The sequence below is a fragment of the Gossypium hirsutum genome, chromosome A01, assembly GCF_007990345.1.
Source record: "Gossypium hirsutum isolate 1008001.06 chromosome A01, Gossypium_hirsutum_v2.1, whole genome shotgun sequence".
In the NCBI taxonomy this organism is placed as follows: domain Eukaryota; kingdom Viridiplantae; phylum Streptophyta; class Magnoliopsida; order Malvales; family Malvaceae; genus Gossypium; species Gossypium hirsutum.
The window spans coordinates 16,896,499-16,957,446 of NC_053424.1; the positions used below are offsets into that span (position 1 = coordinate 16,896,499).

General features: G+C 32.9%; 4 protein-coding genes, 2 non-coding genes and 1 pseudogene across 8 annotated transcripts; 1 reads left to right on the forward strand and 6 right to left on the reverse strand.

The window, feature by feature from the left end:
• Positions 1-180: 180 nt before the first annotated feature.
• LOC107917154 (phosphate transporter PHO1 homolog 7) lies at positions 181-3,501 on the reverse strand. Its single transcript, XM_041082177.1, has 12 exons — positions 3,231-3,501; positions 2,828-3,128; positions 2,542-2,590; positions 2,358-2,429; positions 2,050-2,179; positions 1,848-1,968; positions 1,262-1,520; positions 1,059-1,163; positions 913-957; positions 655-804; positions 484-570; positions 181-252 (listed from the first exon to the last, which is right to left on the reverse strand). The coding sequence occupies exons 2-12, from the start codon at positions 3,019-3,021 to the stop codon at positions 181-183; spliced, it is 1,284 nt and encodes a 427-aa protein (XP_040938111.1). The 5' UTR covers positions 3,022-3,128; positions 3,231-3,501.
• Positions 3,502-8,199: 4,698 nt separating this feature from the next.
• On the reverse strand, positions 8,200-18,928 carry LOC107917865 (uncharacterized). Its single transcript, XR_005926411.1, has 12 exons — positions 18,771-18,928; positions 17,095-18,550; positions 16,461-16,468; positions 15,532-15,707; positions 15,224-15,284; positions 15,011-15,109; positions 13,103-13,197; positions 12,853-12,966; positions 12,064-12,131; positions 10,378-10,488; positions 8,876-9,107; positions 8,200-8,519 (listed from the first exon to the last, which is right to left on the reverse strand). It is a non-coding gene; the product is annotated as an uncharacterized protein (transcript).
• Positions 18,929-29,138: 10,210 nt separating this feature from the next.
• LOC107917328 (transcription factor bHLH53) lies at positions 29,139-30,355 on the reverse strand. The gene is made up of 2 exons (XM_041111910.1): positions 30,193-30,355; positions 29,139-30,087 (listed from the first exon to the last, which is right to left on the reverse strand). Exon 2 carries the CDS (start codon positions 30,064-30,066, stop codon positions 29,440-29,442), a length of 627 nt encoding a protein of 208 aa, XP_040967844.1. The 5' UTR covers positions 30,067-30,087; positions 30,193-30,355; the 3' UTR covers positions 29,139-29,439.
• An 820-nt stretch (positions 30,356-31,175) lies between these two features.
• Positions 31,176-31,248, forward strand: TRNAR-CCG (transfer RNA arginine (anticodon CCG)). Its single transcript has one exon. It is a non-coding gene; the product is annotated as a tRNA-Arg (tRNA).
• Positions 31,249-31,981: 733 nt separating this feature from the next.
• Positions 31,982-34,457, reverse strand: LOC107917682 (putative receptor protein kinase ZmPK1; annotated as a pseudogene).
• Positions 34,458-46,961: 12,504 nt separating this feature from the next.
• Positions 46,962-49,754, reverse strand: LOC107917864 (phosphoglycerate kinase, cytosolic-like). Of its 3 annotated transcripts, none has more exons than XM_016847230.2 (6): positions 49,608-49,754; positions 49,291-49,528; positions 48,336-48,674; positions 47,850-48,167; positions 47,508-47,666; positions 46,962-47,393 (listed from the first exon to the last, which is right to left on the reverse strand). In XM_016847230.2, the coding sequence occupies exons 2-6, from the start codon at positions 49,483-49,485 to the stop codon at positions 47,199-47,201; spliced, it is 1,206 nt and encodes a 401-aa protein (XP_016702719.1). In that variant the 5' UTR covers positions 49,486-49,528; positions 49,608-49,754; the 3' UTR covers positions 46,962-47,198. The 3 variants fall into 3 exon arrangements, with proteins under 3 accessions (XP_016702719.1, NP_001386768.1, NP_001314067.1); NM_001399839.1 differs by having other exon boundaries at positions 49,604-49,624; NM_001327138.2 differs by lacking the exon at positions 49,608-49,754 and having other exon boundaries at positions 49,291-49,601.
• Positions 49,755-56,518: 6,764 nt separating this feature from the next.
• LOC107917863 (phosphoglycerate kinase, chloroplastic) lies at positions 56,519-60,143 on the reverse strand. The gene is made up of 7 exons (XM_016847228.1): positions 59,341-60,143; positions 58,910-58,987; positions 58,570-58,830; positions 58,035-58,352; positions 57,712-57,870; positions 57,160-57,365; positions 56,519-56,721 (listed from the first exon to the last, which is right to left on the reverse strand). Exons 1-7 carry the CDS (start codon positions 59,779-59,781, stop codon positions 56,709-56,711), a joined length of 1,476 nt encoding a protein of 491 aa, XP_016702717.1. The 5' UTR covers positions 59,782-60,143; the 3' UTR covers positions 56,519-56,708.
• Positions 60,144-60,948: the final 805 nt, after the last annotated feature.

Consider the following 60,948-nt stretch of genomic DNA (forward strand, 5'->3'; position numbering starts at 1 on the left):
TTTAAAGGGTGAAATATCTAAGAAGGAAAAGTCTAAGCTAAAGACTATCCTTTCAGATTTTGTTGTCTAAACATTGATTGAACAAAATGACGAGCTGTCGTGTTAATTACAAAGCTTAAATGAACAAGCAAGCAATGATCATCAGGCAATAGGAAGAGGTTACCTCGGAGAAGAGAGCCTTCACTTGCAGATGTCCTTACAAAACCAATCACGCCTAAGCAATTTTCTTCCTTCAGACGTGCTCTTCGAGTGCTGCCATCGAAAGATATTTGTAATACAAAAACAAATAAGCAAGGGGAATGTTAGAGTAGTTATCAAAGTAGTTAAGACTGTTAGTGTGGTTATCAGTTGCAGTTAGTCTGTTCTAGCAATTTCTTTATTGTACGTATGCCTATAAATGCATGAGACTTCTACATGCATTAGATAAGCAATAATAAAAAGTAAGAAAGTCTTCTTTTCTGAATATTTTTGTATAAGTCTAACAGTGCAAACAGCAATAATTGTCAAAAAGTACTTCAATCCGTTGTATGCTTGCATTGGATCTTTCTCTTCATGTAGGCGTCTGAGGCACTGATATTACATTAGGAAGTTAAGTTTTTAAGTCTCCAAGGCTGATAAGAAGCTTAATAATTTTATCCAAGTTGGAAGAAATACCAGAAGTAAACGGGACCAATATGGAACTACTGCAACAACGAAGTAGAAAGTGTTGAAAGCATCGTTCATTTTGCAAGTGTTCTGTCTATGTTTATAGTCTCCCCAACCATAATAGCAAATATAGAATTGCAGGCTTCTCAAGGCTTGCACCTACAATAAAACAGTCATCGATACATTTCCTATAACTCTTTTTCCATCTAAAGATGGTAAGTTGTAATTGTAGAAGATTCATGCTTAGATCAGACCACACTCCTTTACCTGACTAGTTAACTGATCTGCCAAGAAGAAATCTTGGAATTTGACCTGCAACAAAGAGATATGCACCCATGAATATGTATATTTGTTTGGTTCTTAAATTCCAGCCATTTCTTTGAGCTTTAGTGATTTGTCCTTCAGTAATTTACCTTGTAAAGAGGAGCACAAATACAGTGGAACAGAGTTGTGAGAAAAAATAAGCGACTTGAACGGTATAGGATGTTGAATGGGAAGATTAATATAACAAGTGCAAGCTGCAGAGACAAAAAAAAAGGGAGCATGCTGAGTTTCAAGAAAGGTTTAAAATAAGAAGATTGATATTCGTACATCAGTTTAGTTCAGTAAGTCTTACTGTGACCAAGATTAGGGGAAGCAGTTCAGTTAGTGCTTTGTAATCTCCTGTTTTAGGGTCCATTTCCATATCAAGTTTCGAGATGACACTGGCCAGTGCTAATGCTGCAAGACCGAAACTCAGGAGCAAAACTTCTCGATAACCAAGCTCGGTCCCTTGTTTGAAGCCAAATATGAAGGTGTAGTTAATTCGATACTGCCGCCAAAAGAATATGTTGGCAGCATACAAAATCATGTGCAAAACAATGAATGCAAACAAGCTGCAAGAAAAATGAAGTATCTTTTGTCAGATACATAGTAGTCCAATACATTGAATGAACAGCTATGATTATTTTGTCACAAAATAGTAACAACTTCAGAGCAATATGAATTCAGATCATCCAAAAACATGGAAAGAATGTTAAATCGAAGAAGGTTATGTACCAACTGTGAATTCAAGATATAAGGCATTACTAAGTAGGTAGATGGTTTAAAATTTAAATCATTAGGTACCAAGGCTGACAGAATATGCATAAGACTTTGAAGTATACTAATGAAACATTTTCATGGTCTGATATAATTGTTGACGTTAATTCAGTTATTATTACCTATAAAGGGGAAACATGTTTTCCATGTACTGAGCCTTTCCTTGCTTATCGAGGATATTCCGCGCATGTATGATCAATATAAGAGCAAGTATCAGAGCTGCTGTGCAACCAACAAAGAGGCCTGCAAATTCATGTTTGCTCGTTCAATACAACCAACCTCAATGAATTCTCTACTTGTAAGATCTCAAGTGAGCTTCTTTACCTGTACAAAACGATATTCTATGCCTTTCTTTCTTAGTTTTCAGCCTTAGCTTATTCATTCCTTTACCATGGTTTGAATTCGAGAAATGCTTGATGAATGTAGCTTCAACCCTCTCCATTAGCTTGGTTACCTTCAATTCAAAACAAGTAATACAGATGAGGACTCAAAAAAGTTACCTGAACCATTTTAAGTGAAAAGATTGTGTAGAAAAATGCATATTCGATTTTAGATTACTAAAAGTTCACAATTTTGTACTGTATATGAGGTTGCCATTCTTGTACATTATATTTCATCAGTGAGGCACTTACTTCATCAGAACTGCCAAGATAAGAATTATCCACTATTCTCATATAATTTCTTGATGCCCTTCTAGAACTGATCTGTAGCAATCATAAAAATGAAAATTGAGTTGGATATCTTGCTTTCATGTAGTATTTGATCAATTATCATGGTCAACAAAATGAAGCAAATGGCAAAAATGTATCTTTGTACCTTATCATATTTCTTCATGATTTTAGAGAACGCCAAAATATTCATGAAGCTGTTTTCAAAGACAAAGAAACCAAAAACAAGAATAACTTTTATGTCAGATTCAACAGTAAATTTCATATACGAACCTATATCTATAATGTTCAATTTAATCCAAGTTTTTTCATATATTTGGAAGATGATACTAACAGTTATGTTTGTCAGATATAAACGTGGATTACTTTAGAAAAAAAAATGAAAAGTTTGAATAAGATAGACCAAAACTGTGGGGGTAATTGCCAATGTTCACCTGTATTTCTTGAGAAGCCTAAGCTTGTGGTAAAATTCAATAAACGCCTGCTTAAGTTGTTTTTCGATTCTCTTCAAGTTTTCTTTACTAAAGTTGAGCTCTGTTTGTTTAATAGTTGGAAAATGAGTCTGAATAGCTTCATTCAACTTCACGTGGTTCAGTATGTTTAATGCAGCAATGTCACTACTCATCATATGCTTGGAATTTTCTTCTTCAATCTCTAGGCTAATGTGCTTCTCATTATCTTCGATCGAATCATTCGATTAGGCTTCGCCATTAAATACATTCATACCAACCATTCCTGCACATAGTTTAAAGATTTCTTTCAGTTATCTGAAGAACAAAAAACAAATATATATATATCCAAACAGATTGTGAAAAATTTTACAACAAATTTGCTTACTAGGAGATGGATGAATATGATCAAATTTTGCAGCTACTTTGTCAACTTTTATTCTAAAAGCAATGAGAGCTTTCATTTGTTTGCTCAATGTTTGAGCTTCCTCCATCACTTCTTTCACTTTAGACTTATAAAACTTGTCAACTTTATTCAACTCATTATCAAGCCTTCTAAAGAATTGCTGCTCACATTCCCTTCCTTCTTCTGCAGCCATTAGAAAGGTTGTCTCATACTTGCCAGACCCTTTTCTTCCAGTGCAAAAATTCCCAAGAATGGGTTGTGTAGAAGCCCAAATTTGCCGGGCCCATACCAACAAAATAACCCAAACAATAAACCCGAAGCCCAACTACCCCAGCCCATTAACCTAAGCTCAGCATTCAGAAACCCTAATCCCACTAACCCTAGCCACCTACCCCCCACTTGCCCACTTGCCCACTTGCGCCGAACACCACCATGCCACTGTCGGCCATGGCCACCTGCAAGAAGCCAAGTAGAAATAAACAAATAGAAAATAAACATTTGTAATCGGTTATAAAAACCGAAAATCTCATCAAAGAGGAGGGATTTTTTATTTTTTGCTATGAAAACAAAAGATTTTCTTTCAATATTAACAGATTCAATACAAGAACCATTCGAAAATATATATACTATCAGGGGCTCTAACACCAAATCGGAGAATCAAATCTAAAACCTAAGGTGACTCTTTCTTTTTTTTCTTTACTGTTTTGAGTTTATTTTCTACATAAAAATACTAAAAATATTAAAACATAAAAATATATGCATTATTAAGCAAAAAAAAAAGAAAAAAAGAAAAAAAATATTTTTTTACCTTTTCCGGCGACCGCGTGCGGTGGCCGCCGCCGGCGCCGGCGAGCCTCCGGTGGCCGTCCGGTGACCGGCCCCCCTGGCCGGATTCCCCTTTCCCCCTCCCTTCTCTCTCCCTTCTCTCTTCCCTCTCTCTCTTCTTTTTTTCTTTCCCTCTCCCCAAATGATTTTTTTTTGGCTATTTTAGGCCTTTATATAGCCCTCCAAAACGACGTCGTTTTGGGGCTACACTTAAGCCTCAAAACGACGTCGTTTTGACCATTGCCCGACCCATCCGACCCGACCCGCTAGAGGATCCGCGTGTTTTCGTTTGAATGGGATATTTATGCGCGCAGTCCTTCCGCTTTTTCAAGGTTTTGCAATTAAGTCATTTTTCTTGTTTCCAATTTGGCCCCATAATTTCTCGCGCTTTTCGATTTAGTCCCCGCTAATGTGCTGTGTTTTAATGAAATGGAATAATTGTTGTTTCGGTCCCCCTATGTTTTGTGCGCGCTCAAATAAGCCCATTTCTCTTTATTTCCTTTCACATTTGCCCCACAACTTTGTTTTTAATTCAATTTTAGTCCTTTTTTCGTTTATTTTTATATCTTTATTAAATATCCTCGTTATTTTTATATTATTAGTATTATTAGTATTACTATTATTATTATTATGTATTAGTATATATTTTTATTATGTACGTGTATACATATATATATATTTTTTCATATTTAATATTTTTATTTCATTTTTATTCTAATATTTTATTATAATTTATATATATACATGTGCATATTCTTTATTTATTTTAAGTATATATTTTTTATATTTCATATTTTCTACAGGCATATATATACTTATATATTTACATATTTTAATTCATATACTTATAAATGTATGTACATACTTACGTTATTTTATTTTTATAATATACATATTTATATTTTTTTGTCTTTATGTAATATATATACATACATGCGCATGATATTTATATATATGTAATTATGTTTTCATATTTTATAATTCTTGTACATACACATATATATATGTATAGACATACATATTTTCATTATATATATATACCTACATAGTTTTTTTTTTGTATTTTAAATCTTTTAAAATTCATACATGCATTTTTAAAACTTTTATAATTTTATTCATTTCTTTATTATTATTATTGTTTTACTTTATGTTTATCTATTTATTTATGTGTCCATTATTTTTTTTTTTAAAAATGTTTTAGTTTTTTTTATTTTGTTTATTTACTTGTTATTGTATATAATTGATTTTTTATATATTTATTTTTGTTATCTTCGCTCGTATTATTTTTACTCGCATTATCGTAATTGATATTCCGTCACATCAATTTTTACCCGAATTCGTAAAAAAGGAAAATTTTGGAAACAAAAGCAATACTCGATACTTGGGATCTTCGAGAGAATTGGGCCCTAACGTGCTGGGTTCTAATTTTCTGTTGAATCTAAATGCTCGAGAATGCTCTTTAATAAAAAAACATAAATAAAAACTCATTATCGGGATTTCAATATGTTGTGTCCTAACGCATTGGATATGACACGTGGTTTTCTCGATATGAGGATTTTTCGAAAGTAAAGGCAATATTCCGTATTTAGAAAATTCGAGAAAATCGTGCCCTAACTTACTGAGATTCGATTTTTCTCGTTGATTTTAAGTAATCGAATATCCCTTTAAAATTAAAATAGATGAGGTTTAAATAAAAAATAAAAGGAAAGCTTACTCTCAAAAAATACAAGGTGTCGTGTCCTAACTTACTGGATGTGACATCTTGTTAATTCGAGATAAGAAGGCATTTTTCATTTTGACTTATCCAAGTAATTTTTTTAAAAAAAAATAACGCAATATAAAGAAGGACCTTATTTTTAAATTCTTTTCGAGTTTTTAATTTTCGACATAAAGACATTAAATAATCAACTAAGGTACCAATTTTGGGCGTGTCGAGGGTGCTAATCCTTCCTCGTGCGTAACCGACTCCCGAACCTTTTTTTTTCTGAATTTCGTAGACCAAAATCGTTGTTTTCATAAAATTAAATCATTTATTAAAAACAACCACTTTTTGAGGTGACCCGATCACACCTCATCAAAAAAGGATTGGTGGCGACTCCCGTTTTCATTCTTTTTTCAAAATCCAAGTCGACCCCGTTTTCATCCAAAAAATGGTGTCAACAGGTTGGTTTTCTGTGTCTTCACCATTGAAAGAGCTCAAACGTTGATTTTGTCTCTGTATTAAACCGCTAAATGCTCTATAAAGAGTTAAGGCTCGTGGAAGACGAGGTGGAGTATCAGGTTGGGTGGTCTTTTGCTTCCAATGTTGGATTTGCTTCAAAAGGATCTTCAAGCAAGCGTAATCCATGTAAGCTGCCTGCCATTCAGGCACCATTTGAGAAGCAAATTCCTTGCCAAACTTCATCTCCAGACAATGGCCGCTAAAGCAGATATGGATGAGAAAGATGGAACAAATAGTAATTTGGGGTGAAGCAAAGGAAAGGCAAGGGCTCAAGTATAAAAAGGAATGAGGATTACTCCTTTGGACATTCCAAGTTGATGTCTAAGTGAGGAATCAAATATAAAACAGACCTTCCTGCCTGTTTCTTTGTGATATTAGTATATGTTGATTAAGTGTCTTAATCCCCTTCTTTTCATAATATAATAATTATATTGCCTACTGAATTTTGAATTCTAAATTGGCCCGGGGGGGGGGGAATAAAGCAAACGCACTACCCCACCTTTATATTTGAAATATAGTAGTAGGATAGCCATCTTTAGTTGAATTCTAGCATCTGTGTGGTAGTTTAAACTAATGGCATCTGACTCAAGGATGGGTCCGTCCGTACATCCTTTTCAACCTCCCGTTGACTGACCCCCACAAGAAGTTATAGTTGCATTTGCTGACCCCCAACATCATAAGAAACCCAAACCGGCATGTCAAAAGGAAAGCAAATCAATAGCTGCACCTGCACGCATCATTTATCCTATTAACAAAGTGAACCAGGCTCTAAGGGCTACATTAGCCCAGTTCAAATCAATGTTTTTTAAATCAAATCGGTAGTTAAATCGGTTAGACTATCAATTTTTCATTCAATTGGTCCAGATAATTTAAAACAAATAAATTATTTAAAAAAATTATAAAAATTGGTTCAACCACTCGTTCAACTAATTTTTAACCCCAATTAATTGATTTTTACCGGATCACGAATCAATCGATTTTTTACCTTTGATTGGACCAATCTGATTGACTAGTTCAAACAATCCTAGTTCAAATATGAGAGACTTCGGCCCAAAAAAATTGAAATTAGACAAAAACTATGGATATATTACATGAAAATATATAATAAGAAATTTATGTTTGAAATTTTAATGGAAGGAAAAATTAAGGGTAGTAAAATATGTCTATACTTATCTGAATAATATATATAATTACTCAATATATAATAAAAATATATATAGATGAGCCTAAATAAGTGTCATTTACAAACATTGATTGGTTTAAGCAAAAAATGATCAAATTTGGGCAAATATGTATGGTACCCATATCATGAGTCCAAAAAAATTCTTACTCAACACATCAATACCTAATTTTAATTTTTAAAATATTTTCTTCCTAAATAAATTGTTGAAATGGCAAATGATTTGAGCGAAAATTTAGAGAAAATAAAGTTTTAAATTAACGCCAAGTTAGTTTATAGCGAAAATCAAGTATTAAAGTTCAGTACAAAATTTGTTTATAGCGGGGAGGGGGCTAAATATTTGAGAAACGACGACGACCATAGTACATTAATTTCAACATTATTTGGCTTAATAAAGATGCAATGAATTCAAATGCATTTAATTATTGATTTCAATTTTTCTTTTTAGATAATTTATATCTGACCCATCTTAATTTCACTTTTTTTTACAATCGGCTTTGACCAAGTTTCTGGTCAAACTTACGTTTCGGTATGGACCCAATTCTTTTGGAATAAAATTGATCTTTATGCAAAAAATAAAAAAAATTTAAAAAAAAAATTGGTGGCAAAATAAACGAAATAACTCTTTTTTCAAAAACACATGAAGCAATGGGATATAGATTCTGTCGTGCGTGCATTAGACAATCTGACATTATTTATATGCATTAATTTAGACTACTAATGGATGACAACAAATTAATATCTATTGATGGGTATAGGGTTACACTAAATGAGTAACTTGGGTTGACTAAATTGTAATAAACACTAAAACACTAGAATGTAGAATTCAACACTTCAAAATATATTATTTCATAACACTGACTTTTTACTCCTCCATAAGAACATGACAAAGGGTCTCTGTGCATGTGAAGATACCAAACTCGAAAAATAACAGCTAATTTGGAGATAGAAAATGCACTCGAGCAAGTGTGTACTCTTTTCCAGCTATCCAAACCCCTGTTTGCGACCACTGCACATCTTCCCAGTCAACATTCTCCACCAATACCTGTTTCATCACAACAATCTCCGTCACTAAATTTTCATGCCATTACTTACATTAGATGGACCAATCTGGCAGACTGAAAAGGAGAATAAACAGATTATTTATGCCTTAACAGCATCTAATGTAGGAGAACTAAGAATATGTGCTCTGGGAGTTGCCTAAGCTTTCAATATCCGTCATCTAAAACGTACCGATGGTCTTCCGAGCTTATTCTATCATATTATCATGTGCTTCTACTGCAAATTCGAGCATTTTATTCCTATTGGCTTTATGGTAATATCTCAAAGGATAATTTACAATGGGAAATGCTGCAAAGAAACATGAGTTGCCAAGGAAGTAAATTCTGAAACGGGAAGTACCTCTACATGCTCGAGTGGCAAGGGAATTCCAATTGAACGCATGACTTTCTGGGGAAGGGGCTTCTTACACCGAGACCATCTGAAAACATCTATCAGGGTGTTCTCAGAGTCGTTCTTTTCACCATTTGAGGAATGTGCGTGGTGATTTTGAGACTTCTCTGTATCTGCTTCATGTGCTTGAGACGCTGCTGTAGCTTTCACCATTTTCTCTCCAGTAAAACATAGCTCATACCTTCACATTAATTTAAAATATTTAAGGGGAAAAAAAAAAGGAAAAGAAAATGCCAATAGTTAGCACATCAACTATTATGAGTTTGTGGGCACTCAGCTCTTCTAAATAGGTTAGAACACTCTTAAACCAGAACAATTTAACTATAATGATCAAATCACTGAGAAAACCAATTAATATTATAATCCATCAGTCCATTAACTCAGTTTGTTCCACGGGATTTTCATAATAATGTGAGACAATTCCTGAAAGAATTGAACTGTTTTCAGAATCAATCAAATGAATAACTGATTAAGCATTTAAATTGTTTGGTTAATTTGGTTTAAAGCTTCCCATACTGATCTTCTGAAACTTAAGGCTTCCAGAGATGTTTTTTCATGGACGTAATTGAACTTAAATAATTTGCAAACAATCCAAGTAATAGTGTATAGTAATTGAGGTACAAAAATAAAAAATATTAGCAGATACGCAACATCAAAAATGGTATTTGGCAAATCGCTGAAAATTTTAATGCAGAATATCAAGCACTGGTAGAAATAAGGAAAGGGGAAGAGAAGAGAAGCAACTAATCCAACTTGGCAAAACCACTAGTCAGCCTTTTTCATCAAAAATCAGTCATTGAATAGTATTAGTAGTAGAAAGAACTTAAGAAACTTGTGCAAAGGTAAAGGCAGGGCCAAGAGAAAAGAGTGAGTGGAGGTAGAACATCTTGCTCTCAACTTTGTTACCCTTCCATTCAACAGTCAGATAGCATCCAAAGCTTGTAACCTATCTGATATTTTAAGACTACTTTTTAATTGGAATGTTCTTAGGTGATATTCAATTACATTTGTAATATTTCAATATTTGAATTATCAGTTTGAATGCATAAACATCCCATCAAATATTTACAAGCCAATAGAGTGAGTGTTTATTCAATAACTGCTCAGAGAGCTTTGCTCACGAATATAAATGAGCAAAGAAAATAATGAGCCAAGCAGCACCAAGCTCAAGCTCAACTAATTGTTAGAATCCGAGTAGCTCATAACAAGCCCACAAGTGGATAAATTAACTTTCATCACTAACCACGAGAGAGACTTGATATGATATTAGGTTCTTTCCATGCTTCTTGTCAATGTTATATACTAGTTAAATCAAATTAGATTTAAGAAATTAAGCTAGCAGCAATTAGAAAATGTAATTAATAAATTAAAAAGGGAAGAAGAAAAGCCAAAATAAGTAATGCAACCATCAATCTTGTTGCATAAACGACAGTTTATACAAATAATAATACCTGCACGAATGTGTCTCCAAGTACAGAACTTCACCCTTCTTCAAACGAGCAGATGTATAAAGGGGTTTCTTCAGACCCTTGTCAGCAACTATACTGATACTATACTTAATCCTGTGGAATTGGCAACAACATTCATGGAAGAACGAAAGTTAAGGAACAGCATAACAAGCAATTAAACAAAAGACAATTATGACATTCCATACTCAATGTCCTTAAAACTTCAGGTTCTGTAACAGAGAGAGATACAGAAAACCGGACACTGAAATCCAACAAATCAGAATGGATATACTTTTTTGCACCATTAAGAATTTCTTTTATTAATACTTCAACTGCTGAACTAGTACTAGACTTAAATATTGAAAAAACAAAAAAAGAACTAGGATTATAGTTCTGATCACCCCCATTGCACCATCGTTTCTTTAATTCTTGATTTACTCTCATCTTCATCTTTTCTTCTTTTTTTTCATCTCTATTCAATGTAACTTCACTCCCATTTACTCAGATTTGTGTGAGAGTGCCGGATAATGGTATGTCTTGGACATAGTTATGTCCAAGTTTTTCCATGCATTGGAAGAGTCTTGGAGGGTCATATCTCCATACTTATGTCCGCATATGCATTGGACGAGAATACTTAAAGAAAAATAAAGAGAGAAAGCAACATTGTTTCACTCTCTATTCTCAACTCTTTCCTTCTTGTATCATATCATATGATCTTAAAATGATTATATGATACTAATGTGACAAGAACATTTTCTAGTTTGGCCCAGCTTCTAGAGTCTGTACATCAAAAAGCTCAACTAACAAAAAGATAGGGTTGATTCTACGGGAGAGAAAGAAAAAGAAGAGCCATTGAGCTTCAGTAAAAGTTAAAAATTGGCTTTCCAAGCATAAAAGCAGAAACTTGAAATCAAAATGTCCGAAAAATGCTGAGCACTTTTTTTAAACTCTATTTCAAAGTACTATTGATCCATCCTTTTCAAATAGTTCTATAAATGAGTAATTAATTAAGTATATCATCAAAGCGCCTACTCTTTTTACTACAATAAATTGAGCTCCTTAAAAGTTATTTATATCCAATTAAAGCCCTTAGCTGGATGAAAAATGCCATGTGGTTTAACACGTCGCATCTCTTTGCCAACTATAGTAAGATGGTACATAGAACTGATGGAGTGGGATAACATAGCATTAGTAGATGTGCAAAATATTTAAAACATATATTTTATTCCTTATTTTTCTTTTTCATTAACACCATATGCCAAAAATTAAGTGTATGAAATTATTTTGTAATGTTCCCCAAAACAAAATAAAATCTAGGTGGTGTAGAACTCAACCTAGCTAACCTAACTCCCTAAATAAAAAGGCATTGTAGAATAAATTCAGAGGCTTCTAGAAGATCATAGCTGAATCTGCAGATTAACTTAAAAGTAATTAGTCAACTCATTACCAAACATACTGAAATATAGTGTTCAAATCCGACACAAGGTTTCTGGAAGAATCAGTAACTTGTACAACTACAGAAAATTAAGAATCTTAAATTTAAATCTAAAATTTCGATTCTAAAATATGATTGTAAAGTAACCTGTACAACTACAGTAATTTGTGCATTAAAAATCTCCATATATCTATAATCAAAATGCAAATTTGAAAAACTCCAAACAGGAAATCTTAAATAAGTCTTGAAGGTACCAAGGCTCATTGCATAGGTTGTACTGTATCGTAACTTCCCGTACAAATCTTTGCTGTCGTAAGGCATTCTGAGAATTGAAAAGCATCACAAGAGCTTATTTCTATTAAATAAACAGAAATATAACATATTAGATGATACTAATAGCAATAAAAGAAAGATTTCAAGAACACAAAGTATGAAGCTTTGCATTTCTTGACTATATATGAATCATTACTCTTAACGAACTGCTGCCAGAATAATACGCAGATACCATGTAAACCAATACCAAACTTAAGAAGAAAAAGGCAACATATCTAACTTATGGGGCAAATGGTTCCGCCTTTGCCTCATACTTGTAGCATGCAGGTTTTTGCAACACCCTGCATTGTGCACAATAATTTATTCCTGACTAAAAAAGGCTCGCACGAATACACATGCATGTGGTTCGAACTGTCGACATAGTAAATGGTCATGTTTCCAAACAGTTGTAAACCTATTTCCCAATTCTAACATAATTTATTCCTGACTAAAAAAGGCTCACACGAATACACATGCATGTGGTTTGAACTGTATGACATAGTAAATGGTCATGTTTCCAAACAGTTGTAAACCTATTTCCCAATTCTAACCAGGGTTACAAGCTATTGATGCCAAAAGATATGAGATATAATAGTCTACCAAGGCAAAAGCATTGCATGTCACATAAAGCAATACAAACAACAATTTAAAACAACAGCTCCTTTAGAAAACACAAGATAAACTAAAAGTAGAACTTCAAAAATTAGATGAACAAAGGAGGAAGGAAATACAGAAGCTGCTGCCCTAGTAGTAATTGTCCGTTCTACAGCAACTGGAGCAAGGGTGGGCTCCACTGTTGATGAATGTGTAAGGCATGGCTCCAAATCAATGGTTCCGCCTCCTTTCTGAAATATAATATAGCAAGAAAACACAATATTTAAGAAACAAAAGATATTATAATCATTTATCTTAAATATCAGCTTTCCACAACCTTATTAAAAACTAATGGAATAAAGGGAAAAAAGACCAGAAACTTGTAACCTTAACAATGCAGCATCGTTCAACACGATAACTACAACTGATTCCAGCTCCCCAAGCACGGGAACGAACATTGTTCCTAAGTTTAGAGGTGTAGCCTAGCAAATATTGGTCCTATAATGTCAGAATGTTGCATAAAAACATAATTCCAACAAATAATAGAAATAAATAGAGTACCTGAGATAAAGAATATCTAAGAGCTAATCAAACAAAACCACCAAAGAAACCAAAAAATAAAATCAAACCATGACAATGGTTCAGCTCAAGTCAACTTTGGTCCATCTCATTATTTTGGGTTGAGCTAATAGAAAACGTAATTATTACGTAATAAACTTTACTAATTTTTAATCAATTTTAAATGCTTATCTTTAAATGTTTCCTTATTAAAGCAACAAGCAGGATTTTAAAATGCGGTTGCGGTTGCATTTTCGGTAGCATCGCATTTATCGTGATTGTGGATGTAACGGGGGTCATTGCAGACTTTGCAGTCATCACGGTCGTGAAATTTTTTTTGTTTCGCACAATTTATTTTTATAATATGGCTATTATAAGTCTAATCATATAATCTTATTTTAAATCATTTTTAAAGCATTTTATTGCAATTTATAATTTTATGTACAAAAATAAAGTAAAATTTGTACTTTATAAAGTATTATAGCAAACTATTCAATATTCATGGGAAATTCTAGCATGAGCTCCACTAAAAATGGCTTAGAAAAAGCTTTTACTAATATTTCTAACGATTTACCAATATTGGCTTTTCCAATATTTCTAAGGATTTACCAATATCGTTAGATATTTTGGTAAAAGCTTTTCATAAGCTTTTTTCAGTGAAGCTCATGTTAGAAGTGCCCCATATTCATAACATCAAAATAAATTTATAATTTATAATACTTCTTTAGTTATTAAAAGTTTAAATCTAATTAAAGTTTTTAGTTTTTAATTTTAAGAATGGTTCTAAGTTTAAGATTTTTAATTTTAAGAATAGTAAATTATGAAATATTTAACTTTCTTTTAACTTTTACTATCATAAATTAATATTAGTTTATAATAAACTAGATGTCATTTTAATTATTATTTAAATAAATAATAAAACAAAACAACTTTAGATGCTTCTCGAACAAGCTTCGTTCATTTGGACCGTTATAATTAAATTAAAGTTTAGTATATAACATTTACTATTCTCTCGTGTGAAATAATATTAATAACTTTCCTCTTTCCAAAATAAGAACAGAACAATTCAAATATAAACTATCAAACTAATTTAATTTATGAAACCCGCTTCTTTCTCTACTCTTTGGCCTCTGCTTTAGTTTTCGTCCCTTCTCATCTCTCTCTATCTACTATCTTAGAGTTTAGTAAAAAATCTGAACTTTCTGCTCTCAACTCTCTTCTCAAGAACTAACTCTTATAAAACACAATCCTCAACTATTTTTGTCTTCACCCCATTCTCACCCATACCCGACATGTTACAAAATAAGAAAAAAACCCTGTGCTGTGTGAATTGATGAGTGAATGTTCGTTTATTACTCTTAAAAACTATTTCCAGTGGTTTTCACTCTCTCTTTCTCTGTAGTTTTCATTTTTCTCCTAAGGTATGGCAAGTTAGCGCAAATAGCACCCTGTTTTTCCTTGCTATCCTGCTTTTTTGCAGCCACTATTGGTCAATAATAGTGTGAAATATTTTCACACCGCTATTGAAGAGATTAGTGGTGGTGGCTGGCAGCGCTACCACGAAGGCCACTATACCGCTATTGCGCCGCTTTTTGAAACCCAGGCATTGATGCACAAAGTAGAGCTCATACGTGCTTTATTTTTAGTGACTATGTTTAATGTTAATGGAGTTAAGCTGCTGAGGCATATGTTACTGGAATTATTGGAAAAATAAAATACAGCTGAATTTGGACTTACAATCTTGTGGTGGCAGCACACGGATAGTAGCACGTAGCTCTTGGATAGCTGGTGGAGGTGGAGAAGCAGTTGGACGGCAGTAACCAGTATGCATAAGAACTATAAAGAAACATCACAACATCAATGCAGAAAATGTGTTAAAGGATAACAGTTCTATGATTCACATGGCCAACGAAAGGTTAGTACTGATTTCATGTTGCCATTACAACATACCAGCAACAAGGTCAGAGTCATCTGTGTATATATCAGTCCCCCATAGCTGACCACCCCTGACCTGCACAGAATGCACTTATTTATTTTTTATTTTTTCAAAAAAAAAAACAGATAATGTCTTTGACAACTTTCATCCAATTTCAAGACCATCAAGTTCGCATTATAAGGATCCCTCAAGGTAGAAAAAAAAAAGGCAATCAAAACAATGAGAAAATATCGCGATTAATAAAAGTTTTCAGCTTTTGCAAATTGCACAAGAAAAAGAACAAAATCCTCAAAAGAAGGAAAAAATATCTCTTGGGTCTTACCTGACGATTTGTGGCAGTAACATGCTCAGCAGGGATTTGAATTTCAAGAGTAGGGCCATTTTGAGAGCTTTCACCATTTTTATCAGCTTGAGAGGCTTCATATTCTTTCCACAACTTAATCAGCTCTTGCATGCATTCACCAACTTTATAAACAACAGTAGACACTTCAGGTTTACCTGAAACACAAAAAACATCAGTAGATTACAAAGAGAATGTAACCCCCAGAAAAATGCCTAAAACCTTTCTGTTCAATCAATGACCACAAACCCACTTCACAGTTGCATTTAACAAGCAACATATAATAGGTAGGAAAAAGAAGAAGCAACAATAATTATTCATCGCTCACAAGACCTACTTAGGTAACCAGGTTATAAACAAGACAACGCTTATAACAACTGTAACACAGTTCCTCCACTCATGAGGCTCTAATACATTGGAGCTTCTGTCATCTCTAACTCACCCAACTTCCTTCTAAGCATCCATGAATCCTAAAAGTAATTATAACCTTTAGTATTTAGAAACTTGACTATAGAAATTATCATCTATCTTGATGTCACTGATTTAACTATTCCCTAGCCTTGTCCCTTCTAAGTTAAAGACTTGAGTGAATTAATGTAGAACAACCTAATATACATCCTAATACAGCCTGCAAATCAAAAATAGAGAAAATTTCATCGGTTCCAGTCTTCATCTACCAAATCAACGTGCAAGGTCAAGCCTAAACTACCACCATAAATGACACTTCAAACATACAAAACGTAAATGTCCACATGTTAAGCACAGGCCAAGACAAGCTTTGCAACTAGGATAGGTTCTTTCAGATCAGTCTAACTTCACTTCACCAGATCATAATGTCCCCTTCAATCAAATATGAAAACAAAATTGCAGCTAAAATGTTGAAATCCAGAATGCACTAAACCACATCTCACCCTGAGATCTGCAATGTAAAATAAACACTATGGTTAGAGAGCAAAAATAACAAGGGCAAAATACCAAAGTAAAACTTGTTGAAAATGAAAATGTAGCTACCAAAGCTTCAACCAATAGAACTTTTAAACTCACTTAAAAAGAACTTGTATAATAGCTAATTAATATGAATTTCACTTTGTGTAATGACTGAAAGACAGGAAATACCCTCAGAACAAAAAAAAATTGTAATTAGTTAAGCATCAATTACATTGCATACAAACTGAGAAAGTACGATGCCATAGAACAAATATCAGCAACATTATTTTTTCACAATAAGACCAATAGCATCACGAATACTTCTAAAGACTTTCAAAACATCACTGAAAATAGCCAATACAAATAGGCAACTCAATTAATTTGCAAACAATGGTAAAACCAATGCCAATCAGAAGGCTGGAACAAGGATTATATAGAAAGTGGCTGCATATTGAAGGAGGTGGAGACAAAAGGAAAGTACTAGAGAGAGGGAATGCTTATTACAAAGGCTAGAATGCATGGAGATTTTAAAGAGAATAATTTCATATAACATGTAAGCCGCAGTAAGGAAAATATGCTTGAAATTAAAACAAACACTACAAAAATAGGAAGACACACCCTTCGTTGTCTTGAGGTCGGGGTCTAAAAGAAGGCTCACGGCTAGCCACTTGAGGGCTGCCTCTTGGACGAAGCATCCTTTTACGCTGCTGGACTCCAGAATTAAAACCTTCCTTTTCCCTTTCCGTAGCCCCTTCACCATCTGCACACCCATCATCAGATTCTTTATCAGAGCACTTGCTGCGCTTCTCAGGTCTGTCTCCTTCTGTGTCACCGTCTCTTTCTCTTCTCCTATCTCTAGCTTCTCTATCAACATTTTTCCAGCTATCCAACTCTTTTTGTTTTTTCTGCTCAGATGCCTGATTTTCCTGCTCTTGAATTCTAACAGATCCATCTCCTAATTCCTTCTCATTGTTTAATCCTTCTTTCTCTGCTCCATTCAGTGGCTCTCTCTTGATATGATCCTTCTCCCTCTCTTTTGGCCTTTCTTTTTCCTTCAAATCCTTCCTTTCTCTTTCCCATCTCTCTGCTTCTCTCTCCTCTCTTGCAGATTCTTTTACCTCTCCGCAACTATTACCAACATGTGTGTTGTTCCTACGATCACTTCTTTCCTTATCTCTATCTCCCCAATCCCGGTGTTTCCCATCTTTTCTTTTCTATCCTTGTCTTTAAACCTATCATCACCTTTTGAATCAAACTTGTTCTCACCAACAGCCTCGTGACCTTCAGCATAATCTCTTTCTTCAGTAGCAGGACCTTCCTTTACAACTTCAACTGTTCCTTGTGAATTAGCACGTTGGATATGCCATGGATCTATGTTTCCACCTGGGGGCTCTGAATACCTTTTTCCTCTAAGGTAATCCCTTGGATCCTTCCAACTCGAATGAATACTAGCCCCACCATAGAGATCCTTTTCCACCTTCAAATCACTCTTCGGACCACTATAATTGTCTCTATCATGTTTCAATTCTTTACTCTCATCCCCCCTACTCTCAAACCTACCATCCTTTTCACCTTTCCCACTTTGATACTCCCTCTTTGCAGCCTCAGCATAGAACTCCCTTGGTTCCACTCTCTGTTCTCGACTCTCAACCCTAACCTCTCGGTTGTCCTTGGCCTCCCGCAACTCCATCCTACTCTCAGAACAACCCTGATGAGAATCCATATGCGAATCATTCGAAGCAATAGTCGAAGGCATTCTATACATGGAGTGCTGTAGAGGTGACCTTCTACCTGAATCACGAAGCTCGGTTCTAGGAATCCTAGGCATTCTAGCATCTTGCCCCATGTCATAAGGAGCAGGATGATGGTACTCAGTGGGTACTGAAGACGAAGGCATTTTAGGATAATTAGCAGTATCCTCATGAGGGTATTTGGAGGCAGAAGAAGATTGAGCACCACCTTCTTCATGAGATCTCTTTGGAGCACCACTCATATTTTCAAATCCCCTTCAAAACAATCACTTAATACCTAGATGAATTAAAGCAAAGCAAAAAAAAAAAAGTATCTTGTTTTCCTGCAAAAGGAAAAGAAAGAAACCCAAATGTTATATTCAAAATAAAAAACCGAAATCAGAAGAAGGTGTGAAAAGAATGTTGTAAGAGAAAAGGCATAACGCAAAAACCTAGTAACATGTGTTTGAGTAGCAGAAGAAAATATATCAAGAAAAAGATATAGGAGTGAATAAGAAGAAGAGAAAGAAAATCGAGAAAATGTGAGGAGAAAGGAGAGCTCACCTTGGATTTTGGGAGTGAATTGATGAAAAAGTAGGGATCGAAGACGAAGCTGATGTGTTGTGGTTCGGGAGGTTTTTCTATTTCAGTTTTAATAGAAAGACAAATTGCTGAATGTTAGAATTGGATGCACCAAACCCAAACCCAAACCCTGTCTTACAATGGGTAGGGCACATCAAATATCCAATCCACCATGTGAATAAATAAATATATTAAAATTATCTTTTTCTTTCCGTTTAAAATAAATAATATTATTTCACATTATCTTAGTTTTCTATTGTTTGAAGTATAATTAATTTTATTTTTATTTTTTTAAAACTAAAACATCAGTACCAAACGAAACAAGGAATCAATTTATAATCCAAGCCAACACGTTTATCTTGTACACCTTAATTTAAGATTCTTAGAATCTAACGAGTTCATATAGTGGTTACAAGATGAAAATAAGAAATTAGAACTATATGCAATAGATAAAATTACCCAGCAAGGTGGTGAGCTGCCTTATTTACAGTTCGACGCGTCCACTAGAAAGACAAATGTTGGAATAGAAGCCCCAACAAAAAATAACAGAATAAAATCAGGCCGAAAGAGCCAAACTGTCACGAAGTTCAAGCATTGATGACTTCTAAATAGTCTAACTCCAACATAATATTGTCGGAACCCGAAGCTTTTAACCAAGACAAAACCTCGCGAATGGACATAGCCTCCGCAACTTGTGGCTCTAACAGCAGAGAAATATGTGTAAAAGTTCGCATGAAGCAGCCATTAGCATCTCGAATAAGTGCAACTAAACTAGTCAGGGGCAAAGCTAAAAAATATATATATTAAGGGGTTGAAATTAAATTATAATTTTTATGATAATAAAAATGTAATTTCATCATTTTAATAATCAATATATTTATAATTTTTAAATAATTGAATTAAGTTTTTATCATTTTTAAGAATGTAAAATATAATTTTACTTTTATTAATAAAAATTTTAAATGATCTAAATAAAAAACTTTCTATTTAAAGGTGATTTGACCCCTACCAGCAGCCCTAGCTACGCACCTAAAACTAGCCAAGTTTGAAGGCAAAAAAACAAGCGGCGTCGACATTAAATTTCAACATACCATGCGATGGCTTGGCCTACAAATGCACACTCAACATTTCAGCCGTATCTCGAACGTGCATAGCCTCAAACAAACATTTGGCATAATCCCAAACATACAATAAAATATCAACAGAGGCTACAACCTACGCTATTGTTAACAATTTCAACTGCCAGCAACAGAGATTGTGGGCAAACCAGAGACACTAAAAAATGACCAACATTCTTTCGATGTAACTAGGATTGTGTGTGTATATATATTCATTATATATTTTCAAGAGCATTGAATTGTTTCATATATTAAGAAAAATAAAATTATGAGTAATACTGTATTAGAATTAGAGTTGCATATGGGTCGGACCCTAAAAAAATTCTAGGCTCAATTGATAGGCCCGACCTAACTCAGCCTGAAAAATGGATTTAAATTTTTGCCCAAATTCGACCTGAATAAAAAAATGCTAAAATTGGGGTCTGATTCGACAGTATTAATTTTTAAAAATTTATTTTTTATATAAAAATTAAAATATATAATACATCAAAAACACTAAAAATGTTAAAATAAATGTTTCCCAACAAATTGAAAATAAATTTAAAAAACTCTTTATATATAAATCAGACTAAGATAAGTGCAGCTTAACAAGCAAATGCATCTAAAATAATAGCAAAATTAACAATAAAATAAAAATTATACAATATCTAAAAAATAACAATAAAATAATAGCAATATAATAATGAAATGATAGCAAAACAGTGGGAAAACAGTAGCAAAACTAGATTACTTTTTTTTGCAAATTCGAGTCAAGCTAGTGCAAAAAAAATGTTACTTGAGGCCTGGCTCATTTAAAAAATGGTTTTTTTTACCCAAGCCCATTTTTCAACCTATATTTTTACTCAAATCCTTCTACTTTTCAAACGACCGGATAGTCTGTCTCATGGACAAGTCTAGTTAGAATAATATTTATAAAGAGATTAAAACTGTAAAACTTTTAAATAATGTAGAATAAATTAAAAATAGTTGAGAAAACCCAATTATAATAATAATTTGTAGATATTTAACTTCCATAAACGGAATAATTAAAAGAAAAATTGATTACACAAAAAGTTATTAGCAATAATTTTTAAAATTACAAAAAAGTAAAATTAAAAGCGAACATATAAAATTACAAAGTGATTTTAATTAGCATAGAGAGAAAACCTTTAAAAACTGAAATGAAAGAAAAATTAAAAGATTATAAACTATTCCCTTACAATTCTTTGGTGCAAAACTTTGTTTAGTAAACTGATATTTTGTGTTTCAAGAAGCCGACGATATTTATATGAGAATAAAAGTTGGTCAAAGCTTAGAATATTTTATTTAATGTAATCAATTTAATGGTATCTAATTTTACACATTCTCAAATTAAGGCAATAATTTTATTTTCAATTTTTTATTAAATTCCTATTGTAGTATATGTTGTTTGTAACTATATTAATTATTGCAATTACAATACTTTTTTATTAGTATTCGTTGGTATATGTTGTAATTTATTTGTTTAACTGTTTTGAATTCAACTTTAAATGTTTTGTTTTGCTTTGACAACAAATAAAGGTTAGAGGTGTTGCAACAAATAACACTTCACATCCTCGAACGAGAGTTTATCTATGTTATAAATTAAGGTCTCCTTAAAAGACTTGTATGATGAGGGTAAAGAGCACAATAATAGTATAGCCTGATCTTAATCATCAATCTTAACCTCAACATTCTTTAAATCATTTAAAAGAGTAATAAATTGACTAATGTGATCTCTAAGAAGCTCACCTTCGTTCATGCGAAACATAAATAGACAATATTTTAACACTAAATGGTTAACTAGTGACTTAGTCGCATAAAGAGTTTCTAACTTTTTACACAAGGTAGATGAGGTTTTTTCCATCAATATCTTCTGCAATACCATATTCATGAGGTACAACTTGGATTGCAGACAGGGCATTTTCATCATGCTCTTCCCATTCTATTTGATCTAAATTCTCATGTTTTTTTTTCTGGTAACGACCTTTTTCAGGCCGGTCTGAACTAAAATTGTCATAATTTGAACTTGCCACAGATTGAAATTTATGATACCATTGAACTTCTCAATGTCAAACCTTGTTGTTGATATCTCTGAACAGGCTGATTTACAAAAATTAGACTAACACTGATACCACTTGTTGAAATCGACCCGATTAAGCAACGAACAAGTAAAAATAGCAGAAGAAATTGAGAAATTGAACACACAAATTTAACGTAGAAAAACCCTCCAAAGAGAATAAAAAACCGCAGACAAAGATAATTTTACTATAATGATAAATCTATGTATTCAATTTCTCAATTTCTTCCACTATTTTTTACTTGTTTGTTGCTTTATCGAGTTGATCCCCAACATTTATTATATATTTCATATTTTTATGATTAAATATTTGATGCTAATACTTTATGTATATAAAATTTCTAACTAATAATAAAACAAAATAATACAACATATTAAGAATTAATAAAGTAAGACCATACAAACTTACCTAACCAAACTAGCAACAAATAGAGGGGAGCAAAATTCGATTCGATTCGAAAAAATTAAAAAAAAAACTCGAATTTCGAGTTATTCGAGTCAACTCAAATTTTTTTTCGAATTACGAGTTTAAATCGAGTTGAATTTTCGAATTCGAATAACTCGAATAATTCGAATAACAAACTATAATATTTTACATTTTTATCCCAAACTCTCAAACCTTTTTACTTTTCTCTCAAAACTTTTACTTCTTTCCACTTTCCCCCAAAAACTTTTACTCCCCTCTCATCCCAACCACCAATCTACCAAAATCCATTTTCCACCAAAATTTTACTCTCCCATTTACTTTTTCTTAAAATTTTACTCCAAAAAACCCTCAAAACTTTTTATTTTTTCCCAAAACTTTTACTCCTTCCCACTTTTCCCCTAAAACTTTTACTCCCTTCCCATCCCACCTCCCATCTACCCCAAACCCATCCCCCCCCAATTTTTTTAAATATTTTTCCTCCAAAATTTTACTCCCCCATTTACTTTCCCTCAAACTTTTATCTCTCAAAACTTTTTATTTTCCTCCTAAACTTTTACTTCTCATCCTTTACTCTCAAATAAAAAATCAATATCCAAAAAAATATCATAAATATAAATAGTAATAATTTTATTTATATAAACTATTTATATTATTAAATTAAATTTCACATTTTATATTATTTATATTATTAAATTGTTTAGTCATATTTAATATTTATATTAAAATTGAATTATTAATTATGCCGTAAAATATTCGTGCTAAAACTTTATATTGGTATCAATTTCACATTTTATATTTAAAATAACTTTTATTAAAAAAATCACATTTTTAAATTTAATATATTTTTTAATTCCAAAATATATAGTGACAAGAATCTGAAAATAATTGAAACAACTAAGCAATCAAATAAGCTAACCCGTATATAAAAGATTAATAAATAAATTATGAGGTGATGGAAGTTAATAAATAATTTGATTAAGGTGGACGAATTTTATTATGATAGGTGACAGTGGTTATAAGGACCCAAAATTATTTTTTAAAATTTAACTCGAACAAATATATTCGATTCGATTCGATTTGAATTCTATCTCACTCGACTCGATTCGAGAAAATTTCAAATCAAATTAGGATAATAAAGTATGATTCGTCAACTCGATTAACTCGAAATTTTTTCATTCGATTCGATCGAACGCTCACCCCTAGCAACAAATACGTCACCGAAGACTATTTCACAATTTTTCCTTTTTTCTGCAATTATGCTCCTATTGGTTCAATCCTTGATCTATATGATAATTAAGTATAATTTATGAATTCAAATATTTTACAATACTCAAATACATGCATACGATTTATTAATTTCATTTTACAATTTTTTTCTAAACTTTTATATTTTATTCAATTTAGTTCATAAAATCGAAATAACTATATCTTTAAAATTTAAGCTTCATTTTTCAATACAATTTCAATTTCATCCCTATACAGCCCTCTAAATTCAAAAATTACAAAAATTTCATGTTAATTTTAAAATATTTTCATTTTAGTTCCTAAGTTCAAAATTAACAAAATTCACTTTACAATTTAGTCCATAATCAAATCTAAGCTTATAACCAAGCTATTTAATAGCAAAAACATCAAAAACCATAAATGACAACATTTCAAAATTTTAACAGTTTTACGATTTAGTACTCAGACTAGCTAGATCTAGCTACAAAGATACCAAAAACATAAAAATTACGAAAAACAGACTAAAATATCATACCCATGCAAAGCTTGAAAGCTTGACCGAATGGTTGAAGGTTAACCATGGCTTCCTAATTCTCTTTGGCATCCACAGTTGAAGAAGAAAGAAATAATAATGGTGTCCACTTTTGTTTGTTTAAATTGTAACATATAATATAAAATTTTAATTATAATATTAACATATTTTAACTTTAAACATAGCACTAACCATCCAACTCACTTAATTTTTGGCTAAATTGCCACTTAAATCCCTTTAGATTTATTAATCGGTAAAATTGTTAATCCAAAATTCAATTCGAGTATACAATAACTTTGTAAATATTTAATAAAAATATTTACGGACTCAATTTACTGAAATGAGGTCCTGATACTTCAATTTCCAAAACCGCTGACTTTTGAACTGATACACTTGTACCTTAATTAACTGTAATGCCCCAAGTTTTTATTTATTGAGTGCTAAAATATGTCAAGAAAATTGATTTGGTTCAGTGGTTAAGTGTCTGGTTATGTGCTTAAAATCTTGTGTTCAATTCCTTTTCTTTAAAATTTTTTATTAATATTCTGATCCTATATTTGATTTGGCACGTTTGGGTTATCTCTTATTTTGTATGTTTATCAACAAGAATGAATCTATTGGTTTAATGGTTAAGCATTCTCTTTCCCTTTGCAACTCAAGTTCAAATTTCGTTGTGCTCAAAGTGGAAATTGTTTTTGCTCTTAAATTTAAATTCTCTTTCCCTTTATCTTCTATTTTGTTGTTATTTTGACTAGTGTTGTCACCTTTTCTGGATTCATTGCTGGCCGTACGTGATAGGGGAATTTTGGTGAAGACTGTATAACACGTATTCCTCCTACGAGTTAAGTTCAACAATTTTCTTTTTAAGGAACTCGAGTTGCTGCTGTAGTGTCGACATCCCAAAAACAATCAGGTGTGTGTCTCTAACTCAAAAACCTGTGGATTTGTGAAAAACCGAAAGTGATAGTCAATGGCACATGGGCATGTGCCTTACCATGTGAGCTACACGAGTTGGCCAGGTAAGGTGTGTGGGCCATACAAGCGTGTATGCCCATTTCGAACAGTTTTGTAGGGTCGTATTTTGGGTCTACTGCATGAAGTTAGCAATATTGTAGTATCTACTATGTGATTACATCAATGTTCGATAAACACTATCTGTTATATAAGTTGTATGTAATTTTCTGAAAGCATGTTGAATCACTCAAAATTGTATATTCGATTGTATGTTGTTGTGTACGAGCATGACTATATTCAATAACTTTGAGTAAGTTTTTATGCATGCTGCTGATCTGGTAATTTGTATGTTCTGTTGGCATGTTTCTGATCTGTTATGTTCATAAATGAGCATGATTAGTTTAGGTACATCTAAACATGCGTTAAATTGTTTGCATGTGCATTGGGGTGGGTTATGAATAATATGGAGGAAGTTTTGACAGACTATGTTCTGTGATTCTAGCGGTTTACTTGCAAAATATGTTTTTGGTAGTTTAACTGCAATATTCGTTTCTGGCGATTTTTTGCATTATATCTGGCAGCTTGACTGCATGATTTTCAGTGGTACATGACCACTAATTTAGTGTGTTGGTTGGATGGGTACTTAAAAACCCTAATTGGTGTGTTGGATAGACGAAGATGGTGTGTAGCGGTTAGGGGTAAAAATTATTCTGTATGACATTGCAAGGCTAAGTATGCCTTGTATTCGATTTTCTACTTTGATATGTATGGTCTGTGCATCATTTGACTGTCTGTTATGTTTTGGGCCATGACACACACTGGACTTTTAGCTCACTTAATTATTTTATCTTCACATGTAACCCTCAAGACTAGGATTGGGCGTCATTCGAAAACTTTGATACAGATTCTCATAAAGAAATTGGGTTTCAAAGGTTTATTTTGATTTTAAAACATGAACTTTTTTTCTAACTGTTGATAATATTTGGGACTTCACTTTTGGTTTTGAGCTTTTGTAGGGCTTTGGTAAGGTAGTTCAATTAAACTGCAAGTTTTCTCCAGTAACTAAACTGGTTGCACCTTTGTTTTCAAAATTGAGTAATTATGAATTTTTACTGTTGCAAACCAAGATAAGTTAACGATTTTTCTGTTGGATGACTAAGTTAATAAGGTAATAATTGTTAAATAACAAATGTGTTGAGAAAGGTTCGCATAACAACAGTAAAGATTTCTAAAAGTAAATAAATTGGATTTTTAAAAAATTATTTCTACAAGATTCGACCGAAACATATAGACCGAGTTTAGGGTGTTACACTAACTTTTCAAATAACCAAAATTATTAGACCAGAATTCAATATAATAATGTAATGACCTCGTAATTATTAATAAATAATATTTACTGACTCGATCAACAAAAAATGAAGTTCCAAAACTACCATTATTAATCTTGCTAAAAATCGAATTGTTACAACTAGTAAAATTAAGAAAAATATATATTGATATTAGTGAATAGCTACTCTCTTCAAATTACCCTAATAAGTTTATTTAATGATTTCTAACTTGTTAAAGATATCAAGGCTATGTACTCATAATGGAATATAATATTAAAAAAAAAGTGAAACAGTCAATTGTTGAAATTGTTAATTACATGAGTTTAGTCTATTAGAATCCATTCTCAGCTCAAGTTTTATTAGATATATATATATTAATGTTTTAACACATAGCTTAATACAAACCATACCAAAATTACCTTTTTTACTCAATTTTCTTTCCAACCAGAAAACCAAGTATCCAATCAACTTTTATGCCAAAAAATTTAAAAATAAAATAAAAGAGCTTTACATTATTTGTGGTTTAATATGACAAATTTGAGTGGCTTGATTAAGATGAACAAAAGCAAGTTTAATGAATGTACCTTAGAAAAAAAATCAAATAATTGCAAAATTAAATAATAAGATAAACAATGTAATAAAATAAATGAATGAGAGAAAGAAGAAGAAGAAAAAAAACAGCTTCTTTTTAGAATAAAAATTTATAAATAAAAATATTTAAAAGAAAAGAAAAGAAAGAGATGATATGCTTAAGGTCTAGAAAAAGTAGAGGTGACTCTACAAACCTATTTTTTCTTTTTGTACTACTAATAGAGGCATTTATGTAAAATTTAAAGTTGCAACTGTAAGACATTCAAACGTATAATTATCAATACGTTTTATGTAAAAAAAAATAGTTGAATATATATATTTATATAGATAATATTTTTGATCGAAGTGATAGAAATATCGGATTAATATAAAAATTTATATGCATGACAAGTATAAATATATTAATAAATTTAACAATTAAATTATTAATATTAATCGTATAAATAAAACATGGTAAAACATTACAAATGTTTAAAAAAAAATTAATTGGATATAAAGGATAAAATAGAAAAACAAAAAAGATAATTTTAACCTAATAAATTTATTAAAACCTAATATAAAATTAATATTGTAAACACTGAAATATTTAATTGAATAAAAAATAACAAAGTAAAAAAAGACATTTTTAATCTTATTTACCATATCCAATAAAAACAATAAAACGAAAAGACAATTTTGATCCTATGTACTTATAGTTAATTTTAAGCTATTTACTTATATATGACTCGCTTAATAACTGGTTTTATATAATAAATAAACCTGTGTAAGACTATTGACAAATATATACTGTATTTCTTTAATACCAATTTACATCCGCATAATTCCTTTTTGAAATTTAAGAATAAAATTTAAATCTTTTTATTTCCAGCATTAAATATTGGCTGTACATTGAAGGGTTAAAATTAGATTTGGTCATGGGTCGAGTCACTTAGCTTGATTTAAAAGTCTATTTGAAAAGAGAGAGGGTTTAAACAAAAGTATGGGTTCGAAAAATGGATTTGGGCAAAAAAACGAAAACTGTTTTTTAAACGAAACGAGCCTCAGGTAACCTTTTTTTGTCTTGGCCTCAGCTTAGCTTGGCTCAAATTTGCAAAAAAAAATTGTTGTTGTTTTCACTGTTTTATTGTCATTTCGTTATTATATTCTTTCTAGTTTGTTATTATTGTTTGGATATTGTATAATTATTGTTTTACTGTTAATTTTACTATTATTTTAGAGGCATTTACTTACTAAGTAACACCCATCTTAGTGTTATGTAAGCATAAATATTAAATACTATTTTAAAATTATTTTCAATTTTTTGAAAATAAATATTTTAATGTATTTAATGTATTATATTTTTTAAATTTATTTTTATATAAAAATAATAATATAAAAAAATTTAATACAAACAGACAGAGTTTAAATTTAATATTTTTATCCAAGTCGAGATTGAACAAAATTTTAAGCCCAATTTTTTAGCTCAAACTTAAAAAACCAAACCTAAAATATTCATGGTAAAATATTCAAATTTAAATTGGGGGTTAAAATTTTTTTAATAAAAGATTATTCTACCAGTTTCGCGTGGGGTGTCTACTCATTCAGTACCACTGGTTTGTTCATTGCGATGGGGTTCATGATCTTGGTATTTGGATGGTTTTAGTCACTAAGACTAAATAGCTAGAAAATTTGATCTCTCGAGTTTAAGTTCATGAGTGTTTTTGTTTATATATTATTTTAGTTTAAATCTAAGTTTTTTCATTATTAATCCAATAAATGATTTTTTAAAGTTTATTAATTATAATTATAATTGTATTTGTTTGAAAAATAGAGTAAATGTTAATTTGTAAAGGTAAAAGATCTCAAGTGTGGTACACCTTAATAACACTTGAAAGCATATTCTGTTGCGGATGCGCTTCTTTTACCTTAACAAATTAACCTCTACCGTCATGTACTTGTCTCTTGTCTTTTGCTTAATTTGCTGGTTGAGGAAAAGGTAATTTTCAGAACTGAAGAAGAGAGATTGCTGAATAGAATAATGGCATTTTGAAAATGAAATGAATTACAAAATGCAATACAAACACACCCATCAAAGCATGAATATTTGATACAATATACATGTTAAAACAAAATAAACAAAACTCAACTACAGACACTACAGATAAAAAAATAAAAGAGTTATTTCAGTCATTGGAAGGTAAAGATCATAAAAGGCGAGTGAGTTCATGAGAGAGTGGAGGTTTAAAAAGGGTTGTCAAAGAGATAACCACATCCTTCCGTACCAAGCACTTATCTTCCATGTAAAGCTTCTCCTGTACCTTGGGACTTGTTACCATTTCCATTTTCCCATCCCAACTCCTCTTCTCATTTTCCTGCATTTGTTTTCAACTTTAAATTTAACTCCTCTGCTTACCAACATTTTCATTTACTTATCAAAAGAAGAAGAATTACCGGAAAGGAGTCCATAACTTGAAGGATCCCAGCTTGGGCTTGCAAATACTTGATATATTTGAATGCAGATTGAAGCATTTCAGCAGTGTTCATCTTACTCCCCCCAGGCACAAGCTTCCCTAGCTCTCGAGTCTTTTTAGTAATCTTCCTTCTCCTCTCTCTTGCTGCAATGCTTTGCACTGACACACACTTTTCCTCGCTAATCTTGTTGCAGTTTCCCACTGTTTTCATTCCTTCCAAGTTAATCTGATGATCTTCAAGCACTGGACATGGACTTACAGCAACCCCATCAAAGACACCAGGCATCAAGTCTGAGTAGTAATGATCTTCAATGAGTTTGTGACGTTTGGGCCATGGGTAGGAGCTCAAAGTTTCATATGGGGTGACTTCAGGTGGAATGGAATATAATGTAAGTAATGAAGTGTAGTGATGAGGGTCAAGGTAAGAAGCAGGAAAAGTATAAGGCAGCTCAAATGCATTCCAGTAGCATTCAAGACCATCTGCAGCGGCAAGCTGAGTCTCACTCTCAGCTTCAACTGTTTTTCTTTCATACATTGGCACATCAGTTTGCCAGTCGAAATATGAACTCAAAACCATGGTACGTAGCTGTTGAAAATGCTGCAAAAAAAGAAAAAGAAAAGAAAGAAATTTATATTACAGGAGACCCAAAGTAGCAACAGATTACAGAAAATAAAAAAAGGGTAAAAGAGAAGCTTAACATACCTGAAATAGAAGAAGAAAACTGTCAAAAATCAGTTTTGGTGCTTATTGACTACCTGTTGAGTTTGAGACAGGAAAGATTTTTAGAAGACCAACCTTTATACAAAAAAGAAACTAAAAAAAGGAAAAACTGAATCCGAGAAGAGAGTGGTGGGTTGCGATAAAATAGGGAAGACTTGATAAGAAACGGTTAGAGGTAGTTACATGCGGCAACTCAATTCCCGCTATCACCTCTATTGCAGGTGTCCAATATATTGCTGTATGCCTTACAACTGATATCTGTTTGGATCTTAGGACGTATATTACAACTGATGCCTTACCGTCTGATCAACTGCCAATGTTGGATGGCAGTCGAGGATCGATCCTTTTTCGCTAACTTATGCCACACTTTTGGTGAAAACATTTTCCTGTAAAAATTATATAAAAAGCTAATAAAATTTTAGCTAAAATTAAAACTTCAATATTTTAATATTTTAGATTCAAGTATATAGTTTCTTTTTCTAAACTTATTTAGGTTGTGTTTTTTAAAATTTTAAATTTAAAGGTAACATAAAAATATGAAAATAAAAATAAAAATATCAATTATCATTTAAAATAAGAGGTATATTAATTTTTTGTGCTACCAATTAACACAAAATGGGTCAAGAATTTTATAAGCAGTATAGATATTACTAAATTTGAAGGTAAAATTGATGCCTACATCTAAATAAATATTTACTTCTAAATTCAAAAGCCGAAAAAAAAACATAAAATAAAATATGAGTAAAGACTATAAACAGATATTTGGGGACAAAAAAGATGAAAGAGTCGAATGGATAGTGAGGAATAGGAGGATACGTTAGGTAGCTGCCCAACATATGTTTAAAGATTTAGTTAATTAATTATTATGCAGCTATATCAGGATACGAATTGCCAATCAATCAGAAGAGTTCATAAAGGAATAACACAATGTTTAAATATATTTTATTTAACTGACAAAACTAAAGGATCGCGTGGCCTAATGGATAAGGCGCTCGCCTCCGGAGCGGGAGATTGTGGGTTCGAGTCCCATCGCGGTCGTTTTTGCATTTATTTTACAAATTTGAAATTTAGCTATTCTATTTTCAATTCTTGAAATTTAGTCCCTCAGTTCTTTTTTTTTGTGAATATACCTCTTAAAAAAAAACTCAAGAAAAATATATCTTAAATCTCAACTCTCCTTTCAAACCAGTAAAGAACCCCAAAAACCATTTGTCTAACTAAATATGTGAATTTAAACTATTTTTTTGTATGAGATTAATGTTAAGGGTATATAATTTTTGTTTGAAGTTGATAAGGGTATGTAATTGATAAAAGGAGTCAGATAAAATTTCATCACTAATTTTTGAATTGGTAACTTGATATTTTCTTTATTCAATTAAAAAAAAAATCTATGATTATTGTAATTTCTAGAAGTAATCACAAATTGTCACACAATTGAAGTCTTTTTTCTTTCTATTTTTTAAAATATTTATTGATTGACTTGCAAGTAATCAAGAAAATTACAAACTTCAATTCATACATATTTTGAGTTATTCACAAATTAGCATGAAGAAGAGTTGAGACTTTGGGATTTTTTCCTTAATAAAAATTTTACATAATCTAATTTAATGGAAATCCTTTTGATGATGTTATGCATTATATCTTGATTTTTAAATAAAAAAAATAGAAAGCTAAATTCTTGAAATTAAAAGTTGAAGGATTAAATTTTAATTATGCTAAAAGTAGAAGAACTGAGAACAAAATTAGACCTAATATTTACTATGCATAAAGTTTTGCGAGTATCACATTTATACAACTAACTGATACAACGATTTGTCGCAAAGAAAAGAAAAATAGTAAAAACATAGTGGTTACAAAGCATGAGTCAAACTTCTAGCAATTGAAAGTGCCTTAGCAGCAAAATTATTTTCACAGCATGCAAGCATTTCAACTACTTGTCCCATGGTGGGTCTATCATCTTTGTCTTCTTGCACACATTTTAGGGTTATGGTTACCAAAATTAACATCTCATCAATGTCACATTTGCCGTCCAATGTAGGGTCTAACATGTCTTTGCACCCTGTCCATGTTTCAGCCTCCGTTGATCTTTTCATCTGCTCTTTCACCCATTTCACCAATGATGTCTGGTCTTCTCCCCCTTCACCATCTTCACTTGAGTGAGCTCCCATTCCAGGGTTTCTTCCTGTCACCAACACCAACACAACAATTCTGTACCTGTAAACATCCACCTTGGAGGTGATGGGATAATTTGAAACCCACTCCGGTGCCATGTAACCTCTGGTTCCTCGTATCCTTGAGAATCCTGAGTACTTAACATCACCCCTGTTTAGAAGCCATGAAAGGCCAAAATCTGTCACTCTGGAGTCTAAGAGGATGTTTTCAAGCTTTATATCGTAATGGAGAACCCACTCTAGACATTCTTCATGTAAATAAGCTAGTCCTTTCGCTGTTCCTATAGCAATTTCGAATCTGTTTCTCCAATCAATTGATTGAAATGATAAGCTTTTTGCTAACGATCCGTGTTCCATGTACTCGTAAATCAAAAGCCGGTGCTTTCCTTCCATACAGTAACTCCACATCTCTATCACATTCATGTGATGAAGCCTTCCTATGTTGTCTACTTCAACTAAAAACTCAGCTTCCTCTTGGTGATTGGCATCGATAAGTCACTTGATTGCGGCAATTCGTCCATCGGACAACTTACCTTTGTATACAACTCCTATACCTCTCCCTATCTCTTCTGTGAAACTTTTTGTAGCCTTTTTCAGCTCTGCATAAGTGAACCTTCTGATGCTTGATGTAGCTAAAAAGTAGCCCTGCACCGGACCCGAATGCTGGCGAGTTCTTATCAAGAGCCACAGCACAAAGAAAATGCTTAATATCTCGACGATTCCGATAGCTCCTGCAGACCAAAGAGCAAGCTTCAAAGACTCACTTTCATGGCTTTTTGGATATTCTCGACCCAGTTCCTCAAATTTCGTGGAGCAGTCTAGCTTGTAATCTTGATCACCGGCCTTGTTGAAGGAGGAGAGGCTAACCTTTGGCAGTTTCAAGTACATATCGCCTTCTAAATTGTCGGACCCACGTCCATTCAGTAACTGTGCTTTGGGATAACAGTATATGCCATCCGAACGGTGCACTTCAAAGTGTTTGAATTGAAACCCTTTGCAGTCACACATGCTCAAGCATAAGTCCTCACACATCTTTATGGTATAATTACGGTACAAACCAAAATCATAGCCATAAAATTCAACATGACTGAGTTTCAAGAAAGCAAATTCATCAGCTTGGTTACATGGAAGATCAAATTTTGGTTCACAACCAAAGGTCCAATCTGTAGGATTCATCATCTTATATCCTGGAATGCAAGAACATTGTCTACCAAGATTAGGAACATAACTACATGCACTCTTTGGTCCACAACTTCCATGAATCCGGCATGGTCGCGAGAAGGCTTGCCATGATACAACCCAATTTTCTCTTCCTTTTCGACTATACAATCGAAGATTTCCATCAAAATCGAGCTTCAACATTCTTTGAATTATCGAGCCAAAATCGGAAGGGAAGAAATTAACACCGTCGGTCGAACTAAAATCGCCAAACGAACATAGAACCGCGATTCCACTAGTGTTGTACATGGATCTTCCAGCTTCTCAACTCAATAGCGAGGGGTCTGGCTAATAAACACTTGAAACCTCTGGACTTTGGTATACAAGGTTAAGGACGTTATTAGGATCAAAATAAAGAGTAAAGAAACCTAAAGAAAAGTTGTTTCTGCTTCTAGACGAGACAAGCTTTGTGTTTTTGTTGAGAGGCTGAAGAGGAAGAAGGGTATCAGTAGGTCAATCAAAGCTTTGCCAAATCTTACTACCATCCGAATAATGCAACACGAGTAGTTCTATATACAAAGACGATGTCAGATTCGAAACAGTATCAGCCTTCCATACAATTACATGTCCGGCATCTTTTAGAACAAGATTACCAGATCTCAAAAGGGTGAGCTTTGAGTGTTTGCCATTGACAGGGAAGTCACGGTTCGCCATCCATACAATGGTGCAATTGTGAGTGGTGCAAGGAGGTTTGTTGAACCATATTGCAAAGCAATAAGCATTGTTTCCAACAGGGTGAAAACCGGCACTGAAAGTGCCATCGGCTGAAGTGAAAACATCATTTGCTTGCTCTACTGAGATCGATGATCCCTCTTTTAAACCACGAGAAAGTGAAGATACTGCAGATGAACAGCTTAAAAGCAAAGAAAAGATCAAGATATGTGGTGAGGCCATGAATGAAATTTTTGTAAGATGTGAGTTTTCAAATTGAGCAGAAATTAGGGTAAAATGTGAATAAAACTGTATATAGCGGAGAGTAAGTAAGGACTAAGTTCAACCATTGCTTCCATCAATGCACGTTGCTTTCTTAAACCTAAACCCGACTTTTTTTTGACATTTCGTGGTATTTAAGATTTAGGGTTAATCAACATTTGATTTTAAAATAATTTTTTTCTCACTGTACTACAAACTCATTGATTATATTATATAAATTTTTTTTTATTAATTTGTTAATATTTACAGCGGAGTTGATTCACTTTCATCAATGTAAAGCTTGGTGATTTTAATAATCCCATAGTTGAATTTATCAAGAATTTGTAAGGGTCATGCATGAAAATTTTTAAATCTATCCGTTATCTCTATATATTAATTTAAAATATTATCTATATTAATATAAATTTAATGGTTAAAAGTTAATTTTCTTTTACATAGATGAATAGATAGAAATTTTAAATTTATACCAAATTTAAAATGCATGATTTATATAAACAAAGTATCAAATAGGACAATTAGATTATTAAACTATTGGTATAAAAAGTTCTGGAAAGGTATAAACCACTTAAGTTTTATATAGGCGTAAATGAATCATCATCGGTGTATGTGAATCCTCTCATATTGATGAAGTTTAAGTACAATCATCCCTTTTCTATAATAACCACCTGCACTATAACAGTCAAGTTTCTAAAAGAAGCGATTTTTAATATTTTATTTTAACCCTGTATAACAACACCATACATATTATGAAGTATTCTCTTTATTAAAATAATTTCCTATAACAAAATTAAATGTAATTAATCATAATTACATAAAAGGTGTAATACAAAGTATAAAATAATGTTTAAGTTACAAAGACATTTCGAATAAATATTATTTTAATTGTTCAAGGATTTTAATATTAAAAATATAAAACACTTCATATATAAATAATTGATAAATATTAAAGATAGTAATTGCTTTAAAATAACATAAAAATTAAAAATCTAATCCATTTAATAAGAAAATTAAAAATACTTAATATGTTTTAAGTAACTTAATTGTATTGTTCTCCATGCCTTGCTCTTTCCATCTATTTGTTGATCAGTGGCTTAATTAGATGGGATTCACAATTAAAATTATTATTATTATTATTTTTAATTTTCTACTTCATCCTGTTATTGATTTTATGCATTTATATGCATTGTAAATTTCTTTTTCGAGCTCCACTCGATGTGAAAGAAATTTCAATTTATTCAGAGTATAATTCCCAGCATTGACTTTTTACTTTTATTGTTGCCTAAAAGTACTCTACATTTTGGTAGAATAGAAGCAGCATCCAACGAAAAAACTTAAGTTTATTAAAAATAATAATGTTAGTTAGTATAAAAAACAGTTCACGTAGTAGTAATAATATTGATGGACTATTAATAGGATATAAGTTGCGGGTTGATAGAATTCATGAGAATATGCTTAGTTTGATTAGTATAGATATTGTTATCAATGCAGGAGAACGTGAGTTCGAGTGTGTTAAAACACATTATCCTTCTATTTATGGGTTGGTGAGAGATTATGAATAATTCTAAATATTGTGTAAAAAAAACAGATATAATTAAAATTTATAATAAAATTATTAAAAAAATTACGAAAATATGAATTTAGTTTTGATATAATTTTTAAAAAAAATCATTAGCAATGTAAAAGAATTGAATGATACATAAGTACATTAAATTTCCGAAAATATGAAGTATTAATAGGATATAAGTCTATAGCTTTTGATTTCTAATTTAGTGATAATAAAATATAGACAGAGAATTTAAGCGAGTTTCCAGTGAAATGCCTAAGTTTGGTGGTAATATTTGATTCTGCATCACAATCCTTACAATTTATATATGCATATACTAATATGATAGCTTCACGTTAGGTTAAATAATTTTTAACTAAATTATAAAATAAAATTTGTAATTTAAAATATACTTTTAAGTTTCTATACTCTTCGTGTATACATAATTTAGTTTTCATATTTTTATTTTTAAAAAATTTAATCTTTTTACTTTTTAAATTTAAAAATTCAATTCCAATTATGAGCACCATTAAAATTTTCTTTTAAATTTGTTAGAGTGACAATTTGAATTTTTTTTAAAAAAATATTCACATAATAACCATATAACAAAAAAAAATGAAGACATTGCAATGGATATGAATTTAATCAATAATTTTAATGGTGTTAACAACTCTTAAAAATTACATGGTCATTTTAATAAAAATAAAGATTAAATATCAAATGTGAGCATAGTAGAAAAATCAAAACTGTAATTTTACCATTATCTTATAATAACTAAAAAAGAGGAAAAATCATCATTAGCTAGTCTAAATAATTAACATTCTTAATAATTTTGGTAGCTAATGTGGATTTTTTAAAAAGTCTTATTTCAACTCATCATGCCAATTTTTTTTGTTAGAATAATATTTTTTAAAAAAAGTTCATGTCAAGAAAATTGTCAGAGTAATCAACAGTATTAAGTATTTAGACTAAACATTATAGAAAAAATAGAGACCAAATTATTCAGAGATTTAAGTGTAAAGATTAAATCTTAATTTTAGGCATAGTAGAGGGACCAAAAGTGATATTTGACCAATTTTCTATCAAATGCAAAAAAATAAAAAATAAAAAATAGAAAGACTGAACATGTGTCAAGTAGAGGGACCAAATGTGATATTTGACCAATTTTATATAAATTGCAAAAACAAAAAGAAAAATATTGAACATGTGTCGAGTAGGAAGATAAAGATTAAATCTTAATTTTAGGCCTAGGGACAAAAAGTGATATTTGACCATTTTCTATTAAATGTAAAAAAATAGCATGTATCAAGTAGGGGAGCAAAAGTGATATTTAACTAATTTTCGATACAATACAAAAAAAAAACAACTACAAGAAGAAGAAGAAGAAGAAAAATACCGAACACGTGTAAGTGCCACAGGGCTAGAACTTTAGTTTGAAAAATTGGGCAAAATTAGGTGATTACCTTGCTTCAAATCTGCCTAAGTCAACCTAAAACTCAAAGAGTGAGAATTCTTCCGAAAATTCTCTAAAGCACCGAGAAATATAGCGGAAGCAACTTAAAATAAGAGAACTGAAAAGTCATAGGAAAGTGATGCACACAAGATGTTTGAGTAAATACTCTCAATATATTCTTTAACTTTGAAAACATGAAGTATAATGGAATGATACAAATAAAGGGGAAGGCCTCTATTTATAGTTGAGCTCCCTCCAAACCGACGGTACAGATTGAGTTACATCAACAGTTGAGATTAGAACCTATCTACAATTGAGAGTTATAAGGGATTTAAACTTCATACAATCTTATCCTTTTAGGATTTACAGTTTTTACCCTAGTAACTCTAGTTTTATTAGAGTGTTTCACTAGGCCACCAAGGCTTCAAGTAGATAGGCTTTTCTATGGGTTTTACGAGTCAGGCCAGTTCAAGGAGGTCAAATGAGCCCCATTTAATAAGTTGACCTCTATAGGACGTTCTATACACAATGGTCATGGGCTTTGATCCGCAGCCCGTGACATTCTCTTCTACCTATTCTTGCAACGCCCTCGTTGCGTCCTGAGAATGACACTAGTTGGACTCGTCTTAGAACTGCCTCAATGTTTCGGCTAATTCTCGATCATTCTCTCTATTGGGTAGTTTTGTCCTGCCTTGGCTTAAGTCACTGTCATCGCTTAACTCGACATGTTTCTCTCTTTTATACATCTCGATTGCAAGAGTCCACTGCTTTTACTTGCCCACATCGTGACTTGCCTTGATTGGAATCCTCTTGATCCACACAATTAGACTTCGACACACTCACCTTGAACTTCGGGTTAACCTTGAGTCTCGTTGTTAACTGTGGTTTGTAAGCCCCTTGGCTTACCCGCTTCAGAACTCTGAAATGGCCATTGTGTCCTTAACAAGCCAACAAGTCAGAATGAAAAACGCTACCAAAGTGTTTGAGATGTACCTCACTCATTACATTACTTGTCTTTGTTACCCAGTTTGCATAGCCATTTTCCCCCCAAAGTTTGATGCACAACCCACTTCTCTCTTAGGCGATAACCCCACTGATAACTCAACAGGCTTTATGTTAGTTTGTCACCCCTCTAACATTTCCAAAGGGGTCTTCGTAACACTACTCTAATATACCAAGTCAATATGTTTTCTCTCATGAACATCCTCGACTAATTGGATTGCCAACAGTACCTTCATTTCGCACTCATGTATTGTCTCACTGGCACAACAAATTGTTGTTGTCGAGTATCCAAGATGCATACACAATCGGCAAAAGGAACCAAAATAACATTAATCTTGTCAAAGAAGTTTAAGCCAAGAACAAAGTCATAATTGTCCAAGTGAACTACCTCAAAGTCTTCCTTGCCTTTTCATTGACCAATTTGTAGCTTAACTCCTAGTGCTACATTTATAGTTAAGACCTCTTTGGAATTAAAAATCTTGATCTTCTTAGTTGATTCATGAACTGTGACATTAGGTTTACACATGACGTTTTCTGATATGAACATGTTTGATGCCCCCGTATCAATAAGAGCAATCTTCCTCTGATCTGCGATGTTGATGTCCACATACATCAACCTTTTCTGCTTGCTATCCCTCTTCGTTTTAGTATCATTGACCTAAGCTTCAATACCTTACTCTTCCTTTGATCTACGATGTTGATGTCCTCGTATAATTGACCCAAGCTTCAGTACCTTACTGTCAATAGGTTCCACTTCTTCTTTATTAGTAGTAGATATCCTGGATCACTCTGGATAGTCTTGCATCTTATGCGGACTACAACACAAGAAGCACTCAATTAGCTTATTCTCATTATCTTTCATTCTCTTGGCATCGACAAAATACACAATCGAACCAAGTCTCACCGATTCTCTATCTTGCTCATCATCTCCTTAGATAGCAGATAGCACGGATCATTTCAAATAGTCTCTCACAATATATGGACCTTTGCAAAAAAAAAAAACATCATTGGCCTCTTTGGTATTTTTTTGAGCTTCCACTTCTCATTTGTTGGTTTCCCGTTACCACCGTTTTCGTTGCTATTATCGACCGGTCCTTCTTCATCTCCGCCACCATTGCCCTTTTTTATAGGCTTGAAAGACTCAAACTTGTTTCTCTTTGGAATAATATCAAATAAGGACTCCACTATGGTCATAACTTTGGAAAGTTCCTAGACCCCTCGATGTTGCAAATCTTGCTTTGTCTACGGCTTTAACTCATCTATGAAGGAGAAAAATACATCATTCTCACCTAAATCGAAAATTTGGAGCATGAGTTCACTAAACTCACGCATATACTCCCTCACTTTGGGCTATTGCATAAGCTGGTGCAACTTAACCCGAGCCTCATCCTTATCACACTTTGGGTAAAATTCTACCTTGAATTCTCTGTGGAATTCCTCCCAAGTCCCAATAGTAGTACCATCTCGCCTGTAACACCCTTCACCCGTATTCAACACCGGAATAGGGTTACGGAGCATTACCAGACTTACAATACATATAAACGTACTTTTATCATACATTCAATCATTTCATTCAAATTCAATCAATTTATCACTTATACGAGCCTACAATTCCCTAAACATGCTTTGGGAGTGATTTGGGACTAAACCGGTAACTCAAGAAACTTCAATAGAACTTGGAAATTTTTTCTCAAAACAGGGGACACACGCCTGTGTGGCCAGGACGTGTGTCTCACACGGCCATAAGACACGCCCGTGTCACAAGCCGTATGGACATTCGAAATGTGAGCATATAGCCGTATCCCAGCCCGTGTCCGACCCCGTGTAACTCTCTGACTTGGGTCACACAACCAAGCCGTGTGCTAGCCCGTGTGCCCTAAAAATGGCCATACATGCCGGTGTACCAAGCCGTGTGCTAGGCCGTGCCAATCCTGTAGGGTATACTGACTTCTGCCACACGGCTAAGTCATACGCCCGTGTGTAAGGCCGTGTGGAGGATACTCACTTGGTTACAATTTCAACACCAGGGGACATACGGCCGTGTAACATAACCATATGTCGTATGTAGGACCAAATTTATGCCCAGGCCCAAAGCTCACAAACCCAAACCCAAATACACTACACAGCCCAACTAATTTATGCCATGACCCAATACAAGAAACTATCCACTAACTCCATCACCCCTACGCCCTACTAAATCACCCCACTAACTCCATCACCCCACTAAATCTCCCCACTAACTCCATCACCCAATTAAACCATCCCACTAACTCCATTACCCCACTTGCCACTAACTCCATCACCCCACTTGCCACTAACTCCATTACCCCACTTGCCTACAAAAAGAAAGGGCAATCAATTGTAAAAGTTGGCTATAAAAGCCATTCAAAACCATTGTAAAATGGGGCTGGTTCTTTTTTGGAGATTAATCAAATATCAAAGCAAAAGAGGTTTCTTTGTCTATTCTCGTTTTAAGTTCTTTGTTTGTTTATTGTTTTCCTTTCAATTTTATTTTGTTTTCTTATACGAAAGTAAAAATAAAAGGAAGAAGCTTACCCATTTTAGAATTACCGAAAAAGGTTTTTTAGAGGTCCGGCTGCCGTGTACGGTGGCGCCAATGGCGGCCCGTGGGGGTCCGGTGACCGGAGCGAGGCCGGACCGATGGCCGGATTTAGAAGAGAGAGAGGGAGAGTGTTATTTTTAATATTGTTATTATTATATATTATTATATTTATTTTATTACTGTTACTATTATTTTATATATATTTATTATCATTATTAATTTTTTTTATTAGAAACATATTGTTATTTTTATTATTTTTATATTATTATTATTATTATTAATATATTATTATTGTCTTCTATTTTGTTGTTGTTATTATTATTTTAATCGTTATTACTATGTTTATGGTTATTGTAGCATTATTCTATTATTACTATTATTATAGTTAATTAATTCTATATTTTCATTACCCTATATATTTTCTTTTTATATTTGTTTTATCCCTCCATATGTATATATATTATTGTTTTCACATTATTATTTTTTTTTGTATAGATCTTTCTTTATCTATGTATATATATATTATATTTTCATATATACAATTTATTTCTTTTGAAGATCCCGTTTTAAAATTATACTCTGTTTATTTTGACTATTTTCTTATTATTAATATGTGTATTGTAGGAATCATTTTTCCTATTTTCTTCTGTTTTATATATTTATATAATTGTTTTTATTTCTTTTGTTTGCACCATTATTAACATGTTACCACTACCATTTTATTATTTGTCATTAAATCTTTTTTTTGCCACTATGTTTTATTGTTAATATGCATCGTTCAGCTTATTATGGTAATGTTATTTGCATGTGACATACCATTATTTTCGTTTTTTTAAATTTTAATTGCCCAAATTCATTTATTCACAGATTTATTCTCAATTGTTTTTAAAATAATGGCAATGTTCGGTATTTAAAGAATTCAAAGGATCGTGCCCTAACGTACTGGGTTTCGCTTTCTTTGTTTGTTTTGAATATCAGAACATCCCTTTACTGGTTCACTCTCAAAATTTTTCAAAATAAAGGCAATGTTCAGTATTTAAAGAATTCGAAGAATCATGCCCTAACGTACTGGGCTTCGCTTTCTTTGTTTGTTTTGAATATTCGAATATCCTCTTAAGGCTAAAACGCACTTTTGAAAGGCAAGCTCACAATTGAGGGTCAAAAATGTTGTGTCCTAACGTACTGGATGTAATGTTTTACCTTGAGGTGAGATGGTCTTTAATACACATTTGACTTACCTAAATGTTTTAAAAGCCAATAAAAGGAGGATCGCGTTTTGAACTCTGTCCAAATCTTTAATTCTCGACATTAAGACACTAAATAATCAATCAAGTATTGGGCGTGTCGAGGGTGCTAATCCTTCCTCGTACGTAACTAACTCCCGAACCAGTTTTCTATTTTCGCAGACCAAAATCGTCGTTTTGAAAAAATTATTTATTTATTAAAAACGACCGTGTTTTGAGGTGATCCAATCACACCCTATTAAAAACGATTGGTGGCGACTCCATTTTCGTTTTAAAGTCGATCTCCGTTTTTCAAAATAAAAATGGTTTCGACATCGCACACGGCTAAGACACATGCCCATGTCTCTGCCCGTGTGGACAAAAATAAGCTATTTACAAAGTCATTTTGCCACCCATTTTGCACATCTTAATCAAGCTCAAATTTGCTACATTTTATAACCCAATAGGCACCAAATCCATAACCTTTCATACACATATTAAACCAATTCAACTAAAATCATTTCTAAATTCAATATTCAAATGATAAAACCAATCGAACATGGTATTCAAATACCTAAATTATAATCAAGCATTTTCTATTCATATGGCTATCACATATCAAAACAACTTTTGCATATTTCTATTCCGTTTACTACTTGCCAAAACATACCATATTGAATACTTATATGCAACCAAAACATTGTACTAAGTTAAGCCAAATCACATGCTTTATCTTATACCATAACATGTACCAAAATCACTAGCTCAAGTAACCATAACTATCATCTTTATATACATGCCATATTTACATATATCCATGAGTTCAAAAGTACTAATCGGTAACTGGATAGTGTGATGCGTATCTCCTACTTTATCAGAATTGAGCGAGCTATCGAACCTCTATAAAACATGAAAAAGAAACAGAGTAAGCTTTATAACTTAGTAAGCCCATATAATTTAGAATTAAACTTACCATTTATACATAATCAAGACAATAAATAAGGTATGCTCAATTCAATTTCTAAATGCCTAAACACAAACATTCATCAACAAGTTAGTCACATAAGTACATGTAATCATCCATTATCTCAATTTAATACTCAGTGCATTATATCATATCAAATTCATATATCACATACATCATTTGTAACAATTCACTCTCAATCGTATAAATAATAATTCATTCGATAATAGTAACTCATCTGTATAAACACATAGTTTTTTCACATAACTAATAACAGAATTTATATCCGTTGAACATATTAGAATATCGATAGATATATAGGTGATACACACTAAGTGTATTAATTGGTAATCGGTCAACTCATCATCATATTCACTCTTTCGAGCTATAATCGGTAAACTCCTTCTGAGCTGATGAACAGTAAGCTCTATCGAGCTGGAAACAGTAAACTCTGACAAGCTGTGAACAGTAAGCTCTTATGAACTGATATATCGGTAAGCTCATACGAGTTGCGGTGAGTCCGCAACACATGTAGGATCTCGACCTAAACGGTAACCCTAGTGACATGTCACTCGTATCCTACGAATTCTTACGGTTCAAACGGGGCTCAGTAACTATCAAACTATATTAATAGGGTATTCAAAATTTAAGTAGATCATTTACTTAATTACATACATTCATTTCAAATAATTACAAGTATTTAAAAGTTCGATTTTAATTATACGAATTTACCTCGAGTTGCTCAGGTGGAAATTATCGACTATTCGTTCATTTTTTCCCCGATCTAATCTCGATCTCGGCTTATCTTGATCTATATTTTATCAAATTTAGCACATTCAACATTCGGTATATTCAATTTTGCCTATAATTTACAATTTAGAAAATTTATACATTTACCCCTAATGTTTCACATTTTCACAATTTAGTCATTATCACATAAAATTGCAAATTCATACAATTTAGTACAAACTCATGCTTAGCCGAATTTAATACATGTTACTAGCAGCCCATATTTTCAATTTATTCACACTTGTAACCACCACATTTCACATTTTATCAATTTAATCCCCTTTTGACATTTTTGTCAAAAATCACTTTACAAAAACTATTAATCTAACATTAAACCTTCCAAATCCACCATGATTCATCAAATTACTCAAGCATCTAACAATAGCAACATGATAAATCTTTAACAATTTTGAAATCTAGGGTACGGGCTAGCTAGAATACGAAGCAACGATCTCAAAAGCATAGAAATCATTAAAAACGGATAAAAAATCGTGCCTTAATGAGCAATTTAACCAAGTCCAAATAGAAAACCTAGAACTTTGGCTTTCCTTCTTGCCAAATTTGGCTAATGAAGATGATGATAATATAAAATGGATTTTTTTTATTTATTATATCATTTATTAACTATTTTACCATTTTAACCTTAAAATTAATACAAAATTTCATTTATGCCAAACCATTAACATCCACTTACCAACTCATGGTATATCTACCATTTAAGGACCTAAACTTTAATATTCTATAGCTATTTGGCATCATTAGCTAATAGAACAACACTTTTGCAATTTACGCGATTTAGTCTTTTTTACCGAATTAAGTATTTAAATGGTAAAATTTCTTTACGCAACTTTCACATAATTAATCTATCATGCTATAGGCCTTATTAAGATAATAAAATAGATATTTTGACTTCGAACTTGTGGTCCCAAAACTATTGTTCTGATTTAACCCAAAAACGGGTTGTTACATCGCCTCTCATCTATGGACATACGACGCCACCATAATAAAGCAACATCAGTAAAATACATGGCAACAATATTTACCTTAGTAGCATCGTCCATGATGCCTTTAGCACGAAAGTATTACTCCATTCCCCACAAGAAGTTTTCACATCCTTTGTGAACCTCGTCCCATTGAACTATTTCGACTTCGGGACATCTACTTTAGGCATAGGTGCCGCAACTAACACTCTATTTCCCAAAGTAGCTTTGCAGATATTGAGCTCCCCTTTGAGCACCTCAATATGTTCCTTCAAAGTTGACGCCATAGCCTTGGGAGCATCCTCTTTCTCAATCAACTCACCCACAGTGATATTGAGGACCTCTTGCATCACATCCATATTTTCATTGAGGACCTCAACCATTTAGTCCTTGAGCTAATCATTCCTCAATTCCAACTATGTGGTACGCCTATCAACTTCCTCGAGGGTCTTTTTCACATCACCTATGAGACCCTCAAGTTTGGCCACCCTGCCATTTAAAGCTGACAGCATATCTCTTGACCGACTTGCTTTCCTGGCCCTCCCACATGTCTCCATTGCCTCAACTTGCTCGTCTACTTCTTTCGATATCTCGACTGGCACCTTCGAAACCTTAACTCTGATACTAATTGTCATGGGGCTAGAATTTTAGTCTGGCAAACCATGCGACCTTAGGCTATTACTTTGTTTCAAATTTGCCTAAGTTAACCTAAAACTCAGAGTGAGAATTCTTCCGGAAATACTTTAAGGCACCAAGGAATATAGCGGAAGCAATTTTAAATGAAAGAGCAAAGAGAAAACTGAAAAGCCATAGGAAAGTGATGCACACAAGATGTTTGAGTACATGTTCTTAATATATTATTTAACTTAAAAAGAATGAAGTACAATAGGATGATCCAAATCAAGGGGGGCCTCTATTTATAGTTGAGCTCCCCCAAAACTAACTTAAGTTACATCAACGATCGAGATTAGAATCTATCTATAATTAAGAGTCCTAGGGAATTAAAATTATATACAATCTTATCCCTTTAGAATTTACACTATTTGCGTTGGCAACTCTAGTTTTACTGAAATGCTTCACTGGACTACTAATGTTTCAAGTATATGGACCTCTCTATGGGTTTCATGAGTCAGATCAGTTCAAGCGGGTTAGATGAACTCTATTTAATAAATCTAAAAACACCATTAAGAATGTACTAAATATTTTTCCAAACTCAAATTATACTAGTCTAATATATGTACGGTGCAATTACCTATCAAAACTCTTAAAAAAGTAAAATAAATTATTACCATCAAAGCAAAACAAAGCCAAGCCATAGTAATTCACTATGAAATTGATCCCGATAAACTAACCTCAAATTTTAGCAGCAATCCCAATCTCCATACGTCTCATGCAAGTGAAAATTTTAATAAGGAACAATTTCTACGAAAAATTAAAAAACAAAAAATACAAATATTTACCCTTTAATTGATGAATGATAAGGAACAAAAATTGAAAAAGAGAAGCGAAAAGTAATAAAAAAAGTTTTAGATGAAACTGGGAAGTCAAAAAAGGGGAAAAGATTTAATAAAAGGTGTTAATGTTTTACATAAAAACATATAGTTAAAGAAATCAATCAAACAATTCATTACAAACAAATACAGCATATATAACTATTTTCTTTCTTTGAAAATAACAAATCTTTTGAGTCGATTATGCCTTCTTCCAAAAGCATTTTTTTCAATTTCAGCCAATAAATAACTTGGAAAGCCGTACAGCTGATAATTGGATTTTTAAAAAACTTTTCAGAAATTTTTCACATAAATTAACTCAATTATATTGAGTGTAGTTTACCCAATCTTCCAGCTAACATTGATAGAAAAGCAGTGAATTCAATCATCTTCAGCCTTAAATTCTCATTCCAAGAGGGGTATAATAGAACAAGCACTACTGCAATTTTATCATTAACAATCAAGATAACAAAAAAGACATCCAATTCAAATGCATCTCTGATGGATAATGAGGAGAAACCAAATTATTTATAACAAGTCCACCCTATCAGCCTCTACAACCTCAGCTCTACTAAAATTCACTCTTGGCTAAAAATACTAGCCACCATTACAGCAGTGAACAATGCTCAAAAACAGCATAGAGGTGCAAAATTAAAAGTTTAAGCGTCATTAAGAGCAAGGACTCCAGGAAGTTGTTTGCCCTCAAGAAGCTCCAAGCTGGCACCACCACCAGTAGAGATGTGGCTCATCTTGTCAGCAAGCCCAGCTTTTTCCACAGCTGCAACAGAGTCACCTCCTCCGATAATTGTTGTCACTCCCTTCCCACTGAGTTCCGCAAGCTTCTTGGCAACCGCCTGCATGGTAACAAGTATTAAAATCCATTTTTAAGTATGACCAAATTAAAAGACCTGATACCACATCATGACCACCTAATTCATGAAGGCAGTAAATCACACACTTCACCATACCTCAGTGCCGGCAGCAAACTTCTCAAACTCAAACACACCCATTGGTCCATTCCAGATAATGGTCTGGGTAGTGTCCAAAGATTCACTGAAGGTTTTGATGGAGTCAGGTCCAATATCCAAGCCCATCCAACCATCTGGGATCCCTGATGCTGGCACCACCTGCAAAAACATTACAAAATTCAAACGCCATCAAAACAAAATCCGCTCAAGCAGCAATTCTCCATATCCACTTAGAGATTAGGTACATATGTACAATCTGCTTCCGTGCAGGGTATTGCTGTAAGATGTATTGCGATATAGTACACTCAACACACTCATAGGACAAGCATAACCAGCACATACCTTGCTGTTAGCATCAGCAGCAAACTTGTCAGCAACAACCACATCAGAGGGGAGCAAGAGAGAGACTCCTTTTGCCTTGGCCTTCTCAAGGAGTGATGTTGCTAGATCAAGTTTGTCTTCTTCCACAAGTGAAGATCCAACTGCATGTCCTTGGGCCTTGTAGAAGGTATAAATCATTCCTCCACCCAGTATGAGAATATCAACCTTGGCCAAGAGTGATTCAATCACTCCAATCTTGGTTGATACCTTAGAACCACCGACAATTGCAGCAAATGGCTTCTTGGGATTTGCCACAGCTCCAACAAGATAATCGAGTTCCTAAAAAGAAAAAGAACTTTGCATGTCAAAGAAACCCAACAGAGTTCTCCACTATTACATGTTATCTAAATGCTTGAAAAAACGAGCAGACTGGTTAAGTGGTTTCTATCAGACCAATCCGCTGGATCATTAGACGCTTCATTTTCAAACTTAGGATATTCATAATACCTTCTGCATAAGAAAACCAGCAACAGAAGGCTTTAAGTACTTAGCCACTCCCTCTGTGGAAGCATGGGCTCTGTGCGCAGTGCCAAATGCATCATTAACATATAGATCAGCAAGAGAAGCTAGCTTCTTTGCGAATTCAGGATCATTCTTCTCTTCCTCCTTGTAGAACCTCACATTCTCAAGCAGCAATACACCTCCATCCGGTAATGCAGCCACCATTTTCTCAACTTCTTCACCAATACAGTCATTTGCCATTTTAACCTCGACTCCAAGGAGTTCAGATAACCTTGGCACAAGAGGCTTCAAACTGTACTTGGGAGTGACACCCTTTGGGCGTCCCTGAAAAAGCAATTTGAAATATATCATGAAATCTTCAACTAGAGAAAAGGTCGACATATAAAAAGAATTTTCATAGGATTTGCATGTATCCAATTGCTAAAACTAAAAAGATTCAAAATAATCATTATTCTTTTATATTGAAAAACATACACCTACTCATCCCGTACCCCAGATATTCTTTAAGAGCTTAGACTATCATTTAATGGAATAAGGAGAAGAATCATTCTACCTTAACATTCGCCAATGCAATTATTGTGCAAATAATAAACCAAGCTCAAAACCAGAATCAAGAGAAAACAAAGGTGAACCAATTTACGAGTTAAAAACAGACAGCAACTATGAAAATATCAGCCACAGAACATGCTTGATAGATATATCGAAAATCAATAAATACTATCTCCATGCGGTGATTTTAGAATTTAAAAGAAAATGAGATCGAACATAAAAGATATAAATATCCAAAACCACAAATATCCAAAAGATCTCAATGAACACCAGATCAAAACATGCAGATAAATCAAAAGGCAAACAGAAACCCAACAACTCGATATGGGATCAAAATAAAATTTTTAATTAAAGAAATCAAATCTAAAGAAAAGGAATAAAAGGAAGGTACCAAATGACTAGAGAGGATGACTTTAGAGCCATGACCCATCAAATACTTGATGGTGGGAACAGCGGCACGGATCCTTGTGTCATCAGTTATGTTGAAGTTATCATCCAATGGAACGTTCAGATCGACTCTAACAAACACTTTCTTTCCCTTCAAATCAGCTTCCTTCAAGTCCCCAACGCTCTTCTTTGTAGCCATGGTAGTAGCACTTCTTCAACAACAACCAAACGTATAAACAACGCTACACCCGAAAAAAGGATTAGAGAACCGATCTGCAAAATCAATAAGAAAATGGGAGTATTCAAAGTGAGAGTACCTACGAAGATGAGAGAGGCGGATATATCTAGACAGTTAAAAGAAACGAAGGATCGAGAAGGTTTTAATACAAGCGAAGCGCACGCAGGTTTTTTTACTGGGTAAACTACATCTATGGTCACTCTATAGTAGTCTCTTTACTATTTTGGTCACTCCAATTTTTTTTAATTTAGTCACTTAAATAAGATAATTGTGTAATTTAATCACTATCATTAAAATTTCCATTAGCCTTTAACAGATTGCTAACATGACATATTAGCCTATTGAGTGATTAACATGTGATTTTTTTGTTGATATTTGACTCAAGTTGAGGGTCTCTTTATAAAGTTTAAGAAGAAAATATTTTGGACTAATTATAGGAAGGACCCTAGACTTTAGTCAAAAGTTTAATAAAAATGCCATTTGCCACTTAATATGCTAATGTGCCATATCAGTAATCCTTTAAAAGAAAACGGACATTTTAACTACAATAATTAATTCGTATAATTATCTTATTTAGAATAATTAAATTAAGAAAAAAATTGAAGTGATCAAAATAGGTTAGACCTTATTTTAGAGTGACCATGGGTGTAGTTTCACCTTTTTTTTTTTTTAGCCCCATGATTCAAGCAAAGCGGCACATAGATTTTCCTTTTCTATTTTAAGATTAAGGTTTAGGCTCCGAACTTTTTCAAACAATCAATTTAGTCCCTATAAAATTGAGAATTTATGTAATTTTGTTATCAATTATCTGTATCAATTACTAGTGTGTTTGTTTCACAGAAAATGACTTATAATTTTTTTTCATTTTTCTATGTAAATTTCATGAAAAATAGCTAAATTAATAGAAAATGATTTATGGATTAGTGGGAAATAAGTCATTTTTCATGTAAATTGACTTACTCTTTAGAAAAATATAAATCATTTCTTTCGAAAGAGCTTATTTATGAGTAATTTTATTTTTATATAAAGCTTAACTTCAATAAACCATATTATAATATTAATAACATTTTTATTTAATTTTTAAACTATTAAAAATAAATTTTATAAAGTACAATATTATTAAATATATTAAATATATTAAATATGATTTATTATTTTAATAAATTTTTTGATATTATAATTTTTTAATAATAAATTTTAACAATAATAATTTTAAATTTTAAACAATATTCTTAATATATTGTTCAAAAAATATTTATACCAATATTTTTGTAACACCCTAATACCTGACCCAATCACCAGGTCCGAGATTCAAGGCGTCACATTCGTTGCCAGAGCAACTACGATCAATTACATTCAATTTATACTATTAAATGATCAGTTTTCAACTCAATCATGAATACAATACAATATACAACAGTTTTTAGGTCTTATGCGAGCTTACGTAAACTCTAGAACTAACTTGAGGTTAAAATATGACCAAATTGTAAGAACTTCAAATTATTCGGTTGACAGCTCGACGTCAAGCGGTTCCTCGTCGTGACACAACATATTGAATAGGTCTCATCGCAGTGACCCAAGCCTAACGTCACGTCATGGCATGGCAACCTAATCTTGTTGGAACATCAGACAGTCGACGTCACGATGTGACATACTAACTTCAAATGATCAAGTTTTGATACCTATTTACATTCACGTATAAAACTTCAAATTCATTTTCATACAATTTAAAAACTCAAAACACATATCCAATGAATTTTATCATAGTTAATATACCATTCATACATATAGAGTTCAAAAATACATGTTGATATATCACATTTGTACCATTCTTAGCATTTACCAAATCCACCTATTCATTCATATGTATAGATAACCAAAATGGCTATAATTGAGCTTCTCTCATTATATACCAATTCTTACCATAAGAATTCAAGCTATTGATCATGTCAAGTTACCATTTAAAAATTAAATGTTTACATTTAAACCAAAACCGGCTCTATCTAGGTACATGCCATATAACGAACCCAAAAGAGACTTTACAAACATTGATGAGTTGGGAATCTCAGATTAGATGCTGGATTCAATGCTCGGGACTTCGAGATGTACCTAAACTTACGCACAAGAAAACAAACCGTACGCTGAGTGATAAAACTCAGTTGTATGTTCATAATTCAAGTCAAAATAACATAAGTTTCAATCAATTGTATACATTCAACTTTATATCCTAATAACAATCAATTCATATACAATTCATGTTCATTCTCAATCACATTTCAACATATATCTATATATGCCACAATTTGCACCAATTCTATCAAATGGATCAACTATACATTACTTAAATTATCAATCTAAGTATCCATATCGTTCCAATACTATTAATGTCAATAATATTTGCATTTCTACTAAATTATCAATATTTAATTATATCATATTTCATTTTTGAATCGAATCATTTCACTTTTTATCTTACCATATTGGCCCTTAGGCTTGTTAACCGATTCGCATGATCTTTCACATGCTATCAATCAATATCATTTATAAATACTTGTAATTTAACTTTATAAGATTTAATCATTTTCCAAATATTAATCAACCAAATTCACCATTTATATTCCTCATTAATATGACTCAGACTCGAACGGATACATGTATCCCAACCAACACTCCAATTTGGCACCTAGTGCCTCATCGGAATGTCCGAAGTAAATAAATTACATCCAGCGCCCATCCGTATAACCGAAATAAAAATTGCATCCAGCGCTAATCAATATAAACAAAATAAAACTTGTGCCCTACATTCATTGAAACTTCTGAAGGAAAATGTGTCTAACGCTCATCGACATGTAGCCAAAGTAACCCGTACTCAATCGATCCTATGGCATGCCAACTCTATTTAACTCTGCCCGAACAATTAATAGAGTAACCAATTATCCAATTCATCATATAACTCAATTTACATTTCATCATTTCATTACATAACATAGTATGATTCAACCTAATTCAAAGCCAATTTCATATTTTTTATCAAGTTACACTATTTTCAATTCTATTCAATTTAGTCCTCTATTTTGATAACCAATCTCAATAATAACAATTCAATTCAAATAATCATTTTCAAATCACCTCAGTATCATACTATGCAAAACAATATAATTATCAAATAATTATAATAATTTGGATCATAAAAATACAAACCGAAGACTCGAGTTATTTGTCGTTGACTCTCGCCTTTCCTTTCTTTTTCGATAACCCTGTAGTCATCTTTAGCTACAAATAATAATCCAACAATAAACAACATCTCATTCCAGATCAATTCACATTCAATTACGAAGTCACACATATTTTGCAATTTATTCAATTTAGTCCATAAAACCTAGACAAGCATAACTTTCGATCTAAACCTTCGGATTAAAATTCGATTTCACATATATTCATTGGGAACCTCCTATTTTCTATTCCTACTAAAACTTAATAAAAATTTTACATTTTATTCAATTTGGTCCCAAATGTACTAAACTAACATCTAAGCTTTACAATTTAGTCCTTTTCTTAAACTAAGCTTAATTTCTATCAATTCCACACCTAAATATTCAAGAAATTAACAATGAAAATTTTCTATAGCTTTAATAGTTTCACAAATTGGTACATGGACTAGCTAAATCAAGCTCTCATGAACTCAAATCTATAAAAATTACAAGAAAATGACCTAAATGAGCTTAACAAATTATGGTCGAATATTTCAACCTTGGGAGATTTTCTTTAGCTCAATAATGGTGGTCGGTTTAGGTGAAGAAGAAAGGTGATTTTCTTTTCTAACTAAGATTTAACTTAACTTAACTTAACTAATTACATTTAACGATTACTAATCATACTTAGTAACTTAACATCACCGTCCACTAAGTCTTATTTGAACATGATTTAATAGCTATTTTGGACCTTTAGTTAATTGCAATTTAAGTTCCCAAGCCATTTACTAATTAAAAATCCATAGTGATTGGACTTTTACAATTTAGTCAATAAGCCTTAATTAAGCATAATTTAGGCTAAATCACTTAGCCAATTTTCAATTCAACAATATATTAACTCTGTAAACATTCCTATTTAACATTTATGAACTTGATTTATAGAAACGGGGTTCTAAAACTATATTTTTCGATACCATTAGAAATTGGGGAATAACAATTTTAATAATAAATATATATTGTTAGGGTTGTGTGATCTAAATCCCGTTTGATCTGGCCTGAAAAGTTTGAGGTGCAACTCACTTGTTAAAGAAATAAAATAGAGAAGCAAAATTGGGGATCTATGGGGGCAAAGGTCCGAGCCTTGCCGCACAAGTTGAATCTATATAGGACTATACTTCTTCTATTAGACATTAATTGAAAAAAAATCGTTTAACCTTTAAAAACTGTGCATAGTCTAAAACCTCTTGTATTTTTGTTTTTCAACATTAGTGAATTTCTCCTCTTCTACCTGTAGCTTTTCTCGATAAGGATTTTTCACGTAAAATCTACATGTTCTTATTATTATTTTTATTACTTTGCGATTATTCCTACTACCATTATCAACGTATAGTATAACATATATTGCAATTTATAAATAATTACACTTCCAAAGAAAACTCCCCTAAGGCTGAGAGAGTTACATGAACAACATCTACATCTAATTGATTAAAATTGACTTGTGATGGATCTTCCATAGGAAACTGAGCAAGGCAAGAGCTAGAAGTCTCATTGGAAATGACAGGAATGAATCATTGGTTCATTTCAACACATACCTCATGTAATAAGTGTATAGGTTGAATTACGGGCACTTAGAGATATACTTCAACTCGCAAATAACATTAATGCTCATAAGCTAGAAAATGAACTTAATATCATTGTTGTTATCAATTTGGTTCACAATAACAACATCCCTAACCAAAAGAAAATTGTTCTTGTTTGTGATTGCAAGACACTCTTAATTGATCTTAATTAAAAAGTAATCAATCACAAGGCAAAAGAGGAAAATAAGTTAATAAAATTTTGGTTTAGGTTCTTAGAAATTTTTGATAGTTTATTAGAAATTTTAGTATTGAGATAACAAACCAAAATTTTATTACATACTAGCCAATTTTGTTAAACATATAATAAAAACATTTATTCATATGGTGATTTCTTATTCATACGAATAAATTTAAAATATAGAAATTAAACTAAATAAAGAAAATTAATTTGAGAAGAACCCAAGATTTTTAACTATTTTTTTTATTTTATTAAAAATTTTGATATGTTAAAACATTGTAGGCTAAGTTTTATAAAATGGTTAGAAATTTTACTAAGATTAAATTGGTTAAAAGCTTATGGCGAATTTACGGCATAACCCCGCTGTATTTGGGGCAGATGCTATGAGCAGGACCATGTATGGATGCTTCGCGAATCACTTTCCGACCAAAAAAAGACTGATTCTCAATGATAGCGATTGAATGTGGGATATTCTAATTCCAAAAATAGATTCCGTTTTGAGTCAACTCAATTATAAACGGACTTGCATTTACATTAATGCATGTATTTTTTTTTCCTCTTAAAAATGGGTTTCAAATCTTATCATCTGATTATTAAATTTTATAATTCATATATTTACGTCACATTCTTATATTTTTATATATTATGATTATGATTATGTTATATAAATTGTATATGATAGAGAAACGGACAAAGAACAATATAGAAGTGCCCTTACCCACATCGATTACATAGAAAAGTTTTTCCAGCTTTATAATAACATGTTCTGGATTTCTCTTGTAACCAACTACGAGACGAAGTGAATGGGTCATGACCATAGCTTCGGACCCAGGAAGTCCCCGGGCCCCTATCTGCAGAGATGCAGGCTCGGAAAAGAGTATTAATCTTTGAGTGGAGGTGGTCTGTCGCAAAAACATAAGTGTGGAGCCTGATGACCTCTTCGCCAAAGCAAGTTAGCTGAAGCTCACAGTTATTCACTTGCTTCTTCACAGGACTAACCGAACGGGCCTTATGATCTCGTAGCTTCTTTTTTTTTTAACCAGATGATAGAAACAATTCATCCCAGCTTTAATCCCTATCCTGTGTATATGTTTTTGGATTTTCTAAAAGCCAGGTAAAGTAAACCTTGGAAACTCTTGATTTTCCAAATCCCAGACTTGTTATTTTATTTGCTATGAAAATTAACTCTACACTCTCTCAACATTAGGCAAAAGCATTGATAGCCATTTTGGCTAAATATAGTCAGACATTGTAGGGTACAGATTAAATGAAAATGAGGGTATTGATATCTTTAACTCAAAATAAGAGTTTTAAGCAATGTTGAAATTTGAACTTGGGCGCTTTGAGAAGACAAAGAGAATGCCAATTAGCTCTAAAAAGTACACTTGGGTCATGTTTTATATTATTAGGTGTTATAAGTTGAACCCACATTAATTGGCTTTCCAAGTCTTTTCATAAAATAATAATGCAAAAATCTTTATATTTAAATAATACCCACAACTTGAAAAGAATGGATGCTTTGGTGGAAAATGATATATGCCTACAATGATGGCCACAAAAACAGGTTTCAGGAGTGGGCTTCCCATGATCTCTGCAGGACATATTACGTGACCAGAACAAAAAGTTGATGCGTACAAGTGGTAAAGGCCTCTCATTTTTATGTGGCTTTCGTTATTGTTGACAGATTTCTGATCAGATTTTGGCCTTTCTATCTCTTTCTACAGTTGAAATAATAACTTCCGTGTCAGGAACGTTAAGAGTCAATTTGCACTTGATGATATCAAACTTACGCAAGGTCTTTTATGTTGCCTTTTGCTCTTCGATTTCACTACTTTTGTTTGGTGTTCTTTTATCTTCTAATTGTAAAAGAAAAAAAAAAACCACCAAAACTAGTGCCATGGAACCAAAGTACTGCTAAGCTTAAACCTGATAAAGGCATAGCAAAATCTCTTGATGGAATAATTTCTACACCCACAGGAGATCAGTTAAGTTAAACCACTGTTCATTTGTATTCATATGCTTAGAGCAATTTTTCATGCTTACAATAGTAAATATCTGGTTCTGGTAACAATTTCAGAATAAATCTCTACTTGATCGAAAGTTTGGGGTTAATTTACACCAACAGCTCAAACTAGAAGTAATAAGAAGGCATCATATCCCTGTCTTCTTCAAGTTTCACAGTTTGGCACTACAATGATATCAAATTCAAATTGTGAGTTTGCAAGAATTTGTGAGATGGAATTCTCATTAGCTTCATAAAGTTCAACAAGCAGAAGCACGAATCATGCTTTTATGTGGTTTTGACTTTGTAATACAAAGAATATCAAATGAAATGTAAAGGGAAGAAAAAAAGGGGCATATTACAATACTTGCAGAAGAGAACCATACAGGACGGCTATATAATATCATAATGCAAGAAAAGGTTTGGATAAAAATAAAGCAATTTATTTGAGCAACACTCTTCTGACAACCATTTAGGAAGGAGCAAGAAAGGAAGAGGCAGAAAAGGGCTCTTCTAGTGATTTAATGTTGTACATTTACAAAAAGATCTCTTTCATCATAAAGCATTTCATTTGTGAATAAATCACTAAACAGTGAGGATGTGGAAAATTTGATTCGATCTTACACAGCAACCGGAACAGCCTCATCCAGGGCAATCACACCTGGAAGCTCCTTCCCTTCCAACAATTCTAAACTGGCACCACCACCAGTTGATATGTGGCTCATGACATCAGCAACTCCAACCTTTTCTACAGCAGCAACAGAGTCTCCACCTCCAATGATTGTTGTCACTCCCTTGCCACTAAGTTCAGCTAGCTTCTTTGCAATAGCCTACAAGCAGAAAGCAATCTTAATTCCCATTCACTTACACAAAAATTAAAAATAAAAGCAGTCATCTTGAAACCTTATAAGCATACATCCTAACTTATTATTAGCTAAAGGTAGGCAACTTATAAGCATACATCCTACCTTATTACTTCTATTAGGGCTAATAAATGAATTTTAATAATTTATAGAAGTAATTGGAGGAAGGCTTGCTTCAGCTCGTTTGGACTGGAAAGCAAGTGGTTATGAACTTAAAAGTATATCCAACTAGTAGAAAAGGGATACCTTTAATTCTACGTATGCAGGAATATCATCAAGAGCTAAAGTGCATAGTTAAGAAATTCAAGCATACCTCAGTTCCAACTGCAAATTTCTCAAATTCAAACACTCCCATTGGTCCATTCCAGATGATGGTTTGGGTAGTATCCAAAGCTTCATTGAATGTCTTGACAGAATCAGGTCCAATATCCAATCCCATCCAGCCATCAGGGATAGCAGATGCTGGCACAATCTGCAAGTAGCAAAATTTGTTTTTATCCTTGCTAAGACAAGAGAATAAAGGTTAAAAAGAACAGTTTATTTCCACTTATAGCTCCGGTCACTGTGATTACTAGCGCTTTCTTTTGCATAGATTGCTCTGCAAACTTCGAAGGGGGGTAGAAAGTAGAAACAAACCTTGCTGTTTGCATCAGGGGCAAACTTGTCGGCGATAACCACATCAGTGGGTAACAAAAGAGACACTCCTTTTGCCTTGGCCTTTGCAAGAAGTGATGTTGCAAGTTCAAGCTTATCCTCCTCTACCAGGGATGAACCGACTGATAGGCCTTGTGCCTTGTAAAATGTGAAAATCATACCACCACCAAGAAGGAGAATGTCACATTTCTCAAGGAGTGATTCAATGACGCCAATCTTGGAAGAGACCTTTGAACCACCCACAATGGCAGCAAAAGGCCTTTTGGGGCTTGAAACAGCACCAACAAGGTAGTCTAGTTCCTGTAACAAGATAGGAATAGCAAATGAATATAAGGGGAACCTAAAACGTTAAAATGTATCAACAATAATAATACATAAACAAAAAAAAAAACCCATAGTAGTTTAAATGTAATGTCAGAGTTAAACAATGATAACTTCACTTGAAAACATGTCTATTTGAACACAGATATTGAAAACAAACCAAGTTTCTTCAAGAACTTAGAATGCCATATCCTACCTTCTGTAAAAGGAAACCAGCAACTGATGGCTTCAAGAATTTTGTAACACCCTCTGTTGATGCATGTGCTCGATGTGCAGTCCCAAATGCATCATTGACAAAGAGATCAGCTAACGAAGCAAGCTTCTTTGCAAATTCAGGTTCATTCTTTTCCTCTTCCTTGTAAAATCTAACATTTTCAAGAAGAAGAACACCACCTTCAGGAAGTGCAGCAACTAACTTTTCTACTTCTGGACCAATGCAGTCATCAGCCTTGACAACCTGCTTAGTTAATGAGTGTTACTGTCATACAATGGATGAACATCTTATAACTGGAAAATTTTCAGCTTTCGTTAATTACCTGAATGCCAAGTAATTCAGAAAGCCTGGGTACAAGAGGAGCCAAGCTGAATTTTGGAGTAACACCCTTTGGCCGCCCCTGAAAATTCAATGAACAATTGCTTCAATTCTTACAGCTCAAGCCCAAATGGTTAAGAACCCACTATTCTATGTAGAAGGCTTAAATGGCTACGTATTTATCTGAAAACTTAAAGTACATCCATTTACAGTATTATGGTATACACACATTATCAAACAACAACTTATCTGCTCATCGACATATGTACTTGGGACCATTGAACTTGTATTTGGTTAAATCAAACCTAGAAACTTTTATTTCCATTAAACTACATTATTGAGCTTTGACAATTGATTCAATTAAGTCAATTAACCATTAAAGGCCATAAATCTCAAGATACAAGAACTAAGTAGAATCAAGAGAAATGAACTCACCAAGTGGCTAGAGAGAATGACTTTAGCTCCATTCTGAATCAAATGCTTGATGGTGGGAATAGCAGCACGAATCCTGGTGTCATCAGTGATGTTCTGGCTATCATCCAATGGAACATTCAAGTCAGCCCTCACAAACACTTTCTTCCCTTTCAAATCAGCGGCAGTCAAGTCCCCAACACTCTTCTTGGCCATTGAAACAACCCCTCTTGACCCTTTTCCCTTGAAAGATCGAACTTTGGAGGAGGCATGGAGGGAAAGCAGAGAGTCCCCAGAAGCAGCGGAGGAGAAGCCTAGGCTGTGGATGAGAGAAGAGGATTTGAGGTGGCGGCGAGTGGAGGGAAGGCGGATGAGGGATGCAGAAGAGCGGGAGGCGGAGGAAGAGGTGGTGGAGGCGGTGGTTTTGAGGAGGGAAAAAGTGGTGGAAGTGGTGGCAGAAGCCATTTGGAGGCGAAGAGAGAAAGAGAGTGGAGACGCTGAGTTGTAAGTTGTGAAGGCAAAGAGACAAGGAAACTGTGAGAGAGGGGGGGAAAAGGAGTTTATGTAACGGTGGATGGGAATGGGGAAGATGTGGACGTGAAGCGCAAAGGGAGAAATGATTGGATGTGAGGAGGAGGAAATCAGATACCTCTTGTTTTTCTTATCGTTGAGGAGAGGCTGAAGATGTTCGATGCTTTTCTTGATTTGCCCACACTCCCTCACTATTTCTCTTTGTCCGCTAATAAGGTCGCAACCGATAGGATCTGAATACCAACATTGGGCTGAGATCCCTAATCATATGTTACAACTTTTGACTCACTCAACAAATTACACTAATCCTAATTAGCTCAGTAACTCAGCGTATCAATTATATGCCATATGTTTACTGGTAATTTTTTACCTAACCACATTTAGTGTACTTTTGTTGCTAAAATCATGTTATCAAATTTCTTGTTTGCAGCAATAGTTAAAGCTTCTATTTCACACTAAAATGATATAGGTCCACACTTTGTCATCCCCTTCCCATTCTCCCAATGTTATAACGATAAAAAAAAAATTCTCGCGTAAAATTACAAAGTGACTCAATAAGTCCCCAACTTAATGAACACCAAGGTACCTTGTTATGGAAATATAAGGCTCTTGGCTACCACAATATTGTACTATGTTTGTTAAACTATATTTTTTCATCTTTGGGAACATTCTGGTGTGTAGATTTACCTTGTTATTAAGTATTTATTGGAGAGTTGATTTACTTTGTAAGTGAAGATATTCAAGCATAATGTTTGCAAACAATTGTATAATAATAAGGTTGATTAACCTAGAATTGGATAGATATGGATTAAATTATTTATTATATCCAGAAATTATTTAGTGTATTAATTCTAAAAGAAAGGTTTCATAGAGATAGGATTGTTAATATGATCTTCATAAACAATCTTTGTTTCCTATTACTCTTTTGCGTTTCTATTCTTACAACATCAATTGCAATAGAAAAGTTTGATAGATTCAAGCCAATGTGCTTTCATTGGTATTGGAGCTTAATTTTAGGCACAATTGAAGGAGATCCCAAGTTTGGTTTACATCTATCTAAGCCATGAAGAAAGGTGGTTCCATCTTACTCCACTTTTGTTG

Excerpts from the sequence above, each read along its gene's own strand:
- LOC107917154 (XM_041082177.1), bottom strand. The coding sequence starts at position 3,021 with ATGATGAGTAGTGACATTGCTGCATTAAACATACTGAACCACGTGAAG. Across the intron at positions 2,430-2,541 it reads TCATGAAGAAATATGATAAG|ATCAGTTCTAGAAGGGCATC; the intron begins GTACAAAGATAC and ends TGATTGCTACAG. Across the intron at positions 2,180-2,357 it reads ATCTTGGCAGTTCTGATGAA|GTAACCAAGCTAATGGAGAG; the intron begins GTAAGTGCCTCA and ends TTTGAATTGAAG.
- LOC107917328 (XM_041111910.1), bottom strand. The coding sequence starts at position 30,066 with ATGGTTTTGAGTTCATATTTCGACTGGCAAACTGATGTGCCAATGTAT.
- LOC107917864 (XM_016847230.2), bottom strand. The coding sequence starts at position 49,485 with ATGGCTACAAAGAAGAGCGTTGGGGACTTGAAGGAAGCTGATTTGAAG. Across the intron at positions 48,675-49,290 it reads TCATCCTCTCTAGTCATTTG|GGACGCCCAAAGGGTGTCAC; the intron begins GTACCTTCCTTT and ends TTGCTTTTTCAG. Across the intron at positions 47,667-47,849 it reads CTGCTGATGCTAACAGCAAG|GTGGTGCCAGCATCAGGGAT; the intron begins GTATGTGCTGGT and ends ATGTTTTTGCAG.
- LOC107917863 (XM_016847228.1), bottom strand. The coding sequence starts at position 59,781 with ATGGCTTCTGCCACCACTTCCACCACTTTTTCCCTCCTCAAAACCACC. Across the intron at positions 58,831-58,909 it reads CTGAATTACTTGGCATTCAG|GTTGTCAAGGCTGATGACTG; the intron begins GTAATTAACGAA and ends TTAACTAAGCAG. Across the intron at positions 57,366-57,711 it reads AATTTGCAGTTGGAACTGAG|GCTATTGCAAAGAAGCTAGC; the intron begins GTATGCTTGAAT and ends TTCTGCTTGTAG.